The sequence below is a fragment of the Macaca thibetana genome, chromosome X, assembly GCF_024542745.1.
Source record: "Macaca thibetana thibetana isolate TM-01 chromosome X, ASM2454274v1, whole genome shotgun sequence".
NCBI classification, from domain to species: domain Eukaryota; kingdom Metazoa; phylum Chordata; class Mammalia; order Primates; family Cercopithecidae; genus Macaca; species Macaca thibetana.
The window spans coordinates 29,942,582-30,014,049 of NC_065598.1; the positions used below are offsets into that span (position 1 = coordinate 29,942,582).

At 42.1% G+C, this 71,468-nt stretch overlaps 4 protein-coding genes across 5 annotated transcripts; all 4 read left to right on the forward strand.

Moving 5' to 3' along the window:
• Positions 1-10,530: 10,530 nt before the first annotated feature.
• On the forward strand, positions 10,531-14,470 carry MAGEB2 (MAGE family member B2). The gene is made up of 2 exons (XM_050777709.1): positions 10,531-10,657; positions 12,950-14,470. Exon 2 carries the CDS (start codon positions 12,964-12,966, stop codon positions 13,918-13,920), a length of 957 nt encoding a protein of 318 aa, XP_050633666.1. The 5' UTR covers positions 10,531-10,657; positions 12,950-12,963; the 3' UTR covers positions 13,921-14,470.
• Positions 14,471-25,014: 10,544 nt separating this feature from the next.
• MAGEB3 (MAGE family member B3) lies at positions 25,015-30,217 on the forward strand. The gene is made up of 3 exons (XM_050775896.1): positions 25,015-25,184; positions 25,874-25,975; positions 28,589-30,217. Exon 3 carries the CDS (start codon positions 28,650-28,652, stop codon positions 29,688-29,690), a length of 1,041 nt encoding a protein of 346 aa, XP_050631853.1. The 5' UTR covers positions 25,015-25,184; positions 25,874-25,975; positions 28,589-28,649; the 3' UTR covers positions 29,691-30,217.
• Positions 30,218-34,432: 4,215 nt separating this feature from the next.
• Positions 34,433-38,933, forward strand: MAGEB4 (MAGE family member B4). Of its 2 annotated transcripts, XM_050775897.1 has the most exons (2): positions 34,433-35,698; positions 38,857-38,933. In XM_050775897.1, the coding sequence occupies exons 1-2, from the start codon at positions 34,702-34,704 to the stop codon at positions 38,931-38,933; spliced, it is 1,074 nt and encodes a 357-aa protein (XP_050631854.1). In that variant the 5' UTR covers positions 34,433-34,701. The 2 variants fall into 2 exon arrangements, with proteins under 2 accessions (XP_050631854.1, XP_050631855.1); XM_050775898.1 differs by lacking the exon at positions 38,857-38,933 and having other exon boundaries at positions 34,433-35,754.
• A 769-nt stretch (positions 38,934-39,702) lies between these two features.
• MAGEB1 (MAGE family member B1) lies at positions 39,703-44,718 on the forward strand. Its single transcript, XM_050775899.1, has 2 exons — positions 39,703-39,831; positions 43,116-44,718. The coding sequence occupies exon 2, from the start codon at positions 43,176-43,178 to the stop codon at positions 44,217-44,219; it is 1,044 nt and encodes a 347-aa protein (XP_050631856.1). The 5' UTR covers positions 39,703-39,831; positions 43,116-43,175; the 3' UTR covers positions 44,220-44,718.
• The last annotated feature ends 26,750 nt before the right edge of the window (positions 44,719-71,468 follow it).

The window sequence follows — 71,468 nt, forward strand, 5'->3', positions numbered from 1 at the left end:
TTTTGGCTATTTTCTCCCTAGGGTTTTTTCTTAAAAGAAAAATCATTGTCAACAGCTTAAGCAAAGCCGTACTGTAATCAAAGCAGTGTATATTCATTGGATGAAGAAAAGCAGGAAGGAATAATTTTAAAAGCAGCATTCTTTTCTCAGGGCTGAATTTCTTTACCCACCGGCAAACTGAAAAGAAATAACTAGGAGGTCGGATTCTGTCATTGTTCACTAGATGATTTGAGTATGCCAAGCCGAGGTTTTCTTTTTTTTTTTTTTTTTTTTTTTTTTTTTTTTTCAGTCTTCCAAAATTGCCTAATAACAAACATACAAAAAAAAAAAACAAAAAACAATTTTATAGCAACGGATGTCTCTGAATGGTGGGGATTATATTGTTATTTTTGTTGGTTTTAGTTGTGCTTTTCTTATTTTCTCACCTCTCTTCAATTATCATTTTAAACAACGAACACTAACATTTTTGAAGAGGCTTTTATTATGAAATAGAAATACCAGTTGGAATAAATATAAGACTGATTCTGTAAAGCAAAACTGTCACTTGGAAAAATGAAAATCTGCTTAAACATTGAGTGAGATGTTTTTATTATGTTCTGGGTTTCTTGCTCTATAATGAAAGAATGGTATGTGGTTGCATACAATCATAAAACTCGAATTTTCTCTCACTATCACTGGCTACTATATGTTTTCAACTGAAAACACTTCTAGCAATGTCTCAAAGCCCTGCTCTAATTCTCTGATGAATAATTTTATAACATTTTAAAACTATACACATATCCAAATATCATAGAGGGAAATATTAAAATATTAAAAACCCATTGAAGAGGCTTTGCCAAAATATATGCCAGAGGCATGGGTTTCAGAAATTGTTATATTTAATATGTTTATTAATTAGGTAGAACACGACTAAAACAATATATTAATGACATTCATGAGTTTTGTTCCACTGGGAGGTGTAGACACTAATGAATACTAAAATTACCCAGGAGACACAATCAATATAGCTTTAAATATATTACTCATATGCTGTTGTTTTAAATGTCAGCTATCTTGAGTTATCACCTCTTTTTCCTTGTATTTGAAAATGCTTTAAAAGACAGCATTTAAGAAAGTAACTTGACCAGATAAACACACTTCTAATTAAGTTCAAACCACAAGATAAAGGCTCAGTTTGTGTCACAGTTTTGCCTTGTAAATTGCTTTCATTTTCAAATTTATTTGAACTATGAAGAGAGAAATGGATGTATTTTGAACTGCATCCCTCTGGACTTCTACAGGCATCTTTGGGTCATTGCTGGGAGTTCCTGTCTCCATTCCCTGCCTTTGTCTGTCCCAGGTAGATCTACTATGTGTGACCTCTGCAGAAATATGGCCTGCTCCAGTTTCTGAACTAACTGTTAGAAGAAGAGTAGAAAGAATATCAATCACTTCAGTCCCAGTATCCAGAGGGCCCAGAACTAGGTCTTTTGAAACACACAGTATCCCGTAACACTTGGATGAAATGAAGGCACTTGACTAGCCTCCACATTAACACAGTCCCTTGCCACTTCCACTGGGGAAAGCCAGTTCATAAGATATAGTCTCTCCTGTGTGATTTTCAAAGATTCTCATTCTCCTCTGGGGCTGAAAACCTGGCCATACACATACCCTTTTGTATTGGCTCCCCCATAGTTTGGCTAGCACTAGCCTATTTACCCCCTTGGAGGGTTGGAGGCTGAGAAAATACAAATGTAATTTCCTTTCAGTAGCCCAAATACAGTATCATTTTGGGGGGGAAATCTAGGGTGACATACATTTAACATGACCCTTTGACTGTGTCTATCAATGATCAGGCATTTCACGCAAGGTTTGAATGTGGTTGAACCCTGTTGACTCTGAAACTAGGCCTCATAAAACTTAGAAACTAGGCCTCATATAGAAAAAATTAACACCAGGTGGCTCTGGATAGGGTCCCACCCTGCCTCGATAGGGACCCACCCTGATAGGGTCCCACCCTGCCAATTCCGGGAAACAACCTCATGGGGTCCCACCCTGCCAATTCCGGGGGTCCCACCCTGCCTCGAAGTTCCCGGAATCAACAACTCCAGGAAAAAAACCTCATAAGGTCCTGCTCTAACCAATTAGCATAAGACACCTTGCTCAGGCCATAGCTAGACCCAATCATTTTGCGCCTTAAGCTTTGTTTGAATTTCGCGCCATAAGCTGTGTTTGAACTTGTGTTTGCCTATATAAACAGCCTGTAACAAGCAGTCGGGGTCCCAGGGCCAACTTAGAGCTTAGGACCCTAGCGCGCTAGTAATAAATAACTCTCTGCTGTGAATCTCGTGTCGGTGATCCTTCGCGGCGACCCCTGCCCAGGAGGGAATCGACAGTTCGGTTCCAACAACTTTAAATTGAATTTTTGGAAAAGCACCTAAAGAGCTGATATTTCATGTCACTTATTAAGGAGATGTTGTTGCACTTTGGATATCATCTTTATAGGCACTAAAGCAGGCATTTTGTTTTGAAAATGCCCCTGGTCTTTATTCTGGTTTCTTCCAAGGGCCACCACACTTTCACTGAAAACATTCAGAAAAACATAAGCTGAGGATCTTCCAGGACCATCCACAAAGTGTTCTGTTTTGAAGTCTTAAGATCTAATGTGAAAATAAAAGGTGGGCAGGGGGTGGGGGGGGCGTGGCATGCTTTCCGTGGTTAAATAGGTTTAGGAAACTCATCACCCTATATCATCCCTTTTGGAGTTTTCCAGTGCATATTGGCATATTGAGGGTGCTTGGAAGTCTTGCAGTCAAAACAAAATCAGAAACTAAAACCTATTCAACTTTGTTTAAGGCAGCTTACTCTAAAATGATTTCACATTTTTTATTAGTGCCTAATATTATTCCACAGGTCCTATTTTTGGAAATGCTGGTGTAAACATCATTCTAGCACTGATTGGGAGGTATATTTGATTCCCAGGAACAATGTCTTAGCCAGAGATATTCATTGCCATCACTCATTCCCCCATCCCCTGGCAGGTCTTCAAGCTTGCTTGTCTCAGAGTACCGTGATTTCTTGATGTGCTTGAACCTTCTGTATTAACTGGGAGTGATATAACTCCAGAAGAGAGACACCTCAGTGTCCTGCTCTGCCCCTGCTATGACAACTGGAAGGCCCAAGTAGGGTTTCTTTTTTCCTTTTTCTTTCTTTTTTTTTTTTTTTTTGAACTTAGTTTTGCTCTTGTTGCCCAGGCTGGAGTGCAATAGTGCAACCTCAGCTCACTGCAATCTCTGCCTCCCGGGTTCAAGCAATTCTCCTGCCTCAGCCTCCCGAGTAGCTGGGATTACAGGTGCCTGCCACCACGCCTGGCTAATTTTCTGTATTTTTAGTAGAGACGGGGTTTCACCACATTGGCCAGGCTGGTCTCAAACTCCCGACCTCAGGTGATCCACCTGCCTCAGCCTCCCAAAGTACTGGGATTACAGGCGTAGCCATTGTATCTGGCCCAAGCAGAGTTTCAAGCTAAGATTTCTTAGGTAGGTTTGCCAGGCACCCTATATATAGAAAACAGGTCCTGAATTTCTTTGCCCTGTATTATTTTCTCCTCAGGGAATTCAAGGAGGTAAGCTCCTCTGTCTGAAGGACCCCAGTTCAGCAAAAGGATACATTCCAGACTCTGCCAGGAGTCAAGGTAAGACTCATAATGAGGGGTGAGGGGACTTCCCGCCCCAGAACAGAGGATGCTCTACAGAGTCATGACTGCTATAAACTCTGAGGAGACCCAGATAGGGAGTGGTCATATGAGATACCCTCTCACTTCCTCCTAGGGGGCCTCAGAGAAGTGATGGCGTGGGTCTGAGGTGAGATAACCTCAAGTCAGATGAGGGAGTATCCTGAGACCTACCCAGAGGCACAGTGAGGACCCTAAGTGAGGACTGAAGGGATCACCTATATAATACAGAGGCATTCTCATAGAATCCACATCTGCCTGTCCTACTGTGCACCCTGAATAGGTGGCTTGCTGGCTCTACTGTAAAGAGCCTTCTCAGTCCCTTCTTCAAGTGCTTACAGGACAGGACAGGAGACATTTGAGGCCCAAGGGCACTGCCCTTTGGAAAAGCCCGGTGTAAGTGGCCTTTGTCAGAGTCAACAATGTTGAGTTTACCAGCTGAAGACACCCATTAAGGTGTCTTCACTCATTCACAACCTAAGACTTCCTTAGGTTGTGGTCCCCCATTGCCATACTTCCTACCAACATGCCTGCCTACCATACCACCAAGAGATAGCATGCCTCCATGCCCGAAGTATCAACCGTGTACATGTAAGCAATGCCTCCAGGCCTACAAGGAGATCCAAAAGCCAAAAGTGTCCAACTTCATCAAGGGTATCAGATGAGGACTCAGAGGTCAAGAGGAGGAGGAAAGTCAGAGAATCTTGCAGGCTTTGCCAAACACTGAGAATTTGCCCAGGCACCCTCTATACTAGAAAGTGCTTTTTCTGATGAATTCCCTGTTGCTCAGTTACCAAATGAAAAAGCCTACCACAAAAGCAGACATGCTGAAAAATGCCATAAAAGAGTACAAGGAGCGCTTCCTGAGGTCCTGAGGAGAGCCTCTGAGTGTATGCAGCCTGTCTTTGGGGTTGAAGTAAAAGAAGTAGACCACTCTTATGCCCTTGTCAGAAAACTGGATCTCACCTATGATGAGAGGTTGAGATATGAAAAGGGCATGTCCAAGACCAGCCTCCTGATGACTGCCCTAGGCCTGATATTTACAAAAGGCAATTGAACCAATGAGGAGATAATCTGGGAAGAGCTGAAAATAAAGGGTATGTATTATGGGAGGAAGTACTTCATCTCTGGGAATCCCAGGAAGATCATCACCAGAGATCTGATGCATGAAAGGTACCTGGACTGCCAGCAGATGCCCCATAGTGATTCTTCCCACTATGAATTCCTATGGGGTCTGAGAGACAGCCCATCCTGAAACCAGAAAAATGAAAGTCATAGAAATTTTAAGCCAAGGTTAATGATACTGTGAAAGGAAAATAAATCTTGGGACTCCAAACTCACTAAGCCAAAGGGAAAAGCTAAGAACTGGGTCAAGCAAACCTGTCTCCCATTTGGTTCATAAATAAGATAGCTAGAAAGATAAAAAAAACTACACACCTTCCTCACAGTTTGGCCACAGGGATATCCCCTGTGGGCCCCAAGATCTTTACCCTAAAATAGTAATAGTTCTGTTGAATTTCACCCTGGCAATATAAATTCATAGCTTATCTTCGTAGGTGTGGGACAGAGGACAGAACTCAAAGTCATCCCTCTACTCACCTGAGACAAATGCATATCTGATTGCTTATTTTGCCCTATTGTTTATGTTATCTTATGTATAAATGCAGATTCACTGACCCAGATGAAAGCATAAGTGAATATTTCCTCTACCCACCGTCTCACAGGAAAATTGTGTATTCAGTGAAAGGATGATCAAAGACTCTAAAGGATGCCACCTTTTGTTTGTCTCTTATCTACCAACACATTTTAAAAATATTTCTTCCTCTTCCCCCAATATCCCCCCCCTTTTCCTCTTTAAATATCAAAGCTCTCAAAATCATTTTTGGAGAAAGGCATAGACCTGTCTCCTGGGCATGAATCCTTAACTTTGGCAAATAAACCTCCTTAAATGATTGAGACATGCCTCAGTCATTTTCATTGACTCAGAATATCATCCCAGTGCCTTGCCACCGACATATGGAGAGGCTTTGAGAGATGAAGAAGACAGAGCTCAAGCCAGAGTTGAAGCCAGGGCTGGCACTACTGCCACAGCCAAGCAACATTCCAGGACTACGTTCAGCAGCTTCTCCCATGCCTAGTAAAGACTGAAACAAATATTTCACTTTGTGTTTGAAGTGGGCAGTGAGTGTTCTCAGTAGTAGAGGGTTAGGATAAGGAAACAGGGTATACAATGAATATTTCCTTTGTCTTCTTGCTCTTATGGCTAACTTGTAGATTTGTTTATATATTGGTATTCTCCAAATGTTGTTCTTTTTAATAGATAATTTATTTAACTTAAGAATCTAAGATTTTGAATAGCACGGGTCATATATTTATTGTTGTTTATCAGGTTTAAGAATGAGAGTTCTGGCACCGTGTGTTCTCAGTCATAAGTGGGAGTTGAACAATAAGAACACATGGACACAGGGAGGGGAACATCACACACCAGGGACTGTCGGGGGAGGGGGGAGGGGAGGGAGAGCATTAGGGCAAATACCTAATGCGTATGGGGCTTAAAACCTAGATGATGGGTTAATAGGTGTACCAAACCACCATGGCACATGGATACCTATGTAAAAAACCTGTACATGTATCTGCACATGTATCCCAAAACTTAAAGTAAAAAAAATAAATAAATAATTCAAAAAGAATGAGAGTTTTTAGTTTTAAAAAAAAGTGAAAATCCTTGATTTTTTTCCCCTGTGATCCACACAAAATAACATAACATCAGAATAGGTATTTTCTTGGAAATGTGAAATAACTCCACACTCAAATAGTCAAAATCACGAAATAAAAAAAAAAAGGTGAGATGTGTTCAATTCTTGATTGGCCTTATTCCTTTTAGTCTTTCTTTTTATAAAATTAAAAGATATATAGCTGGATTTGTTTGACTTTTTCAAAAATGTAAGATAAATTAAATTGTACTCATTTAGTACTCTTGTTCATTGGCTCTTTTATTCCTTAAATAGTAATCAATTCTCTGCTCTTTCGAAGGCTCAATGTTAGCATTGGAGATGATAAGAAATAAAAAAGAAAGTTTTACCCATTGTCCAAAGAATTTTAGTCGTTAGGAGCAGCTATCATACAAATACACGGTGAAAGTATCTCTCAGATCCAAAGGACAAGGTTAAAAAAGATGGAGGCGGGTCAGAAAGGGGGAAGGGTTCCAGATGAGAGTGTGTAGCATAAATGCTCTGAGAAGAAGAAAATTAGGGCCTTAGGAAACTGCAAGTCCCTCGCTGGGAGGTAATTTTAAGTGAGGCTGCACGCTGGGCTGGAGGAGGCTGTGGGAGTGGAGAGCAGGGCAAGACCCTCAGATGGTAAGCTTCAGAATTGAGAGACTAAGCCTGTAATGGAAAAGTGCTCTTAACTTTGGTATTTGGAGAAAACTGGAGAGAAGCTCCACTAGGGGCAGCATTGGAAAGTGTCCTATGCTCTTGTCCCAGCGCAGATGAACACAGTGCAGAAACTAGCTGCTTTATATACATTGTATCCAGTGAGCTTCTGAGAAATAAGGATGATACTTCCTTAAGATGAAATGATAAGAAGCCGCTGGGTACTCTGCACTGGGCTGGGAGAGTTAGAGTCAATTTCATTAAAAGGAGCATTCAAATTAGGCTTTCATGTACATAATTTGGCAAGTTCTAAGCAAGTTCTAGGTTTTTGGTGCTTGTTAAATTTATGAAAATAAAGGTGATTTAGATGGAAGTGACACTGGGAGGGAAGGAAGTTGTTAGTCCTTGACACAAATGTTAGATGTGTTGTGTTGCACCTAACTGGAGAAGTCTACCTCACATTGAATAATTTATCATTTAATGGGGAAATATTACTTGATTTTTCTTGCTAATCTGCATTTTGGCTCATTGGGTTTTCTTTCTTCTAGAATGCTGCATATTCTCTGACATCTATTGGATTAAGAAAATCAATCACAGTGGGATGGGTGGTATCATCAGAGTTCACGTTAATCATAGGTAATAGCTGCCATGCTGAAATCTCAATACAGGCCAAGTATTGTGTCAGGTGCTTTACATACATTAACCACATTTCACCAATTCCACAAGGAATGGCTTATCAAACCTATTTCACAGATGCAGAGCCCGAGGCTCACAGAGTTTAGTAACGTCCCTGAGTTCACATAACTGGTAAGTGGCAGGGCTGAAGCCAGAACCCCAGTCTGGATTAATCTAGATCCCACACTGTTCCAATCTTCCCACTCTGAGGCTAACCTTGTGTTACTTCATTCATTTTTTTCTCTCTAATTTTGAAAAATGTATCTCAGGCAATAAAAAGAAGGACTCTGTGCCCATACTACTGGGTCAAATGCATTCCCAGACCAATATGAATGCCAAAATAAATGAGAGGCATAAATAAAGAAAAGAAAAATAGTACCTGGTGTCAATACGTTCATCTACACATGCACTATCAGGTAATCTCAAAAGATCAAAAGCTCCCAAAATCATCCTGGACAGTCTCTTCCCTGTAGAAAATAAATCTGTCAGAAGAGAATTTACGCGAGAATCTAAGTATAGCAAGATGGAAAAGATCAGCATGTTTTTTCTCTGACAGCCCACTACCTGTCCTGGGGCTTCTGCCTTGTGCTTCAGCTTCCCCATCTCACATCACTCCTGGAACACGGCTCCTTCTCTGCAAGGTTTGCAGAAGAAAAACTGGCCATGTTTGCAGGGATGTGATATTTCCCAGAAAGCCTTTAATCAAAGATGATCCCCAGTTCAGAGGACATGGGAAACCAATATCCCAGAATATATGAGGTTATGCATAGACTGGCTCTCATCTGCTCTCAGACCTACAGAGCTCCAGACAGAACTGTCAGGCTGAGCATCCACTCATTTAATCTTCAGACCTCTCGTGGACGTGGCCTAAGAAGGTCAACTTCATGTCAGTTGATGGAGTTCAGCCTCTGATAGACATGAACGTGAGGACCCTGAATGAAGATGATGGAAGGACCCAGCCAGAACTGTGGGGTCCCACAAAGTCCAGCTCAGGCTGTCAACCCTTCAAAGTCCAGAACAGCCCTGGCTAAATAGAGCTCACCACAACTTCCAGTTCAGAGGTGCACAGAGGGTGAGTACCTTGATCTCATGGGAACAGCCTCAGGTCAGTGGAGGATGGAGTGCCCCAAAACTGGTCAGGTGTCATGGTGAGGAACCTGAAGGGAAATAAGAGAACTGTTATAGGACCAACAGGTTTGTGTGTCAGCTGCAAAGTAACAGACACACTATAATAAAATGGCAAAGTTTGCAGCAAAGCGTTTAATGATTGCAGGGTGCCAAGTGAGGAGATGAGAAGAGACTCTCAAATTCATCTCCCCAAAGAGTTCTGGGCTGGGATTTGCAAGGAAATCATGGGGGTCGAGGGGCTGGAGAACTGAGGTTATTGATTCGTTGGGATAAAGGGGATGAAATCATTAGAATGTGGAAACTGAGTTTTTTTTTGTTTTTGTTTTTGTTTTTGTTTTGTTTTGTTTTGTTTTAAGTCAGCTCCTGTGGAGTTCTTTGGACCAGCTGATGTCAGTAGGGTCCTTTAGAGCAGCTGGCATTAGTGGGGTCCTTCAGACCAGCTGAGTCCTTAGAATCATCACTATGCAGGACCTGAAGGAATATCTCAAAGAAAAAAAAAAAGTTTCATTATGTTCAAATTGTTATCTATATAGGAATTAAGGGGAACTATAATCTAGTAACAGGATCTACATGATTCTGGGATAATAGGCACCAAACAACTATGAGGAAGCAGGTCAGAAAGCAAGCTGACTTCATGATTAATGCTGAATGTTCCGCAAGCTTGGCTTACCTTCATTTATCTCCCTTCCCTCTTCCCTGATTAATTTTATACAGTTCATAGGGGCAGTTTCAAAACCACCCACCCCAGAACAGAGGAGCCCACAAATTCCACCAATGTTGTCACTCTTGGGATGCCCAGAAGAGAATTATGAGGTGGAGAAACCCCATCAACATGCCTGGTGTGTTTCACAGAGGTGAAGACCTTGGACTAGCGGAAATGGCCCTAGTTCAAAGAGACAAAACCCAGGCCCTAACAGGAGTCAAGGTGAGGATCCTAAGTGTTATGAAGGTACTCTCTGCCCCGCAACACCAGCAGAGGGGGCCAAACGGAGCCCCTCGCCATTATTAGCACCGAGAGGCGCGGAAATGGCCCTAGTTCAAAGAGACAAAACCCAGGCCCTAACAGGAGTCAAGGTGAGGATCCTAAGAGTTATGAAGGTACTCTCTGCCCCACAACACCAGCAGAGGGGGCCAAACGGAGCCCCTCGCCATTATTAGCACCGAGAGGCCCCAAAATAACTATCTCTGAGTCCCCTTAACTCCACCTGTATAGTCTCGGGGAAGGAAGGGCCTTTGTCTGAAGAGGGTGACCCCAGTTGTGCAGAGAGAGAGTCTTGGCTTTCACGGGAATCAAGGTGAGGACTCTGAGTGCAGGTGAGGAGACCTCTCCCCAAAAGAGGCACATTCACAGAGCCCCGCCGCTGCTGTCAGGCCTGTGAGGCCCAGGCAGGGGTGGCCTGTGTGGCATGCTCTGATTTTCACGGTGGGGACTGAGGGAGGTGGGGGTATTGTTTGGAGGCTGGCGGATTTGGGTCAGCAGGCAGATTTGTCCCAGGCTGCTAGATACTGAAGTGAGGACCCCTAGTGGGGACGTAGGGACCAGCGACGCTAGAACAGTGACGTCCAGCAGCGACCTACCCCAGCCGTCAGTCCTCCGAGGCCACGGGCTGCCGGATGTGACACATCCTTACTTCCGCTTTGAAGACAAAGACCCGAGCGGATGTAGATCATTCTGACTTCCGCTTTGGAGGCGAGGACCCCAGCAAGTATAAGGGGTGTCGCGTCTGGTCAGCCGAGGGTGAATTCTCAGGACTGGTCGGGAGTCAAGGTAAGGACCCTGAGTGTAAATTGAAGAGACCGCCCCCACCCGTAACAAACAGGGCCCCACTAAGTCCCGCTTCTGCATTTGGTCCTGAGAGGCTCCGGTAAAGCCGTCTGGCAGTATTCTACCTGGAAAGTTCCAGGGCAAGGGAAGGGTGGGGGGAGGGGCAGTCGCGGGGGAAGGAGGCTTGGACATAGGCGATAGGCCTCATTCTGCACTTAGTGTGGATGTAGGCCCTAACTGAAATCAGTTTGAGGGCCGTAAATGTGGAGTGAAGAGAATATCTCCTACCCTTAACAGAGGTGGCCTCACTAAGTCTTGTCCCAGCAGATGGCTCTGGGAGGCCCCAGCGAAGCTGTGCCTGGAAAGCCTCAGGGAGGGGAGGGCCTTGAACCTAGGAAGCAGCCCTGCCTCTGCTCATATGGCATCAACCTAAAACCTAACTGGGGTTAAGGTGGGGACTCTGAGTACCAATGAGTGGACCTCTACCCAAAAGAGGAGTCATGCTGAGCAGTTCCCAGGCCGACGTGCACTGGGCTTTAGATGGTCCCAGGCTGAGATGACAAATGCGGTGCAACCTGACTTCCTCTCCAGGAACTAAAGAAGTTGAGGGCTACACCCAAGACCCACATCTGCTGCCAGCAATAGGAGGGTCAGGGCAAAGCTGGCAAGCTGAGATGCCCTCTCATTTCCTCTGGAGGTGGTCTCAGGGAGGTGAGAAGGTGAAGGGGGATCAGACATGTCACATGGCCAGAGCAGGATCAAGAGGCCAGGGGAGGTGCTACATACTTTTTCTTTTTTTGGAGACAACATCTCGCTCAGTTGCCTGGTTGGAGTGCAGTGGTGAGATCTCGGCTCACTGCAACCTCCACCTGCCAGGTTCAAGCATTTCTCCTGCCTCAGTCTCCCGAGTAGCTGGGACTACAGGTGCCCACCTCCACACCTGGCTATTTTTTTTTTTTTTTTTTTTGTATTTTTAGTAGAGACGGGGTTTCACTGTGTTGGCCAGGATGGTCTCGATCTCTTGACCTTGTGATCTGCCCACCTCAGCCTCCCAAAGTGCTGGGATTACAGGCGTGAGCCACCGCGCCCAGCCTGGGGAGGTGCTACACACTTTTAAATGACCAGATCTCATGAGAACTCACCATTAAGGGGAATGGTGCTAAACCATTCATGAGAAATCTGCCCTCATGATCCAGTCACCTCCTACCAGGCTCCACCTCCAACACTGAGGATTACAATTAGACATGAGATTTGGTGAGGATACAGATCCAAACCATATCAGGGAAGAATATTAGACCCTCTCATGAGTCAAATTTAGAGGCTGAGTTGGGACTGTATGTGGGACCATCTATCACAGGGCAGTTATCTGCCTGCCACAGCTTTTACTTTTGGGAAGACCACATTTGGTCAGATAAGGCCGCCCTCACTTCCTCCTATGGATTTTCAGGGAGGTTGGCTCTTACTGTGACGACATAGGTCTCAGTTCAATAAAAAGGAGAGCTCCTCTATCAGGAGTCAGATTGAGGAATCTGAGTGAGAATTCAAGGGACCATTGAACCCTTAACAGTGGAGACATCAAAGAATCCAGTTCAACCCTTTATTTTCAGCCCTAGAAGGCTCAGGAAAGGGTTATCAGTTCTAGTGTCCCCCTCTCTTTTTTATATAAGATCTAAGAGAGGTGAGATTCTTAGTCTGAAGCTGTAGCCACCAGTCAGCAGAAGGGGGCTGGTGCCAAGCCCTACATGAAGCCAAGGTGGGAACCTTGAATGAGAGCTGAAGACTCTAATGATTCCAAGACATCAAAGACCTCACTGAACGCTCAGCACTGGGTGTCACTTGTCAGAGTGGTGGATTGAGGCACCCCTTCAATTCCTTCTCATGAATCCAGGGAGCTTTGAGGTGTCAAATTCACAATGGCGGAAGGGAGTGGCTCGGGCCCTGCCAAGACTTCATAAGATAATCCTAAAAGTGAACTGATAAAACCTCAAATACCAGAAGACAGGAGGCCCCGCTGCCAGTACCTCCTGTCACCATAGTAAGCCCAAGGCAGGGCTGACAGAATGCAGTCTGAAACTCACTATAGAGGTTCTATGGTTCTTCTCTGGTGTCTTAGGGGAAAGGCTGACCAGGACAACAGGAGCATTGTGGCTTTCTAGAACAGTGCCTTCAGGGAAACTTGCAAAGGCAGGCTTCCTTCAATAAAGCCAAGATGGGGTCTTCCAGCTAAAGGTGCTCACAGATTTCTTTCTCCCATCTCCAGGTATACTAACCACCTCTTCTGCTCACATTTCTTAGTGTACCCAGCCATCATGCCTCGTGGTCAGAAAAGTAAGCTCCGTGCCCGTGAGAAACGCCGCAAGGCCCGAGACGAGACCCAGGGTCTCAATGTTCCTCAGGTCACTGAAGCAGAGGAAGAAGAGGCCCCCTGCTGTTCCTCTTCTGTTTCTGGGGGTGCTGCTTCAAGCTCTCCTGCTGCTGGCATTCCCCAGAAGCCTCAGAGAGCCACAACCACTGCCGCTGCTGCTGCTGCAGGTGTTTCATCCACAAAATCTAAAAAAGGTGCCAAGAGCCAAGGTGAGAAAAACGCAAGTTCCTCCCAGGCCTCAACATCTACTGAGAGCTCAAGCGAAGATCCTCTAACCAGGAAGGCAGGAATGTTGGTGCAGTTCCTGTTGTACAAGTATAAAATAAAAGAGTCCGTTACAAAGGGAGAAATGCTGAAGATTGTTGGCAAAAGGTTCAGGGAGCACTTCCCTGAGATCCTCAAGAAAGCCTCTGAGCGCCTGAGTCTTGTCTTTGGCCTTGAGCTGAATAAAGTCAAACCCAACGGCCACACTTACACCTTCAACAGCAAGGTAGACCTCACCGATGAAGAATGCCTGCTCAGTACCTGGGACTTTCCCAGGAGCGGGCTTCTGATGCCTCTCCTGGGTGTGATCTTCTTAAATGGCAACTCTGCCACTGAGGAAGAGATCTGGGAATTCCTGAATATGTTGGGAGTCTATGATGGAGAGGAGCACTTAGTCTTCGGGGAACCCCGGAAGCTCATCACCCAAGATCTGGTGGAGGAAAAATATCTGGAGTACAAGCAGGTGCCCAACAGTGATCCCCCACGCTATCAATTCCTGTGGGGTCCAAGAGCCTATGCCGAAACCAGCAAGATGAAAGTCCTGGAGTTTTTGGCCAAGGTGAATGGTACCACCCCCTGTGCCTTCCCAGCCCATTATGAAGAGGCTTTGAGAGATGAAGGGAAAGCCGGAGTCTGAGCCAGAGTTGTACCCAGGCCTTGCACTACTGCCATGGCCAATCAATCTCCCAAAGCCCAGTTTACCTGCTGTTCTCACCCCCAGTTGAGGTCTTAGGCAGATTCTTCACTTTGTAATTTAAAAGACCTGTTAACTTTTGTTCTTGTTATGCATGAATAACTTGTTGACTTTTTTCTCTTTTTCAACTGGTGTTTCTTTCAACAGGTTTATTTAGATTCAGAATGTAAAATTTACAAATGATATGGATCACCCTGTTATTACTGTTTTTCAGGGATAGCAGAAAGTGTCTTGTTTTTTGAGTGAAACAACTTGTTAATAGAAATCCTTAAATCACCTTTGTAATCCAGGACAAGAAAATGTGGCATTGGAATAGAAATATCTTTGGAAATGTGAAAGACCTCTTAGTGAAGTATTTGGGATCAGAAGCCAGAGGGGTAAAAATGTTCAATTCTTGGTTTACTCCATTTAATCTTTCTTTTCATAAAGATACATACCTGGATTTGTTTATGTTATTCAAGAATGTGTGAGAAATTAAATCATAGTTAGTTAACCCTCTTGTTTATGACTCTTACTTTAAATATTAATTGAGCATCTGCTCTTTGGGAGTCTTCCTGCTTGTACTGGGAGTGTTTAGTCAAAGAAGACCAAACTTGTGCTCATGCAATTGTAGAGTCTAGGAGAAGCTGTCATCATGGAAGAAGGTGAGATACTTCATAAAAAATAGGAAAAAGAGGTGATGAAAGGAATAGTTTTCATTGATAAGCAGCATTTTGACTGAATGTGGTTTTTCAGTCTTAAAATGTTGTGTATTCTCTGAGATATAATGGATTTTTTTTTTTTTTTAATCTCAGCTGGAAGGTTGGTAATGTCTCTGACCAAAATCATCATAGTAATAATTGCCACTTCCTGATGTCTCAATTGACGAGACAGACACATTTGCATGCATGACATATATTCCACCAGTACTACGAGATGGGGCTTATCAAACCCACTTTACAGTAAAGAGTCTGAGGTTCACTGAGTTTGGTAATTTGCCAAAGTTTACGGGGCCAGTAGTGAAAGGGTTGGGATAAACCCCCTGATCTGAATTACCCTAGAGCCTACACTGCTCCACCCCTCTCAGCCTGAGGCAAACCTTGAAAAAATATTTTGGTTTTCTTCTTCTTATTGCAGAACGTGTTTCAGGTAATAAAAGAATAACCTTGTACCCAAACTAGTAGATTGGAATACATAACCACAGCAACAATAATACCAAAAAAACCTGAGAGGTATAAATAAGTGAAAGACAATATTCAGTGACAGAATGATTATCTATATTTGCAATGTTAGATAACCTCAAAAGATCAGGGGCTCCCCAAATCATCCTGAACAATCTCTTCCCTGTAGAAAATAAATCTATCAGAACAGAAATTACATGAACGTGTAAGACTAGCTGATAAAGAGAAGAAATAGATCAATGTGTCTTATCTGTGGCTGCCCATCTCCAGTCTTAGGCCCCCTGCTTCATGCTACAACTTTGTGGTATCACACCACTCCTAGGACAGGGACCCATTCTCTGCAATGTTTACAGAGTAAATTGTTCTAGAATTTGCAGAGATGTGGCATTTTGCAGGAAGCATTTAATCCAAGAGACAGAGCCAAGATGAGGGCTGGGGAGACCAGCATCCCAGAATATCAGGCAGGGGTTTAACATAGACCATTCCCTTCTGCTCTCAGACACAGTCCTAGGCTGAGCTGTCAGTCTGAGCATCCCCTCACATATTCTTCAGGCATCTGAGACACATAAGAGCCCTAAGGGCAGCATCCTCAAGTCAGTAGAGAAAGGAATCCCAGCCTCTTATAGGAATGAACGTAATAAACCTAAATGAGGATGATGGAAGGACCCAGTCAGAACAGTTGGGGGCCTATAAAGTCACATTCCAATTGTCAGTCTTGTGAAGTCCAGAACTGTCCTGGTGGACACTGACTTCCAATTCAGGTCCCAGCAAGGTGAGGACTTTGGTCTGAAGGCTATGGCCTCAGGTCAGTAAGGAGTGGAGTCCCAGGAAGGGGGCAGAGTCAAGGTGAAGGCCTGGCATGTGGATATAAGGACCACTCAACCCATAACTGGCAGGCCTGCCTCTAGTCATTCCTTTGCTATTAGCCCTAGGAGGCCCAGGGAGGAGCTGGCAGGCCCTGGTGCCCCTGTGTTTTTCCTGGAGGATCTCAAGGATATGAGACTTGATTTACAGGCTGGCCTCCCCGTTAAGCAAAGGGTGGAATCCCAGGCCATGATAGGTGTTAAGGTAAAAATCTCATATGCGGAAAGAGAGAAACAACTGCTAGAGAGGTGAACAGAGAACAAGGATGTCCTTAGAAAGTTATACCTGGCCGGATGCAGTGGCTCATGCCTGTAATCCCAGCACTTTGGGAGGCCGAGGTGGGTGGACCATTTGAGGTCAGGAGTTCAAGACCAGCATGGCGAAAACCCGTCTCTACTTAAAAAATACAAAAATTACCTGGGCATGATGGTGGGCACCTGTAATCCCAGCTACTTGGGAGGCTGAGGCAGGGAGAATTGCTTGAACCTGGGAGGCTAAGCTTGCAGTGAGCAGAGATCGCACCACTGCACTCCAGCCTGGGCAACAGAGCGAGACTTCATCAGAAAGAAAAGAAAAGAAAAGAAAAGAAAAGAAAGTTATGCCCTGGGAGGCCATAAGCATAGCTTTCAGGCTGGGGTTACCCCACATTTGCTGAGGGCCGGGGAGTGGTCTCAGGGACATGAAGTCCTTGGACTAATAGGGGAGGCCCCATTCAGTAGAGGGAGGATATTGGCTCCGTAACAGGATTCAACATGATGACACTGAGTGACAATGAAGGGACCCCTCCCAGAAAGAAGAGGGTCACATAGAACCTTGTCCCTATTGTCAGACCTGAGACCTGGACATGATGACATGTATCATACTCACTTCTTCCCAGGTAATCTCGCGGAGGTGAAAAATATTAACAAAGTGGGCAGCCTCAGGTCAGTAGAGAGATTTCTAGGTTGTTGCAGAAGTCAACGTGAGGACCCTGAAGACTGAGGTGAACACCTACCCCATAACAGTGAGGGTAACACAAATTCCTTCCACTACTGTTAGCCTAGGGAGAACATGAGCAGTTATGGCAACATGAAGCAAATTTTACTTCTTCTTAGGGTGTACCAGGGAATTGGTCTTCAATTCCCTTCATATGGGGAGATAGGCCTCAAGTCAAGACAGGAAGGATTTGCACAGGGTGTGACAGGAATAAGGATGAGGAAACAGAAGAGTAAGGGACCACAGACCCCACATCAGTAGGAGCCACACAAAATCCTTGTCAGCCCTCAGAGACCCCAAGCAGAAATGTCAGCTGGAATTTCTCATCAGGTCCTACTCAAGGGTAACAAGGGAAGTGAGGGTCTTGATCTTAGGGTGGCAGTCTCACATCAACAGAAAAAGAAATCTTCGGCCTGTCCAGAAGTTAAAAATGTAGGACCCTGAGTTAGGACCCTGCATGGAACTACCCATGATAGGGCCTTGAACTGCCTGCCACAGGTTTCATTCTTGTGACACCATTGGCAGGTATGTAGCCAGATGAGGCCATCCTTGCTTCCTCTTGTTGGATCTTAGGAAAGTGTGGGCCTCACTATGAGGAGATGTCATCAGGTCAAGAAGGAGGGGATCCCCAGGCCCTGCCAGGAGTAAAATCAGGGAATCTGAATGGAGACTGAGGGGACAACATAGCCTTGAATAGAGGGGACAACAAAGTGTCTACCCTTTGATATCAGCCTTAGAAGACTCAGAGCAGGACTGTTAGGGGAGGCACCTCATCACTTCTTTATATAAGGTCTAGGGGAGGGGAAATCTTTGGTCTGAAAGTTCAGCTACCAGTCAGCAGAAGAGATCCAATACATGCCAGTCTATGTGCCAAGTGCTTTCCATTCATTACCCACATCCTGCCAGTTCTAGCAGACAGGGTTTACCAAACCCATTTCATAGCTGCAGAACCTGAGGCTCACAGAATTTAGTAACGTGCCCAAGTTCACCCTGCTAGTAATGACAGGGCTGAGACGAGAACCCTGGTCGGAGTTAGTCAAAAGCCCACACTGTGCCACTCCTCTCAGACTAAGGATGACCTTGTTCCTTAATTAACTTTTCCTCTCATTACTGCAAAATGTACCAGAGGCAATAAAAAGAAAGACTGTGGCCAAACTATTGGACTGTAATATATAGCCAGAACAATAAAAATATCAAAATAAATGGAAGGTTTGAGGAAGGAAAAAAAAATATTTTGATGACAGAATTTACATACATATGTGATGTCCAATAAATTCAAAAAATGAGGGCGTACAAAAAAAATCATCTGACTCAGCCACTTCCTTATAAAAAGTAAATATATCACAATAGAAGTTACATGAGACCCTAAATCTGGCTGGGCAAGAATGGGGGATCAACATTTGCTTTTTTTCTTATAGCCCACCACCTATCCTGGGCCCCCTGCCTTGTGCTGTAGATTTCCCATATTGCATCATTCCTAGGGCAGGGGCCTGTTCTCTGAAAGGTTTGCAGAGAGGACACTGTTCAGGAGTTTGCAGAGATGTGGCGTTTCCCAAAAGGGCTTTAATCCCACTGGCAAGAGCCTGTATGAGGACATACATAAATCAGGACTGGAAAAACAAACACTGCAGAATATTGGTTATTACAAAAAGACTAGCCCCTGCCTGCTTTCAGACCTAGAGGGTCCCAGGCAGAACTGTCAGGATGAGCATCCTCTCATTTATTTTTCACAGTTGTCAGGAACTTGAGAGCTTTGGCCTAAGGAGGGCAAGCTTAGGTCAGGAGAGAGATAAGGCCCAAGATCTGTTAGATACAAATGCCAGATCCCTTAAAAGTAATTAAGAAAGCACCCACCCAGAACACTGGGGTCCCGAAGAGTTCAGGCCCTGCTGTTGACCCTTGGAGGTCCTGAATTCCATGGCTGGATGAAATATAGAGAGGCCTTGAAAGATGAAGCAGAGAGAGCCTGAGCCAGAGCTGCAGCCAGGGCCGTGCTACTGCCATGGCCAGGGCACATACCAGAGCCACGTCCCGCTGCTCCTCCTACATCTAGTGAGATCTGAGACAGATTCTTCACTTTGTAGTTGAAAAGAGAAGGCAACATTCTAAGTAGTGGAGAGCCAATTTCGACCTAGGGCAAACATATTGTATGTCTTATTTTTGTTTTTTGCTCCACTTGAATAATTGGAAGATGTATTTTTTTTATTTTTGGCACTTTTAAAATGTATTCATTTTAATAGAAGATTTATTCAGCTTCAGTATCTGTGTTTATGAATAACATGGATAACATATTTATTTCTGTTTTCCATATATAAATGTAAAAGTGCTGGAATTTTTTATCAACAAATTGGAAATCCTTTGTGGTCCAGAACAAGATAACATAGCATATGAATAAGGACTTTTCTATTGCATAAATTTAAGTTGTACAGCAGGATGTTTTGATATACATATATTGCCATGCACCATATGATGATGTTTCAATCAGGACCACATATACAATGGTGGTGTCATAAGATTATAATGGAGCTAAAAAACTGCATTATTTACATGTGTGTGGTGATGCTGGTGAAAACAAACCTACTGCACTACCAGGCCTATAAAAGTATAGCACATACAATTATGTGCAGTACATAGCACTTGATACTGATAATAAACAACAATGTTACTGGTTTATATCTTTATTATACTATACTTTTTAAAAATCAGGTTGCTGCAAAAGTAATTACATTTTTTGCCATTAAAAGTAATAAGAATTGAGACAGGGTAGTAGTAGTAATAATATTCTAGTAATATTAAATAAGTAGTAATATTAATTAATAGGTAATAATATTAAAATATTAATATTAATTAATAAGTAGTAATATTAAAAGTAGTAATAATTGAGATGGAGTCTTGCTCTGTCGTTCAGGCTGGAGTGCAGTGGTGCAATCTCAGCTTGTTGCAACCTCTGCCTCCTGGGTTCAAGCAATTCTCCTACCTCAGCCACCTGAGTAGTTGGGATTACAGGGGCCTGCCACCACGCCCGGATAATTTTTGGACTTTTAGTAGAGAGGGAATTTCACCATGTTGGCCAAGCTGGTCTCGAACTCCTGACCTCAAGTGATCTGCCCGCCTCAGTCTCCCAAAGTGCTGGGATTACAGGTGTTACTTTTGTTATTATTTTAGAGTGCACTCCTTGTACTACTACTAATAAAAAAAAATGTTAATTGTAAAAACAATCTCAGGCAGGTCCTTCAGGTTGTATTTCAGAAGAAGGTGGTGTTATCATAAGAGATGACAACTCCATGTGTATTATTGTCCCTGAAGACCTTCCGGTGGGACAAGATGTGGAGGTGGAAGACAGTGATACTGATGATCCTGACCTTGTGTAGGCCTAGGCTAATGTGTGTGCTTTTGTCTTCATTTTTAACAAAAAGGTTTAAAAATTTAAAAAGTAAAAATAGAAAAAAGCTTATAAAATATGAATATAAAGAAAGAAAATATTTTTGTACAGCTGTACAATGTGCTTATATTTTAAGCTAAGTGTTACTACAAAGAGTCAAAAAGCTAAAAAAAATTAAGAAGTTTATAAAGCAAAAAAGTTACAGTAAGCTAAGGGTAATTTATTGTTAAAGAAAGAAAACTACTTTTGAGAATTTAGTGTAGCCTAATTGTACAATGTTTATAAAGTCTATAGTAGTGTTACAGTAATATCCCAGGCCTTCACATTCATTCACTAGTCAATCACTGGCTCGCCCAAAGCAACTTCCAGTTCTGCAAGCTACATTAATGGTAAATACTCCATACAGGTGTATGATTTTTAACAACCTTTTATATCATATTTTTTACTGTACCTTTTCTACATTTAGGTACACAAATACTTAGCACTGTGTTACATTTGCCTACAGTATTCAGTACAGTCACATGCTGTACAGGTTTGTGGCCTGGGAGCAATAGGCTATACCAAATAGCCTATGTGTGTAGTAGGCTATACCACCTAGGTTTGTGTAAGTATACTCTATTATATTTGCACAGCAATGAAATTGCCTAACAACGCATTTCTCAGAAAGTATCCTCATTGTTAAGCAATGCATTACAGTACATGGTGAAATGCTTACTACAGGTAAGCAATTTAATATATCCATTATATCATATAATTACCTTGTTTTGGGGTAAGAGCACCTAAAATCTACTCTTAGAAAATTTGCAGTATGCAATACAATATTATTAACTGTAGTCCTCATATTGTACTTTAGATCTCTAGATTTATTCCTCCTACAAAACTGCAACTTTGTACTGTTTTACATGCATCTCTGCATTCCCCTCCCCACCCTGCCTCTGGTAACTACTGTTTTATTCTCTTTTTCTATGTATTTAACTTTTTTTCTTTTTAGAGTCTACATATAAGAAAGATTAATAGCATGTAGCATTTTTCTTTCTGTGTCTGGTTTATTTCACTCAGCATAACGTCCCCCAAGTTCATCTGTGTTGTTGCAATGTGTTGTTGCAATGTTTTTCGAGGCTAAATAACATTTTTAAAAATTTTATCTTAGTTTCAGGGGTACATGTGCAGGTTGTTATATAGGCAATTGCATGTCGTGGGGTTCTGGGGTACAGATTATTTCATCACCCAGGTAATAAGCATAGTACATGATAGGCAGTTTTTTCATCCTCACCCTCCTTCCACCTTCCACCCTCAAGTAGGCCCCAGTGTCTGTTGTTCCCTTCTTTGTGTCCATGTGTACTCAATGTTTAACTCCCACAAAGAACATGCAGTATTTGGTTTTCTGTTTCATGGTACATATATACCACAATTACTTTATCCATTCATCCATTGATGAACACTTTTGTTGTTTCCACATCTTGGTCATTGAGAATAATACTGCAGTGAACATGGGAGCACAAATATCTATAGGAGGTGATGATTTCATTTCCTTATGCCCAGATGAGAGATTGCTGGGTCATATGGTAGTCCATTTTTAATTTTTGAGAAAGCTGATACTGTATTCCATAATGGTTGTACCAATGTGCATTCCCACCCATAGTGTAGAAGGGTTCCATTTTCTGTACACTCTCGCCAACACTCATCTCTAGTGGGTTTTTGTTCTGTTGCTTTTGTTTTATTTTATTTTATTTTATTTATTTATTTTTTTTGAGATGGAGTCTCACTCTGTTGCCCAGGCTGGAGTGCAGTGGCCGATCTCAGCTCACTGCAAGCTCCGCCTCCCGGGTTTACCCCATTCTCCTGCCTCAGCCACCCGAGTAGCTGGGGCTACAGACGCCCGCCACGTCGCCTGGCTACTTTTTTGTATTTTTTAGTAGAGACGGGGTTTCACCGTGTTAGCCAGGATGGTCTCAATCTCCTGATCTTGTGATCCGCCCGTCTCGGCCTCCCTAAGTGCTGGGATTACAGGCTTGAGCCACCGCGCCCGGCCTATTTTATTTTTTTTATAATAGCCTTCCTAACTTGTATGAGGCGATATCTCACTGTGGTTTTGATTTGCATTTCCCTGATGGTTAGTGATGTTGAGCATATCTTTGTATAGCTATTGGACATTTTTATGTCTGCTTTGGAGAAATGTCATACAAATAGTGATTTTTCTTGAGTAGTGATTATCTTGGAAATGTGATTGAACACTGTATTAAAAATTGTTGAGATCAAAAAAATTGTTTTAAAAGGTTGTCTATTCTTGGTTTGCCTAATTCCTTTTAGTCTTTCTTCTTATAAAATTAAGAGTTATGTGTCTGGATTTTCTTAGATGATTAAAGAATGTAGGAGAGATGAAATCCAAATTTATTGGACTTCATACTTACTCTCTTGTTTATTCCTTAATCATTAATTGAGCATCAGCTCTTTGGAAGTCTTCATGTTAGTACTGGGAATGTTTTCCCCAAAACAAATCAATTTCTTGTCCATTTAATTTTAGAGTCTAGGAGCAGCTGTCATTTAAAAAAAAAAAAAAAAAAAAAGATGATGAGGTACTCTCTAAGACTTAAAGAACAAGTACAAAGGAGGAATGGGGAACAGAGGAGGTTTGAGATGAGAGCAATCAAGTGTAAACGCCCTGAGGCAAGGCAGTTTGGAGTATTAGGAAACCTCAAATCCCCCAGTGGGAGGTAATTTTAACGGAAACTACGTAGTGGGCTAGATGAGGCTGTGGGAGGGGCCAGACCCTCAGATGGTGCCTCTCAGAGGTGTGAGACAAAGCCTGGAATGGGAAGTAGTTCTTAACAGCTATTCTGTGCTCGTGGATAAACCAGAGAGAATCTGAACCTGGGGCAGGGATGGTATGTGTCCTGTGCTCTTGTCCCAGTGCAGGAGAACACAGTCACAGTGCACAAATCTAAGTGCTTTATGCAGTTGGTGCATTTCAGTGTTGAGAGACTAAGCCTGGAATGGGAAACTGTCCCTAACATTTACTTTCCTGTTGTGGGAAAACCAGAGAGAACCCCTACCTAGGACAGATGTGAAAAGTGTTCTATGTCCCTATCCCAGCACAGTCTAATACAGTGCACAACCTAGGTGTTCTATGTACATCATCTCTAGTGAGTTTCTGAGAAATAAGGAAGATGACAGCTTCAGGGGAGGTAAGATGCCCAGAAGCCACTGTGCTGGCACTCTTTGTCCTGGGTTGGAGAATCAAGAGCCCACTCTATTAAAAGGATATTCAACAGGGGTATGGCCAGGCATGGTGGCTCATGCCTGTAATCCCAGCACTTTGGGAGGCAAGGCAGGTGGATCTCTTGAGATCAGGAGTTCACGACCAGTCTGGTCAACATGGTGAAACCCCGTCTCTACTAAAAATACAAAAATTAGCTGGGCGTGGTGGTGGACACCTGTAATCCCAGCTACTAGGGAGGCTGAAGCAGGAGAATCACTTGAGCCCGGAGGCGGAGGTTGCAGTGAGCTGAGATAGTGCCTCTGCACTCCAGCCTGGGTGACAGACTGAGACTCCATCTCAAAAAATAAATAAATAATAAAAATCAAAACAGGGGTGGTTAACATAGAAGGGTGTCTAGGAGTTAGAAAAACATATTGGTCATTGACAAAAGTTTTGAGACTTGAGTTGTATCCAATTGGGGAAGGCTCTTCCACAAACACTTTATAAATTGTATAATTGTCCTTGCTAAGCAGCATTTTGTTTGATTATTATTTATTTGTTTGGAGTTTGGTAATATGCTCAAATTCACAGGGTGAATAAGTGACAGGGCTGGGACTAGACTCTTGTTCTGAATTCTTCTAGAGCCCACACTCTTCATTCTATTCCTCTCTGCCTGGAGCAGACTTTGTGTTCCTTAATTCACTTTTCTTCTCAATACTTCCAAATATATCTCATGGGTTAAAAAGAAGGATTCTGTGCCCAAAGAATTGGATTGGAATACATAGCCAAAGCAATAAAGAATATCAAAATAAATGAAAGCTATGAATAAAGAGGAGAAAGAGATATTATTCAGTGACAATATGATCATCTACATATGCACAGTCAGATAATCTCAAAATCAGGGACCACGCAATCATCCTGAACAGCTCCTTCCCCTTAAGAAGTAAATCAATTAAAACAGAAGTCACATAAGAGGCTAATGCTGGCTATTGAAAAGAGTAAATCAGCATCATATTTCTCTGACAACCCACCAACTACCCTGGACTCCCTGCTTTGTGTTATAGTTTCGTTACCTCACATTAGCCCTGGGGCACAGACTTGCAAGGTTTGCAGTAGGAACATCGTCCAAGGGTTTGCAGGGATGTGGCATTTCCCAGGAAGCCTTCATTCAGAGAGGCAAGAGAAAATAAGGAGGACACACATAAATAAATACTGGAAAGACAACCACACCAAAAGATAACGGGGCCTTCCTCGATCTACCCAAACCTGTTATCAGGCCTAGAATGCCCCAGGCAGTACAGTCAGACTGAGCAGCCTCTCTTTTACCCTTCAGAGTTCTCAGCGAAGTGAGAGTTTTGACCTAAGGTGACCTCAGTTAACCAGAGGGAGGATCCAGGGTCTGGCAGATATCAGGGAGGACCTTGAATGAAGAACAAGGAGGAGCCAGAACAGTGATGTCCCATAGAAACCTGACTCCGCTGTCTGCTCTCACAGGACCCAAACATCCCTGGCCTAATGTGGCTCATCGAAGCTTCAGCCTAGATCTCAGAGGACCTTGATCTGAGCAGGATTCATGGAACGGAAGGTGGAGTCCCAGGACTGGCCAGCAGCGAAGTGAGGTTCTTGAGTGAGTAAAAAAGGGAAAACTAAACCCACAAATGAGGGGACTTCACGGAGCCCAATCCATGTTTTTAACCCTGGAAAACAGGCAGAGCTATAAAACTGGCTTGCCTCTCATTTCAGCCTGGAAGGTCTCAGGGAGGGGAAGGCTCTGTCTAACAGGGCAGCCTCAGTTTTTCAGAGGTGTCTTGGCCCTAACTAGAGTCAACATGAAGACCAAGCCCGTGCGGTTTCTCACGCCTGTAATCCCAGCACATTGGGAGGCCGAGGCGAGTGAACTGTTTGAGCCCAGGAGTTCGAAACCAGCCAGGACAGCATGGCAAAAACCTGTCTCTGAAAGAAAAAAAAAAAAAAAAAAAAAAATTAGCCAGGCAGCAGTGGAGCACCCCTGTAGTCCCAGTCACCCGGGAGGTTGAGGTGGGAGGATTGCTTAAGCGCTAGGAGTCGAGGCTGCAGTGAGCCGAGATCACGCCACTGCGCTTTGGCCTGGGCGACAGAGAGAGACACTGTCTCAAATTACCCGGGCGTGGTGGCGGGTGCCTGTAGTCCCAGCTATTGGTGAGGTGGAGGCAGGAGAATCACTGGGAGGCAGAGGTTGCAGTGAACGGAGATGGCGCCACTGCGCTCCCGCCTGAGTGACAGTGCGAGACTCCGTCTCTAAATAAATAAATAAATAAACACTTTTTTTTTTTTAAGGCAGGGCTCTGGCTCACGCTTGTAATCCCAGCATTTTGGGAGGACGAAGACAACCGCATCGCTTGAGCACAGGAGTTCGAGGACTGGGAGACGGAGGTTGTGGTAAGCCAAGATCGCGTGGCTGCACTCCAGCCTGGAAGACAGAGTGAGGCGCTGTCTCAAAAGAAAAAAAAAAAAAAAAAATGAGGCCCACTGGTGCTAACCAGGGAACCTCTCTCCAAAAGAGGGGCCCACCAAAATCCCTAACCCTGTTTTCAGGTCTTTGAAGCCCCAGGACATGGCCCGATAACATGCCTAGACTTCCCCTCTAGGGACTATGGGAGGGGAGGATTTTGGAGGTTGGCGGACTTCACTCGGTAGAGGTGTTACTCTGCTCCACTTAGTATCAAGATGAGAACCCTGAATAAGGACCTAGGGACCACTGACTCCAGAACAGCGGGGTCCCAGCGTCTCACCCCCTGCTGGCAGCCCTCGGAGACCCCGAGCGGGACGTGGCTCATCCTCACTTCCGCTTTGAAAGTGAGGCTGTTGGCCTGACAGGTGCAATAGCTTCAGTCGGGTCCGAAGCCTAGCGTGAATTCTTAGTACTAATCTGGAGTAAAGGTAAGAACCCTGAGCAGGGACCGAAGGGACTACTCCCTGCCCATTACAAAGGGGGACCCACAACGTCTCACCCTTGTGGTTGACCCTGGGAGGTCCTGGTTGAGTTCTGTCTGGAAAGGCTCCCAGAGGGAGGGCCTTTCACTAAGGGAGCAGCCCCAGTTATTGGGTTGGAGAGGACCTGGACCCTGACTGGAGCCAAGGTGAAGTCTCCGAGTGCTAAAGGACAGGATCTCTTCCCAGGAGGGGCGTCAACAGAGAGCAGCAGCAGCCCTACTGGTTAGCATTCCCCTGGTTAGCACCAGTGGTCCTTGTCTTTTTTATTTATTTATTTATTTTTCCAGACAGGGTCTCACTGCTGCTAGCCAGTTTAGAAGGCTCCAGATAGGGGCAGTCATAACCGGGGGCCCTGACTTCCCCATCCAGGGAGGGAAGTATTCAGGGAGATGAGGGTTTTGTTTGGAGGTTAGCGAACTCAGGTCAGTAGAGGGAGAAATTTCAGGCTGTGATAAGATACCAAGGTGAAGACCCTGAATGAGAATCTAGGGACTGGCGACTCCAAAACAGTGAAGTCCCATAGAGTTCCACCCCTGTTGTCAGTCATCAGACCCCAGGAAGCTGTGAACAGATAAAGCTCGTCCTCACCTCCTTGGAAGTGCTTTGAAGGGGAGGATCTGGAGTTGAGGGGCACGGTATCCCTTCGGCAGAGGGTGAATTCCTTGGACTGTTCTGGAGTCAAGGTCAAGACCCTGAATGTGGACGAAAGGGACCACCATCCCCCAACCTATAACAAAGAGGGCCACACTAAGTCCTGCCCCTGAAGTCTTCCCTGGGAATACCTTGAAAGCTGTCTGACAGATGTCTGCCTGGAAAGTCTCAGGGAGGGAAGGGCCTTGGTCTAAGAAAGTAGGGCCAGTTCAGCAGGTGGAAGAGAGACTTGGGTCCTAACTGGAGTCAAGGTGAGGGCCCTGAGTGCTAATGAAGGAATCTCTCTGCAATAGAGGTGTCAACACAAACAACGTCCCTGCACTCATTTTGCAAGTTCCAGGCAAAGGTATTCATAGGGGAGGGGTCTCTGACTTCCCTGTCTAGGTCCTTGTTTTGAGGCTGGAGGACTTAGGTTAATGGAGGGAAGTGTCCCACATCCTACTAGGAGTCAAGATCAGAGACCTGAGCGAAAGCTAAAGGGAACACTGTCTCTAAAAAGTAGAGTCCCACAAATTATGCTTCTTCTCTCAGCTCCGGGAAGCCTTGGAATAACATCAGCCCCCCTTACTGCCTAGGGAGTGCCAGAAAGGTTGAACTAATTACATGCCCCAGTTCTGCAGATGGAAGAGGGAGGAGACCCAGAGCCTTACAGGGGTCACAGTGAGGACCCTGAATGAGGACTAGTGATATCACTCTTCCCACATAAAGAAGAGACAACAAAGAGTCCCCCACTCCCCACCTGCAGCCCTGAGGAGGCTGGGCATGGAGGTCAGGTGTATGTGAACTCACCTTCTTTTAATGGCATTAGGTTGCTGAGGGCCTTTATCTAAAGTGAGGGGCATCAGATCAGCAGAGGCAGCTGTCCTAGGTCCTATCTAGAGACAAGATGAGGACTATGAATGAGGTATCAGAACCCCAATAAGCCCAGGAAAGGGTAGGTCTCCACAGTGCTCTTAGCACCTAGTTCCTCCTGTCAGGGGTGGTGAGGCTGAGACATTCCTTCACCTCCTCTTAGGTGGTCCCAAGGAGATGAGGACATTTGTTGGAGGTGTCAAATTTAGTGCAGCACAGGGGAGGGGACCCAGCCCTGACAGTTTTTATGATGGTCCTGAATGTGAACTGAGAGAAACCTCCTACCCCAGAGTAAAAGGAAATCCACAAGGACTAGACATGTCATGGCCGCTCTCAGTCCCAGTATACACAGAACAGGGCTGGCAGGCTGCGGCCTAAGGCACACTTTAATTACCTTCCCAGGGTTCTCAGAGGACAAACTGATCAGAACAGAAGCCCTCTGGGTTTCTAGAGCAGTGCTCTCACAGAAAACTGCAGAGGCGGTCTTCTTTTAAATCCAAAGTGGTACCTCTCTGCTGAAGGCTCTCATACCTTCTCTTTCTCTCTCTCCTCCAGGTGCCTGTGTCACCTGCTCTTCTGCTGACACTCCTGCCTGCTGTTCCTGATCACAGCCATCATGCCTCGGGGTCAGAAGAGTACGCTCCGTGCACGTGAGAAATGCCAGCGGACCTGGGGTCAGATCCAGGGTCACCAGGGTGCTCAGATGACTGCAACTCAGAAGAAAAAAGTATCTTTTTCATCTCCTCTTATTTTGGAGGCGACTATCCAGAAAAAGTCTGCTGGTAGGTCAGGTAGTGTTCTCAAGAAGCCTCAGAGAGCGCTGTCCACCACTACATCTGTAGATGCTTATCACAAAAAGTCATACAAGGGAGCCAACAGTAAAATTGAGAAAAAGCAAAGCTTCTCTCAGGGTCTATCCTCCACTGTGCGGTCTCGCACAGACCCTCTAACCATTAAGACAAATATGTTGGTGCAATTCCTGATGGAAATGTACAAAATGAAAAAGCCCATTATGAAAGCAGATATGCTAAAAATTGTCCAAAAAAGGCATGAGAATCACTTCCCTGAGATTCTTAAAAAAGCCTCTTTTAACATGGAGGTGGTATTCGGTGTTGATTTAAAGAAAGTTGATTCTACCAAGGACTCTTATGTCCTTGTCAGCAAAATGGATCTCCCCAACAATGGGACAGTGACTCGTGGGAGGGGATTTCCCAAGACAGGTCTCCTGCTGAATCTCCTGGGCGTGATCTTCATGAAGGGCAACTGTGCCACTGAGGAGAAGATCTGGGAATTCCTGAATAAGATGAGAATATATGATGGGAAGAAACACTTCATATTTGGGGAGCCCAGAAAGCTCATCACCCAAGATTTGGTGAAGCTGAAATACCTGGAGTACCGACAAGTGCCCAACAGTGATCCTGCACGCTATGAATTCCTGTGGGGTCCAAGAGCCCATGCTGAAACCAGCAAGATGAAGGTACTGGAGTTTTGGGCCAAGGTCAATCAAACTGTCCCCAGTGCGTTCCAGTTCTGGTATGAAGAGGCTTTGAGAGATGAGGAAGAAAGAGTCCAAGCTGCAGCTACGTTCAATGATGGCAGTAGTGCCATGGGCAGAAAATGTTCCAAGGTCAAGGCTAGCAGCTCTTCCCACGCCTAGTGAAGTTGAAGCAAATTTTTCATTTTGTAGTTAAAGAGGGCAGTCACTGTTCCAAGGAGTGAAGGACTGGGTGTTACTGGAGGGAACACACTGTATAATACCTTTTTGTTTCTGTTCTAAATGGATAATTTGAAGATTTATCTGTATTTTGGGGCATACTTTTCAAATTTTCCTTTTATTTATCATTGTAATCTAAATTTAGGATAGATATTGGTCATATTTGTTGTTTAAGAGTAAAAATTTTGCTGTTTCGTAAAGCAGATTGAGAAAAGTTATATCTTATTTAGTGATCTGGTGCAAGATAACTTGGAATTAGAATAAGCATTTCCTTGAAAATGTTTTTTTAAAAAAAGTCAGCAGTAAAATGTGTGGGATTAAGAAATAGAGAAAGAGTGTAAGATGGTCAATATTTGGTTTCCTAAATGCTTTTACTCTGTGTTTTAAGAAAATGAAAGATAAATAACCATATATGTCTGGCTTATTTAAGAATGTAGAATTAAATCATAATAAATTAGACCTCATGCTGACACACTCATTCTCCAAGTGTTAATTGAGCGTCTGCTCTTGGAAGGATCCATGCTAGTACTGGGAGGGCTAAGAAAAAGAAAACCTGGCAACTGACCTTAAAATTATAAGGTCGAGAAGCAGCTATCATCTAAGGAAAATGGTGATATTCGCTCTAAGACCAAAAGGATACATGATAAGAAGGGAGGGAGGTAGTTCCACATAAGAACAGTCAAGTATGAATTATCTAATCAAGGCGGTGTTGGGCCTAAGAAAATGCAGGTCCCTCAATGGGAGTTCATCTAAGTGAGGCTCCATGGTGGGCTGGATGAGGCTGTGGGAATGGTGAGCAGGGGCCAGGCTCTCAGAAGTTGCCTCTCAGAGGTGCAAGACAAAGCTTGGAATAGGAAACAGTTCTTAACAGTTACTTTGGGATCATGGATAAACCAGGGAGAACCTGGGGTAAGAATGTGTCCTGTGCTCTTCTCCCAGTACAAATAAACACAGCACACACTAGGTGTTTTGTACACATCATCTCCAGCCAGTTTCTGAGAAATAAGGGTAATACCCTCAAGGGAGGTGGGAGGACCAGAAGCCACTATGCTGGTGCTCTTTGCCCTGGGCTGGGGGATCCAGAGCCTGTTCCATTAAAAGCACATTCAATTAGGTTACCTCGTGTGTAATTTGGCAAACTCTAGGCAAGGTCTAGATTTTGAGAGGTGGTTAAATGAATCAAAATAAAAGTGGTTTAGATAGAAGGATAGCTGAGAGAGAAGGAAGTTTTTGGTTCTTGAAACTCATTTTAGAATTTGTGTTGCATCTACTGAGGAAGTCTACCTCATACTAATATTGAATGATCTATCAAGTAATGAGGAAATATTATTTAGTTTTCCTTTCTAGGTAACACTTTGTCTGATAGGGCTTTCTTTGTCCTAGAATATGGTATAATCTCTGACATCTCCTGCACTGAAAAATAAGTCCCAGTGTAGTAGATTGCAATGTCAGGGTACAAATTAATCATAATAAGAACTGGCACTATTTTATGTCTCAATACATCTCAAGCACTTTACATACATTGTATACATTTTACTGGTCCTACAAAACAGAACTTATCAAATCCACTTCACAGATAAAAAGCCTGACCCCCACGGTCTATTAATGTGTCCAATTTCACATGGCTGGTAAGTGACAGGACTGGGACAAGACCCCTGGTCTGAATTAGTGTAAAGCACACTCTGTTCCATGCCTCCCAACCTGAGACTGACTGTGTCCCCTTATTCACTTTTCTTCTCACTACTCCCAAATGTATATCAAGTGATAAAAAGATTCTGTGCCCAATTTGCTGGACTGAAATACACAACCAGAGCAAGGAAATTACCAAAATGGTCGAGGGGTGTGAATTAAGGAGAGAAAGATAATATTTGGTGACAATATGACTACATATGCAAAGTCAGATAAACTCAAATGGGCTCACATTCTGTCGTTCTGAACAGTTCCCCTTTTTATAGGAAGTTAAATCTTTTCCAAGAGAAATACATAAGAGGGTGGTAAAGAGAAGAAATAGATCAACATGTTTTTATGTTTGTTTGCTTTTTTTTCCTCTGACGGTATGACTTTTAATCCTGGGCTTCTGCCCTGTGTTACAGCTTCCCTATCTTACATCACTCCTGGGACAGGGATGCATTGTCTGCAGGATTTATTGTAGGGAAACTGGTCAAGAGTTTTTAGGGATGTGGCATTTCCCAGGAAGTCATTAATTAAGGGACAAGAGCTAAGATAAAGACCTTCATATAGGAGGACTGAGCAGAACATGCCAGACAGAGTTCTTAGCCTGAGCATCTCCTCACTTATTCTTCAAGGTTCTCAGGGACCTATGAGTTCCTGCATCTCAGGTCAGTAGAGGGAGGAGTCCCATTCTCTGACATATACCAAGCTGAGGACCCTGAATGAAGAATGAGGGAAGCACTCACCCAAATAGTCTTGACAGGATGGGGCTGAACCTGATTTCTACTCCGGAGTTCTTAAGAAGGTAAAGACCATGATCTGAGGCTGGCTGACTCAGGTCCATAGAGGAAGGATTCCTAATGTGTGCCAGGAGTAAAGTGAGTACCCTGAAGAGTGCGGAAACCACCAAACCCCTATGAGTGGGGACCCCACAGAATCCTCCCTATTGTCATCTCTGAGAGATTCAGGCATGAATGTCAGACAGAGGCATCCTCATATCCTCAGTAGTAACAGAGAAGTGAAGGTCTGGTTCTGAGGTGGGCAATCCCAGCTCAGCAAAGGGAAGAATATTAAGCCTTCCTGTGAGTCAGATTTAGGATCCTGAGTTAGGACCTGAGTAGGACAATCCATCATAAGACCTCAACCTGTCTACCACAGCTGCCACTCTTGGGAGACCACGGTCAGTTGTGGCCAGATAAGGCCACCCTCTTCCTCCTATCAGATCTCAGGGAGGTGCAGGCCTTTTAAACGGAGAGGTCTTCAGGTCAAAAAAGAGGGGAGCCCCAGGATCTGCTAGGAGCCAAATCAAGGAAACCGAGTGAGAACTGAGGGGACTGCTCACCTCTGAATAGAGAGGACAACAGAGTCCACCCCCCTGCATAAATCTTAAATTGCCAGAGCAGCATGTAAGGTTGAGGATTCACCACCACTTTTTTAATTTTTAAAAAATAATTGACCTTCTTTTTTAGAATAGTTTTACGTTCACAGCAAAACTGAGCAGAAAGCACAGAGTCCCATGGGCATCCTGTCCTCCCACAGACACAGCCTCCCTCATATCAATCTCCCAAGCCAGGGTGATACATTTGTTACAATTGAGAATACATGGACACGTCACTATCACCCAATGCCCGATGTCTGTAGTTTAGGATTCATTCCTGATGCTGCACATTCTGTGGGTTTTAATATTTAAAAATGTAACATGACATATGTTTACCACCATAGCATCATCCAGAATTGTTTTACTGCCTTAAAAGTTCTCTGTGCCTGATCTATTTATCTCTCACTCTCCCCAACCCTTGGAAACCACTGAACTTTGTACTGTTTCCATACTTTTGCCTTTTCCAGAATGTCATATAGATGGAATTATGCAATGTATAGACTTTTCAATTTGGCTTCTTTCACTCTGTGATATGTATCTAAGTTTCATCCATGTCTCTTTGTGGCGTGACAGTTCATTCCCTTTTAGTGCTGAATAATACTTTATTCTGTTAATTTACCCACTCTCCTTCTGAAGGACATATTGGTTGCTTCCCAATTTGAGCAATTATGAATAAAGCTACTATAAACGTTTGTGTGCAGGTTTTTTTTTTTTTTTTTTTTTGTGGGCATACTGTTTTCAACTCATTTGGCTAAATAACAAGGAGCACACTTGCTGGATCATATGATAAGAGTACGCATAGCTTTGTAAGAAACTTACAAACTGTCTTCCAAAGTGGCTGTACCATTTTGCATGTCCACCAGCAATGACAGTGTGCTCCTGTTGCTCCACATCCTCATCCGTATTTGGGGTTATCAGTGTTTTTGATTTTGACCATTCTTATAGGTATGTAGTGGTATCACATTATTGTTTTAATTTGCAAGTCTCTAATGACCTGTGATGTTGACCATCATTTCATGTATGTATTGCCTTCCATATATATTATTTGTTGAGGTGCCTGCTTAGATCTTTTGCCCATTTTTCATAGGGTTGGTCAGTTCTTATTGTTCAGTTTTAAGAAATTTTTGTATGTTTTGGTTAACAGTCCCTTATAAGATATGTCTTTTGAAAATAATTTTTTCCCAACCTGGGAGTTATCTTATTCTCTTTGTGGTATCCTTAGCAGAGCAGAAGTTTTAATTTAGCAAAGTCCAGGTAATCAATTTTTTTTTCTTAGATGCCCATCACATTTTATATCAGAACTAGAAAAGGTGAAATTCTTGTTCTGAAGTCGCAGTTATCAGTCAGCAGAAGAGACAGTCCACAACCTTGCAGGGAGTCCAGATGAGGATCTTGAGTGCAAATCTGGGACCTAAAGAGAGAATACTAAATGCTTCTAGGCAGGGGTGGTGGGTTGAGGGGCCCCTGGACTTCGTTCATTTGGGTCCCAGAAAACTAAAGAGTCAATTTCACAACACCAATAGAGAGAGGCTCAGGCCCTGCCAAGAGCTGACATGATAATTTTAAAGGTAATCAGAGTGGATCCTCTCCAAGCTTGAACACAGAGATCCCAACTGCGAGGCTTGTTGTCACCCAGTCAGCCCCAGGCAGGGTTGGCAAGCTGCAGCCTAAGGCACATTGTAACTTCCTCAGCTGAGTTCTCAGGGGACAGAATGACTAAGAACAATAGCCCAGTGAATACTTAGAGCAGTGTTCTCAAGGAATCCTGCAGAGGCGGCTTCTGAAAAGCCAAGGTAGTATCTGCCTGCTGAAGGTGTTCTCAGGATTTCATTCACTCTTCTCCAGGAACCACATCACCTGCCCTTCTGCCTACACTCCTGCCTGCTGTGCCTAACCACAGCCATCATGCCTCGGGGTCAGAAGAGTAAGCTTCGTGCCCGTGAGAAACGCCAGCGGACCCGTGCTCAGACCCAGGATCTCAAGGTTGGTCAGGCTACTGCAGCAGAGAAAGAAGAGTCTCCTTCCTCTTCCTCATCTGTTTTGGGGGATACTCCCTCCAGCTCCCTTGCTTTGGGCATTCCCCAGAAGCCTCAGAGAGAGCCACGCACCACCCCTGCTGCTGCAGCTATGTCAGGCACTGGACCTGATGAAGGTGAAGAGAGCCAAGATGAGGAAAATGCAAGTTCCTCCCAGGCCTCAACATCCACTGAGAGATCACTCAAAGATCCTCTAACCAGGAAGACGAAGATGTTGGTGCAGTTCCTGCTGTACAAGTATAAAATGAAAGAGCCCACTACAAAGGCAGAAATGCTGAAGATCATCAGCAAAAAGTACAAGGAGCACTTCCCTGAGATCTTCAGGAAAGTCTCTCAGCGCACAGAGCTGGTCTTTGGCCTTGCCTTGAAGGAGGTCAACCCCACCACTCACTCCTACATCCTTGTCAGCATGCTAGGCCCCACCAATGATGGAAACCAGAGCAGTGCCTGGAGCCTTCCGAGAAACGGGCTTCTGATGCCTCTACTGAGTGTGATCTTCTTAAACGGCAACTGTGCCGGTGAAGAGGAAATCTGGGAATTCCTGAATATGTTGGGGATCTATGATGGAAAGCGGCACCTTATCTTTGGGGAACCCCGAAAGCTCATCACCCAAGATCTGGTGCAGGAAAAATATCTGGAATACCAACAGGTGCCCAACAGTGATCCCCCACGCTATCAATTCCTGTGGGGTCCAAGAGCTTATGCAGAAACCAGCAAGATGAAAGTCCTGGAGTTTTTGGCCAAGGTGAATGACACCACCCCCAATAACTTCCCACTCCTTTATGAAGAGGCTTTGAGAGATGAAGAAGAGAGAACCGGAGCCCGGCCCAGAGTTGCAGCCAGGCGTGGCCCTACGGCCGTGACTAGTACGTATTCCAGGGCCACATCCAGCAGCTCTTCCCACCCCATGTGAGATCTAAGGCAAATTGTTCATTTTGTGGTTGAAAGACCTGTTGCTTTCTCTGTTCCTGTGATGCATGAATAACTTGTTGATTTATCTCTTTGTTGTATTTTCTAGTGATGTTTCTTAAAATAGAAAGTTTATTTAGATTCAGAATATAAGTTTAGAAATGGCATGCATCACACACTTATTGCTGTTTATCAGGTTGGTTTAGTAATAAGAATTTTGTTTTAGAAATACAAATAGAAAATCCTGAAATCATTTTTGTGATACAGAGCAAAATAACATGGCATGGGAGTAAGGTTATCCTTAGAAATTTATAATAACTTCACAGTAAAATAGGTAGAATCTGAAGATAGAAAGAGAAGAAAAGTAAAAGTTGCTTTATTCATGGTTTGTCTTACTCCGTTCAGTCTTTTTTTGTTCATAAATTTAAAAGTTACATACCTGGTTTGCTTAGATTATTCAAGAATGTGGAGGCCTGGGCCAAGGTCAATGACAGTGTCCCCATTGTCTTCCCTCCATTAAGAGAAGACTTGGAGAGATGAGGGAGAGAGAGCCAGAGATAGTGTTGCAACTGGGTCTGGCATGTTTCAGTGTGGTGTCCAGCAGTGTCTCCCACTCCTTGTGAAGTCTGAGGTATATTCTTTACTTTTGATTAACAAAACACTTAACCTTCTAATTAATGGAGGGCCAAAGGGGAGTTGGTGGGAACACTATATATAACATATTTGTATGTAAAATGATTTATCTTTTCTTTTTCCTGCTTTTCAGTGTCCTTTTTTTTAATTGTAGATTTATTTAGTTTCAGAATCTAAGTTTGTGAAAGGCATGAATCACTCATTTATTAAAATATAACAGGTTGAAGAGCGAGAATTTTTGCATTATGTAAAACAATTTAAAAATCTTTTAAGTCTTTTCCTGTGATCTAGAACAAGATAATATGGAATTGGAATATGAAATTTGTGAAAAGGAAATTACCTTGCAATAAAGTTGGTGGGACCATGAAGTAGAGAAAAAAAAAAGTAAAATGTGGTCAATTCTTGCTTTGTTTTGTTCTTTTTAGTTTTTCTTTGTAAAAGTGAAGTGTATGTACCCGGATTGGCTTAGCTTTTTCAGGAATGTGGGGGAAATTAAATAGCAATACATTTGACTTCCTGGTCACTTACACTTTAATCGTCCAAATATTAATTGAGCAGCTGTTCTTTGGAGGGCTGCTGGCTAGTACCGGATAAACTAAAAAACAAACAAACAAACAAACAACAAAAAACCCCCAATCCCTGCCCATAGAATTTTAGAATCCAACAGCAGCTATCATATAATGAAGGTGATGAGATACTCCCTAAGACCTAAAGACAGGTGAAAAGAGGGGAAAAGAAAGAAGGTGGGGGTGTTTCCAGCAGTGGAATCTAGTGTAAATGTCCTAAGCAAGGTAATCGAGACTTTGGGAAACCGACCATACTGCAATAGGAGGTAATTTTATGTCCCGGCCTAGTGCCTAGATGGGGTGCACTGAGCAGGGGTCACACACTCAAATGGTGGATATCAGACTTCAGAGATGGAGACTGGAATGAAAAATTGCCTTTAACAGTTACTTTGAGATTGCGGAAAAACCAGAGGGAATCTTTGCCTAGAAGCAGGGATTGAAAGTGGCCGGTGCTCTTGTCCCAGTGCAAGTGAAGTGAATCCAGTACACAAACTAGGTGTTTTATGCAAGTAGTCCCCAGAGTGTTTCTGAGAAATAAAGGTGATACTCCTTTAAGACTGGAAACTCATAAGCCACTGGGCTAATACTCTGCTATCAGCTGGGCAGCCAGAACCCATTCCATTAAAACGAATTTTTTTCCTTTCATGTGTTTTTGCAAATTCTAAGGGAGATCTAGATTTTTGATGGTGGTAAAATGAATGAAAATAAGTGGTTTGGATGAAAGGCCAGAGTTGGTCTTTGAACCAAACCCTAGAAGGTTTGAGTTGCTTTCAGATGAGAAAGACAACTCCACACTCAAAATATGATTTAATACGGAAAAGTTATTTAGAGTTTCTTTGTAAGTTGAGTTTTGGACTGATTTGTTGTTCCATGTGTTAGAAAGTTGTATATTCTTTGTTATCTCTTGGACTTGAAAAAAATCAGCAGGGTGGATGATTTCTTCTGTACTTGAAATAATCACAGTAATAACAAGCATTGTTTAAAGTCTCAATGCACACCAGGGCTTTGCACACTTTCACCACATTCCACCAGTCTTACAAGACAAGGCTTGTCAAGCCCATTTCACAGATGCAGAGCCCGAGGCTCATAGAGTTTGGTAATGTGCCCAAGTTCACACAGCTAGTAAGTGATAAGGCTGGAACTAGACTGCTGGTCTGAATTCCTCTAGAGTTCACACTGTTCCACTCCTCCCAAACTGAAGCTTACTGTGAATTGCTTAATTCATTTTCTTCTACAACCCCAAAGTGTGTCTCAGGTAAGAAAGAAGAGGTCTCTGTACCCCAAACACTGGATTGAAATACATAACCAGAGCAAGAAGAATACCACAATAATTGACAGACGTGAGTTACAGAGAAAAAGAAACAATACTCGGTGACAATATGATCACCGACAGAAGCAAACTTAGATAGCTTCGAAAGATCAAAAGATTACAAAAATCATCTGGCTGCACCTTTTCTGTAGAAAGTAAATCTTTTAGAACTACCCTTTGGTTGGTGAAGTGAAGAAATAGATCAGCATGTTTTTTTCCCTGAGAGCACAACATCTGTCCGAGGCTCTCCACCTTCCGTTTCAGTTTCCTAGTGTCACATCACTTCTGGGACAGGGACCTCTTCTCTGCAAGGTTTGCAAAGAGGAAACTGGTCAAATTTTTGCAGGGATGTGACACTTCCCTGGAAGAGTTTGATCAAGAGACAGAAGCCAACATGAGAACACTCATGAATGAATAGTGGGGAGAAACCACTCCAAAATGTAAGGGTTCATCCAGCCCCTCAGGAGAGTGAACTCAGTTCAGTAGACAGAGGAGTCCCAGGTTCTGATACATGTAAAGGCAAGGAGCATAAAAGAAGATTGATGGAAGGACCCAGCCAAAACTGTGGGGTTCTATGGAGTCCTTTCCTTACTATCTGTTATTGCAGGTTGCAAAAGGACTGTGATCATGAGGATCATCCAGAATTCCAACTCGAAATTCTCAGAAAACAGGACCTTGATGTGAGAGGAGCAGGTTCAGGTAAACAAAGGGTAAGTTACAGGTTTGCTCACTTGTCAAGGTGAGGACCTGAATGTGAACTAAGGATAGCACCCACACGGCCTCACAAAGTCCCCTCTGCTGTCAGCCCTAGGAAGCCTTGGCGGAGATGGCAGGCTGATTTCTGCCTGGAAAGTCTCAGGGACATGACTGGTTCCGTCTAATTGGGGCAGCCTCAGTTTTACAGAAGGAAGAGGCCGAGACCCTAACAAGAATCAACGTAGGACTCTTAAGTGTTAAGAGGGGACTCCACCAGCAGACGAGTCCCCAGAATTCATCCCCTGTTTTGAGGCATCACACACAGCTATCCGCCTAAGATGCTTCTCATTTCCGCCTGGAAGGTCTCAGGGAGGATGGGGAGCATGGGGCCGGAAGGGAGTCACTTCAGTTCTGCCCGGAGAGGAAACCAGAGTCAGATGAGGACTCTGACAGCTGATGAGAAGACCTCTCCCCAAAAAGGGACTTTCACAGAGCCCTGCCGCTGCTGTCAGGCCTGTGAGGCCCAGGCAGGGATGGCCTGTGTGGCTCGCTAAGATTTCCACCTTGGGGGCTGAGGGAGGTGGGGGTATTGTTTGGAAGCTGGCGGATTTGGGTCAGAAGGCGGAGTCATCCCAGGCTGCTAGATGAGCAGGGGTGAGGACCCCTAGTGGGGACGTAGGGAGCAGCAACGCTAGAACAGTTACGTCCGGTAGCGTTCTACCCCTTCCGTCAGCCCTGAGGCCACGGGCTGCCGGATGTGTCTCATCCTGACTTCCGCTTTGAAGGCGAGGACGCGAGCGCGGGAGCGAGCGAGCGTAAGGGCGCAGTGTCTGCCTGGCGGTTTGGGTCAAGAGGTGGAAGTTGTCCCAGGCTGCTAGATACTAAGGTGAGGAACCCTAGTGGGGACGAAGGGACCAGCGATGCTAGAACAGTGTCCTAGCGTCCTGCCTCTGTCGTCAGTCCTCAGAGACTCTTGCCGTCAGCCCTCAGAGGCCCTGGGCTGCCGGATGTGGCTCATCCTCACTTCCGCTTTGAAGGCGAGTACCCGAGCGAGCGTAAGGGTTGCCGCGTCGGGTCAGCCGAGGGTGAATTCTCAGGACTGGTTGGGAGTCAAGGTGAGGACCCTGAGTGTAAATTGAAGAGACCACACCCACCCGTAACAAAGAGGGCCCCACTAAGTCCCGCTTCTCCATTTGGTCCTGGGAGGCCTCAGGTAACCGGATGGGTAGCACCCTGACTGTCTCTTCAGTGACTCAGGGAGATGAGGGCTTTGGCCTAAGTCTTACAGACTCAGGTCAATAGAGGGAGGAGTCCTAAACCCTACTAGGAATCAGGGACAAAGTCCTGTGTGACAACTGAGGGAGTCACAGACTCCAGAACAGTGGGGTCCAAAAGCCCCGCTCCTGGGCTGTGCGTGGTGACTCACGCCTGTAATCCCCGCACTTTGGGAGGCCGAGGCGGGTGGATCACGAGGTCAGGAGATCAAGACCATCCTGGCTAACATGGTGAAACTCCATCTCTACTAAAAATACAAAAAATTATTGGGGCATGGTGGCGGGTGCCTGTAGTCCCAGCTACTTGGGAGGCTGAGGCAGGAGAATGGCGTGAACCCGGTAGGCGGAGCTTGCAGGGAGCTGAGATTGCGCCACTGCACCCCAGCCTGGGCGACAGAGCGAGACTCCGTCTCAAAAAAAAAAAAAAAAAAAGTCCCGCTCCTGCTGTCGGCACGCACGGGCCCCAGTCAGCCATGGTGGGATGTGGCCCACTATGACTGTAAACTTAGGTCCAAGGAGTATGAGAACTTTTGTCTACGGGGCATGGTCTCAGGACCAGTCCATGGGTGGAGTCCCAGAAAGAGTGACGAGTGTAGGTGGAGACACTGAGTGAGGAGAAGGCGGCTACTCAATACACAAGTGAGACAGCTGCGCCTGATGCTGTTCCTGGGAATCCCAAGCCAGAGCTGGCAGGCTCAAGTACTCCCTGGCTTCTGCCTTCGTGGTCTTAGGGAGAGGAGGGTCTTGGTTTAAGACTTTGCTGCCCCAGTTCAGTAGAGAGATAGGAGTCATATGCCAAGACAGGTGTTAAGGTACAGTTTCTGTATGAGGAATGAGGTAACCATGTAGTCCAGAACAGGCAGGAACACACAGTCTTACCTTGGCGTTCATTCCTGAGAAGCCAGGGTTAGAACTCTCAAGTTGAGATGCCCCTCATTTCCTTCAGGGGCTGTTTCAGGTACATAACGGCTTTGGTTTAACATGAAAGCCCTTATTTAGTACAGGGAGGAGGCCTAGTTCCTAAAAGATGGTGATACTGAGGGAGTGTGAGGGGACCCCCTCCAAGAAAGAGGTAACACACAAAGAGCCCTATCCCCACTGAGACCTGGGAGATCCAGGTATGGTGATATGATGAGTCTCACTCACTTCTTCCTAGAGCATCTCAGGGAAGTGAGGAACTTCATCAAAGGGGGCAGCCTTATGTTAGCAGCTAGAGGATTCCCGGGTAATTCCAGGAGTCAAGAAGAAGACCCTGAGAACTGGGGGTTCCACTCATCCCATAACAGTGAAAGAAACACGGAATTCCTTCCTGATTTTCATCCTTGGGAGATGATGGACAGTTGTAGCCAGATGGGAAAAGTTTCACTTCTTCCTCAAGGAGTTGGGGGTGGGGGGCTTTGTATGACTAGATAGGCGTTAGATCAAGACAGAGAAGACACTGAAGGAGGAATGAGATGAGCATTGACCTAGAGAGTGGGGCTTCACCAAGTTCCACCCCCTCTCAGCTCTGGGAAACCCCAGGCAGAAGTAACCAGATGTGTCATCCCCTCAAGACTAGCCCTGGGTACTCAGAGAGGTGAAGGCTTTTGTTTGAGGTTGGAAGAATCAAGCAGGCTTAGAGAGGAGCTCAGACTTTGCTTGAGTGAAGACTAAAGAGAACAACGACCCCAGAACAGTGGAGCCCCATAGAGGACGGGGTGACTGGATGTGATTCAGGCTTTCTTTCATCTTGGGACTCAGGCAATGAGAATCTTAATCTGATGTAAAGGGCCTCAGGTCAGTAGAGAGAGGATTTCCAGGTTGTGCCAGGACTCATAGAGAGGACTTGAGGGAACTCCCACCTCATCAGTGGGGATCCCTCAGAGTCACTCTGTATGTCATCCCTAGGAAGCCCTGAGCATAAATGTCAGAAGTGCCCCTAAATTCCTCTTCAGGAATAACGGAAATGAAGGTCTTAGTCGGATGGGTTAGCAGGAGGGGTAGGAGGCATTTTAGGCCCGCCCAGGAGTCAAACTGGAGACCTTGAGTGAGGACCATGAGTGGGACTACACATCGCAGGGCTTCAACCTGCCAGCCACAGCTTTAAGCCTCTGGAGAATATGGGCGATGTGACCAGATACAGCCACCCTCATTTCCTCTATTGGGTCTCAGGCAGATGTAGGCCTTACTATGAGTAAAAGTCCTCAGGTGTAGAGAGAACAGAGCCCTAGGCCCTTCTGGGAGTGAAAGTATGGATGTGGACTGAAGGTACCATTCCCCCAAGCCCCCAACCACCATCCCAAATAGAGGAAAAACAACGATGCTAGTCCTGTCTCTGCACTTAGCTCTCAAAGGCCTTCGCCAAGGGTTGCCAGGCTGAGACTTCTTTATTTCTTTGCATTACGTCTAAGGGAGGTGACAGCTTTGGTCTGAAGATGCAGCACCAGTTAGCAGAAGAGAGGTTCCCAGACCTTAGATATAGATGAGATGAGGACTCTGAATGAAGATTGAGGTCCAACTAGCCCAGGACAGAGAGTTCCACAGAACTGTCAGCACTGCCACCCCGCCCAGCCCCCGGCAAGGATGGTGGGCTGAAGCAGTGCCTCATTTTTCTTTGGTGGATTCCAGAGAGCTTTGAAGTGTCAGCTTCAGAGCAGCACAGGAAGGAGGTCCCAGCCCCTTCCAAGAGTAGATATGAAGATCCTGTATATAAATTGAGAGGGCCCTTGAACACAGAGGTAGTCTACACTGCCAACCTCTGCTGTCACCCAGTCAGTCCCAGGCAGGATTGGCAACAAGAGCCTAGTGGGTTCTTAGAGCAGTGCCCTCAAAAAAACCAGCAGAAGTGGCTCTCTAAAAGCCAAGGTGGTACCTCCCTACTGCAAGTGCTCACATAATCTCATTCTCTCTCCTTCAGGCCCCACATCTCCTGCCCTTCTGCCCACACTCCTGCCTGTTTTGCCTGACCACAGCCATCATGCCTCGGGGTCATAAGAGTAAGCTCCGTGCTCGTGAGAAACGCCGCAAGGCACGAGAGGAGACCCAGGGTCTCAAGGTTGCTGAGGCCACTGCAGCAGAGAAAGAGGAGTGCCCCTCCTCCTCTCCTGTTTTGGGGGATACTCCCGCAAGCTCCCTTGCTGCTGGCATCCCCCAGAAGCCTCAGGGAGCTTCACCCACCACCACTGCTGCTGCGGCTGTGTCATGCACCGAATCTGATGAAGGTGCCAAAGGCCAAGGTGAGGAAAATGCAAGTTCCTCCCAGGGCACAACATCCACTGAGAAGTCAGTCAAAGATCCTGTAGCCTGGGAAGCAGGAATGCTGATGCATTTCATGCTACATAAATATAAAATGAGAGAGCCCATTATGAAGGCAGATATGCTGAAGTTTGTTGATGAAAAGTATAAGGATCACTTCCCTGAGATCCTCAATAGAGCCTCTCACCGCTTGGAGCTGGTCTTTGGCCTTGATTTGAAGGAAGACAACCCTAGTGGCCACACCTACACCCTCGTCAGCAAGCTAAACCTCACCAATGATGGAAACCTGAGCAATGATTGGGACTTTCCCAGGAATGGGCTTCTGATGCCTCTCCTGGGTGTGATCTTCTTAAATGGCAACTCTGCCACCGAGGAAGAGATCTGGAAATTCATGAATATGTTGGGAGCCTATGATGGAGAGGAGCACTTAATCTATGGGGAACCCCGGAAGTTCATCACCCAAGATCTGGTGAAGGAAAAATATCTGAAGTACAAGCGGGTGCCCAACAGTAATCCCCCACGCTATCAATTCCTGTGGGGTCCAAGAGCCTACACTGAAACCACCAAGATGAAAGTCCTGGAGTTTCTGGCCAAGGTGAATGGTACCACTCCCCGTGACTTCCCATCCCATTATGAAGAGGCTTTGAGAGATGAGGAAGAGAGAGCCCGAATCCGATCCAGTGTTAGAGCCAGGCGTCGCACTACTGCCGCAAGTTTTAGAGGGCGTTCTAGAGCCGCATTCAGCAACTCCTCCCAACCCATGTGAGAATTAAGGCAGATTGTTCACTTTGTTTTTGTGGCAAGATGCCAACCTTTTAAAGTAGAAGCCAAGATAGGGCTAGAGAGATCATAACATATATCTTCTTTGTGTTCCTGTTAAACATTAGTATCTTTCAAGTGTTTTTCTTTTAATAGAACGTTTATTTAGAGTTGGGATCTATGTCTATGAGCGACATGGATCACACATTTATTGGTGCCGCCAGCTTTAAGCATAAGAGTTTTGATATTCTGTAATACATTTTTGAAATCCTTGAATCTTTTTTGGGTTCAAGAAGAAGAAAGTATAGTTTTAGAATAGAGATTTTCTCAGAAATGTGTGAAAGAACCTCACACAACATAATTGGAGTCTTAAAATAGAGGAAGAGTAAGCAAAGCATGTCAAGTTTTTGTTTTCTGCATTCATTCACTTTTGTTTTTGTAAAATCCAAAGATACATACCTGGTTGTCTTTAACCTTTTCAAGAATGCAGATAAAATAAATTGTAATAAATTATATTCTTTGTTCAGTGGCTCATTTATTCTCACCATAAATTGAGCATTTGCTCCTTGTAAGGCTCTGTGATAGTAGTGATTGTACTAAGTTAGAGAAGACCCTTCCCCTGCACACAGATTTTTAGTCTAAGGAGTTATTATTTAAGGAAGGTGGTGAGATACACTCTAACATGTACAGATTTTTTTTAATAAAAAATTACTCCCTAAAAAAAGAAAAAAAAGTGAGGATGGTGGGAGAAGGTTCAGACAAGAGCAGTCAAGTGTTAATTTCCTTAGCCAAGGCACTTTGTGGTGTGGGACAATGCAAGTCCCTCATTGGGAGGTCATTTTAAGTTAGCTCCACGGTGAACTGGTTGAGGTGATAATCATAAGAAGGTGCCACACCCTCAGATCATGAGCCTTAAAGTTGAGAGATTAAGCTTGGAAAGGGAAACTGCCCTTAACAGTTACTTCGGGATTGTGGGTAAAGCAGAGAGAACCTGTGTCTAGGGTAGGAGTTGAAGAATACAGTGCTCTCATCCCAGGGCAGTCAAACACAGGGCACAAACTAGTTGTTCTATGCACGTTGTCTCCAGAGAGGGTTTGAGAAATAAAGGTTACACTTCCTTGAGGTGAGATGCCAAGAAACCACTAAGCTAACACTCTTTTCCCTGAGCTTGTGCAGCCAGAGCCTACTCCATTAATTAGGTCTTCTTTTGTATAATTTGGCAAAACTCCAAGGTAGGGCTAGATCTCATTGGTGATGAAATAAGTGAAAATAAGAATTTTTTGTAGGAAGGGAATCTCAGAGGGAGGGGAGTTGTTGGTCCTTGACATAAACTCTATAAGCTTTGAGTTGAATTCTGATGAAGTCCCTGCTCCTGTATTAAATAACATACTCTCCCATGGGGAGAATTTACGTAGCGTTACTTGCTTAGCAGCATTTTGACTTATTTGGTTGTTTTTTAGAGTACTGCATGTTCTCTGACAATTCCTGGACAAAACAAAAATTTTCCAGAGATGAGAGTAGTTTTCTTGGTATGAATATAATCATAGTAATAACTGCCATTCATTAAAGAGCCAGTATTTGCCAGTCACTTTGCCAGATGCCTTACATACATTTCATGTGTTCCACAATCCTACAAGATGGGACTTATCAAATTAGGAGATGAAAAACTTGCAACATCCTCAAGTTCACACTGCTGGTAAGTGACAGGGCTGGGACAAAACCCCCAGTCTGAATGTTTCCAGAGCCCTCACTGTCCTGCTTCTCGCAATCTGAGGCCAAACTGTCTCTTAATTCTCACTATTCCACAATATCTCTCAAATGATAACAAGTGCCCTGTGGCCAAAGTACTAAAAGCAGGCCTTTCAGTGAAAGGAAAGGCAAAATGAGAAACAGAGTTTTGAACTGTGGGGTTCATTGCCCTGGGGTTCTCCCGCCTCTAGCCCACAGGTTCCTCTAGAGCTGACTCTGCTCTGGGCCCAGCACATAAGTCTAGTCCAGTGCTTTCCCACATTACAGTGCCCTTCCCCGGGGTCTTCCTCAGTGTGCCCCCCTGTCCAAACTGGAACTGACCTGCTGGTCAGCTTCACTGTGTCTTTCTCTGCAGCCTGCACCTGCTCCCAGAGGAACAGCCCAGACTCACTTGCACTTTCCCTGACACAGAGCGTTCTAACTGCTTGGAGGTCCCACCCCTCACCACAGATGCCCTTTGACAGCAACAGCCCCTTTCGTGTAATTGTTCACTTCAAATAGTGAAGCCTAGACACCTCTTCATGTCTGTGGATGCTGCCACTACACTGTGAAAGTGTTTTCAAATCTACTAGTGAGAAGAGTTTGATTTAGCACAGAATCTACTGTTTCTTGATTTATAACCCTGAGGCTAGAAAAGAGGCTTTTTAAAACCACCCTGATATTTGCAGTAGGATTTTAATAGAGTATTTTATTTGAGACAGGCCACTGAACACATACACCAATGAGTGAATTTACCTAGGTGGTCAACATCCAAAGCTTGCCTCTTAAGTGGTAGATAAGGAAAGACAGAGGAAATCACTGTGTAAGCAAACATCTACTGTGGCTAAATCCCTAAAAATCTTTCTTCAAGTCCTTCTCAGAGGTGGAAAATGGTTCCTTGGCAGACATGCCAACTTTGAATAAAAAGAGAAAATAACTTACTATCCTTCAGTTTACTCTTATCTTTATCTGCCCCAGAGGAAAATATTGGTTTTTCAGTGTGCTTCATTGTACCTGTTCAGGTGTTTGGGAATGTTAAGTAGGTGGTGGGTTGCTATGATTTGACCAGGCACCAAAGGTAGGAGAAAATTCTCAGCCTACTAAAATTACGCAGGTTATTATAAAGAGTCATGTAGAAACGTGCTATTGATCGACAAAGGACAAATCCTCCTTGTAGAAATTTCCAGGATCATTTTGAAAATTAGACATGACCTTGTGTTTGAAAACATCTGTCACATAGTAGACACTAGAAAAATGTTGCAAATTTCAAGGCAAATTTGGCCTTCTTACAAACTCCTCTAAGAAATGAAGAGGGTTATTGTCCTAACCAATTATAACAGTTGCTCTTCATTGAACATCTACTGTGTACCGGTTTATGGGAGAGATGGCAAGTGTTTATCTATATGATGTCTTGCTCTCTTTCCTGGGCTCATGGAGGGACTACATTCCCAGTCTACTCATAGTTAAAAAGGGTCATGTGTTTAACCCTTGCCACTGAAATATGAGTAAAAGCATGTTTGTCATCTCTAGGTCAAGGCACTGAGATCCAGTCGGCCACCTCCATGCTTTCTCTTCCATTCAACAGCAAACATGGAGAACCCACGTTGAGGTGTGGAGCCACATGATAGAAACAACCTGGTTCTCTAGGTCACTGCCAACCCACTTCAGGTTTTATGTGCACAAAAAAGAGAAATATTTGTTGTGTTAACCCATTCATATTTCAGGGTTTTTGTTGTTGTTGTTGCATCAGATAGCAGTTACTTTATTTGAGTAATATACACAACTACTATTTCTATTGTCAGGCTTATTAAAAATATTTTAATCATAAAGCTAGTGGTAGTATGCATATTCTTGTTGGAAAAAATTTTAATACCAATAAATCACAATCTCACAACTTTCCTCTAAAATTCAGCCCCCTTTTCAAAAGTAGCCACAATTAATAATTTGATGTGTGTCATTTTAAAGCCCACTCAAAGCTTTTTAATACATAGATATGCCATGAAAATATATTGAGTTTTTAACATACGTAAGTAACAATGTATATATTGTTGCGCCATTTGCTCTTTTTATTTAATGAAGTGAATGCACAATCTCTTTTTTTTGAGATGGAGTCTCACTCTGTTGCCCAGGCTGGACTGCAGTGGTGCAATCTCCGCTCACTGCAACCTCCGCCTCCCGGGTTCAAGCGATTCTTCTGCCTCGGCCTCCCGGGTAGCTGGGATTACAGGCACACGCTAGCATGCCCGGCTAATTTTTGTATTTTTAGTAGAGACGGGATTTCACCATATTGGCCAGGTTGGTTTTGAACTCCTGACCTTGTGATCCTCCCGCCTCTGCCTCCCAAAGTGCTGGGATTACAGGCATGAGTCACCACACCCGGCCAAATGCAGAATCTTTTTATGACAGCAGGTATAGATCCTCCTCACTTTTTAAGCTAATTTCTAGAATTCTAAAGTGTACATGTGCCTCAATTAACCATTCTCCTTCTGATAGACACATAAGTTGCTTCCCATTTGTTGTTATGATGAATAGAACCAAAATTAATACCTTTGAAGATGAATTTTGGAGTAAATATGCATGGTTCCTTATAGGAAAGACGTAGTGAAGCAGAAGTAGGGTTAAAGTGGAGAAGGTGTGATGATTGCAAAATTTTATAAATATTGCTAAAATTTCATCAAAAATGCTCTATTGACTCACATTACCACAAACTAAAGTATGTAGATACCCTGCACCCTTATTTGCATATTATTTTATCAATCTTAAATTTTGGTTAAACTTTGGGGTAAAAATATTATCTCACTGTAATCTTAATTTGTTTCCTTGTTTTCTAATTTGGTTGAGCAGAAAATTCACTTAATTCCTTTCCCCTATAAAGGAAGATTTCTGCAGTGATGTCTTGAGTACCAGAATCCCTTGAGTCCCTTGAAATTCTGAAATGTTGATAACACATTTCCCTTTACTTTGAGAGGAAAAGATTTGGTCCGAATGACCAGGTGCCAGGAAGTGGTTCCAGACAAGTCACCTTCAGTTTGTGAGGAGCATCTGGAGGATTCAGGGGGAGAGCAACTTTCAGAGTCCATTAGAGAGACCACATGCTAAACTAAGCCCACAGAACCCAAGGCAGCTGGCAGTCAGGGGTTTGGATCTAGAGTACAGCATAAGGTAGAGAAGGAACCAGAAGGAGAGAGGGCAGAGAGTCTGATGGAGGGCCTGAACAACTTCCATGAACTGATTTGGGAAATCTCTGAATAATCGTTACCAGCCTGAAATTGTAGGGTAATCTGAGTGGGCAGATCTATTGAATGAAAGGATCAGAGGCAGCCTGGTTGCCTGGGTCACCTGATGGCAGAAAGCCTCTGCCAACCCATATCAGGTTTTATTTGCATGGACACCTCACGATCCCTTAGAATTCTCCCCTACTTACTATCTAGCTCCCCTTTGTCACTCAGCAATTCTAGTGATGGATTTTGAGAGAGTTATATGTCTTGACTACCCTGAGGGTCCGATACACCCTTGCCAGAGTGCCAGAGCTCACTGGTATCTTCATGCCTATTTGAGGCAGGTATTTCTTTCCCTTTGGAGAGTGGATCCTCTCCACCGAGGCTAGGGCTATGTGAATAGGTAGGGTTAGTTGAAGATGACAGATATTCACTAGTGATGTGACAGCAGTTGAGGTAGGCTCGGCGTATCAGTGTAGCAGTGAAAGAGGGTATGCAACTGCAAGGAGGGGGAGATTGGAGAGGAGATTGATGCTAAGTACTGCAAGTTATACTACAGATAAAAGGCTGGGTGTGGACATGTCTCCTAAAACAATCCAGATGATGCCCTCAACTCTGACTGCTTCCCATAGTCTCAGAGTTCTTGGCACACCAGAGGGTAGGTGCCTGCTGGCTGTATTTGCTGGCCTATGTTGCCACCAGATACTGTAGACATTGCCCAAGGTGTACACATTTGCAGAGTGAATGGTGAGCTGATGGAGATGGCACACTACCTTTTTTAAATGATGGTGGCTGATAGAGATGTGTGGAATCCAATGCAGAAAGCATCACATACCATCCTGTTGCTGGGATATGCACCTTCAAGGTGAGAATGTGAAAGCTTGGGAGGGAGACATTAATAATCACACTCTCAGTAATAGATTCCATGGAGGCAGAACACCCTACCACGGGGTAGGCTCCACATTTTGGTACTGTGATTTATTCAGTTTTGGTGCTTTGATTCATTCATTTATTCATTAAACATTTATTGAACATATACTGAGAGAAACCCTACATAAACAAAAGAAAAGGAAATGGCAAGGCACTTGATTTAGGCTGTAGGTGTGAGGATGGTGAAGAGGAGTCACATTTGAGTTTTGGAAAGTTAGGGACTATGTGAAAGGGTGAGGGACAGTCTATAATGACTGAATCCTGAAGGTTGGATAACTAGATAAAAGTTTCCCTTAGCTGAGATTGAGGATAAAGGAGGAGGAAGAGTTGGTGGTGATTTGCGTTAGGAGTAGAAGTGAGTAAGGGTGTGGCACATGAGGTCAGTGTGGGCCCTATGGATGGTAATGTTCTGATGGTTATCCAAGTGATGTTCAATGGAAAGTAGAAAATGTGAATTGGGCTATCAGGACAGAAGCAAGATCAGATTTGGCTGTCAGAAGAGGTCATGTGAGGCCATAGGTTAAGGTAAAATCAAGTGTTTTGCATATAGTGGCCCAAATTCTATAAAATCTCTTCTGCCGCAAATACATTCTGCTTCTGCACAGGCACCTATCTGTGTGGATTTCATTCTGCCCGATACACTGTATCCCAATTTTGCTGCTTAGCTCTCCAGCACTGCAGAAATGTGGCCACCTACCTCTGCATGCCCAGCCTACTTTGCCATCCCTTCTCTTGTTTTCAAACCCCTCATTGCCCACCCCACTCCCACCTGGACACACACAAACACATTCTGTCCTCCTATCCACTCATGACTTTTCTATTTTCAGCACAGGACTGGCTGCCCTCTCTTCAACCCACCATCCTCATTAGTAACTTGCACAGGCCTTGCCTTCGTGCTGACCCAAATCCCTGTCTCCACTCCCTTTCCAGCACTGTTTCAAATTCTCCTATGGGAAAGAGACCTCTGCTACTCCCTTTAGGACAGTGGGATTTCTTGTCACCCATGTCTCTTTCTTTTGAAAGTCTTCTCAGTTCACGTCCATGCATGCAATCCCTCAGCAAGCGCAGGGAGCTTGGCTGCCTTTGCTTTCATCTGTTGTTTCTGCTCCCCAGCATGGCATACAATGGCCTTGACTGATGCTCACATGGCTCAGTCTCAACCAAATCTATTACAGATGTGCAGCTGAATTCCCTATAGTATCACAAGTCAGAGGGGTTCTTATATGAGTTCCTGCTTCAAGGAACAGAGAAGGATAATTTGTGTCTGGAGTTCACAGTATTATCTCTAGTCACACTGCTTTCACACTTTCAATGATGTGGGTTTCTTTTTTGTTTGTTTGTTTGGTTGTTTTTTTTAATGCCTGGTATGTGTATGGGCTCATCTTATCACCAGGGCTTCAGGTACTAAGAGGAAAAAGCTGGCCCTACCCATTGGTACTCAATACTCAGACACAAGAAACAAGAGTGTAATTCTGCTTCTCACTTCCCACCCCTTGGGCTATCGTCATTATTATAATTATTCTTCAACATATGTTAACACCACCATATAGTGCCATTATTTTTACTTTAAAACAGTGTCTTTTAAAGACATTATATATATGGCATATATATAGCATCTTGTTACCCTTTCCAGTGCTCTTTATTCCTTTGTATAGATCCAGATTTCTGTCTGATGCCATTTTCCTTCTTCCTGGAGACTTGCTTTAATGTTTCTTGTAGTGGACATCTGTTGGTGATAAATCCTTTCAGGTTTTGTATTTTTGAAAAATCCTTTATTTCACCTTTGTTTCCGAAAGATAGATTCACCTGATAGAGAATTCTAGGCTGACAGGTACTTTTTGTTTCTTTCAGTACTTTACTAACCACCAGAAGATAGGCATTAACACTACTGTCTTCTATCTTAGATTGTTTTTGAAGGGAAATCTGCTGCTATCTTTATCATTGATCCTCTGGAAGTAAAGTGTCTTTTATTAATATCCTCTGTTTACTTTTAAGAGTTTCTCTTTGTTAGTGGCTTTAGGCAATTTGATTACAATGTGCCTTACTGTTGTTTTCTTCATGTTTCTTGTGTTAGGGGATTCTTTTAGCATCTTGGATCTGTGGGTTTATAGTTCTCATGCCATTTGAGTTAAAACATAGAGCTAGTTTCTTTTGTTTCCCGTCTCCCAGAGATTGCTGTGGTTCCTTACTGGATGTCCAATGTCTTAAAAGCACTTCCCTCCACTTTTTTTTTTTTTTTTAAAGCATATATTCCCTGTTCTTCTTGTAGTTGTTGTTGTTTCCAATAGGAGGGTAAAACTGGTCCCTGTTACTCCATCTTGGTAGGAAGCAGAAGTTTTTCTAAAGTAACTTTTTTTCTTCAGCATATCTCAATGTCTTTAACAAGATAAAGTACATTGTTAAACTTTACAAGTGAAGTATGTGTGCTGGGCATGGGGAAGGTGCGATATTCAAAATGATATTCTGACGATTTATCAACTTAATTTAATAATTATTGCCTTGAATATGTCCTTTTTAAAAAATTCATATTGCCATCTCAGCAGTTCAGGCCCTTGTTGTATAAACTACTATAGTGTTTTTCCTCCAAGTTTTTATATTTCCAGTATGTCTCCCTCTAATCCATCACAACAGATGGCAAGCAGAAGGAAGGCTAACGTCACTAAATTGGAGACTGGCTATGACACACACATTGAATTAACAACTTGAGGCTCCCAGGGCGTGGATACCGAAGGAACTTGCCAGAGCAGAGCTCAGTGGCTTACCGTGTTTACTTACTTCCGATCCAAATGGCCTCTCCTATCGACCCATTCCTCAATCTGTAAAATGTTTGTCAAGTTCAAAAGGTGGAAGGGAACAACTAGGTCTTGTACTCTTTTGATTTTGCTGTTTTTCTTTTCCTGTTCTACCTTGCTGAACTGTTGGTCAAGCCCTTGGGATAAAACTAAAACAAAAATGTAAAAAGTACAATTTCACTTCAGTTTCCTGCCAAAATTATCTTGTCCGTTAATGTCCCACATAACAACATACTGGGTCAAATAAGTTTTTATTCTATAGAGTTAGAAAATTATTTCTTTTTAAAGTTGAATATTTGCATGTCCTTTCTAACTAAGACTTCTCTCTTAAAAGATTACCAAGCTATTCAAATGTGCAAGATGGAATGAATTTGGATAATCTGTATTGAGAATTTCTGATGTTCTTTTGGAACAATTTTTAAAAATTGATAAGCAAATGACACATCTCATGATGTAGTATAAAAGAAAATATATGTTAAGCAGTTTTTTACTCAAATTAATTTCCACATGAACATTGTTTGTTCGGAAAATCTATACTGAGTACTCACTATATGCTTTCTCCATGTCTCTGTAAAATATATATTTTATAAAAGTGTACAGTTTTAATTGATGCATAGCCTTTTTTCCTACTGAGATTCCTTCATATTTTGAGAATATGGTCTGGGTATATGGTATACAATACTGTGGCCAAAAATTACATGTGGTTATTAAGCACTTGAAATGTGGCTCCTCTGAACTGAAATGTGCTATAAGTATAAAACACACTTCAGATTTCAAAGACTTCATACAAAATTAAATAATAGAAAAGATCTAAAACATATTTTAAAAACCTCATGATATCTTAAGTCTACATAAAATATATGATTAAAAATATTTTCACCTGTTTCTCCTTTTTAATGTGCCTTTTAGAAAGTATAAGATTAAAAATATAGCATGTATTAAATTTCTTTTGGGTAGTTCTGGTCTGGATATTGATTATTCAGCAAATTTTTGGGCAGTTTTTTTCTCAAAGAATGAGAGAGAAGACAGTAATTCTTGTCAGTGTTATTCATAATTATTAGGACATTTCTACCACTAATAAGCAGTAAGTCAATAGATAAGTGAATTCTTTCTAGGCCTGCCTCATTAGCACAGAAGGATGAGGAGGCTGGGTGATTTGGATAATTGCTAAGTCTCCCTGTGACTCTAATTCTGTATAATCTAAGTAGTTAAATAACGTCATAAATTGTAAGGTCCAAGACATGGGCAACTTACTATGTGTGAATGAATTAATTAAGAAAGCAAAGAATAAAAATATTAATTGTCAATGAATATTTTTAAATGTTAATTTCACTTATTTGTTACTAAAGTAAATACTGTTTATTGTACATAAAATAGAGAAGATTTTAAAAATAATAGCATCTAACACTAGTGAAAGGATAGAGTGAGACTTTTACTATATATAAAGAGCTTTAAAAAGATCTTTAACATTTTTCCAAGCAATTTCACTTCTAGAAATTTCGCTTAAGTTAACAACCAGAGATACACACAGAACTTAGTATATGATGATGTTCATTCTAGCCAAGCACGAACCAAAGCCAAGGCCAAGGGAAAATCATGGCAAGCAGGTAACTGCTGGTGACAGGCAGGTCTGTGGAAATATGTAAATCACTCCTTTGGTGACAGAAATAACGAGGGGACACATTGAGAAGGCCATGATTTCTGCGTTGGCAGGAAATGTAACTGTTGCTGTAATTTGTATTTAAATGTAGATGTGGCTCCATTTTCTAGTGATAGAGTGGTGATATCAGGGAAATTTTAGATTGCATGTATAAAGAAATACATTTGCATCAACATATTTATCTATAGATAGATAGATAGATAGATAGATAGATAGATAGATAGATAAATAGTTTTATTTACTGAATGGAATACACTGTGATGGAGTCAATTACTGGTCCCAGTTCTTTACCCCTCCCTATATCTTTATTCTTGTCACAGCCTCATCATGAGCAGATTGTACTTTCCCAATTATTATCTTTGGGCTCAGCCGTGTGACTTTCTTTGGCCAATTGTTGTGACTTAAGCAGAGTGCTAAAATGTGCTTCTACATTGAGGCATGCTTTCTTACACGTTTGCCATCACAATTAGAAATAGTTCCAGTCAGTTCTCTAGTCCCAGCCAACCTACAGTGTGCAGCAGAGCCACTTCAGCCAACTCACAGACCATGAGAACAAATGGCTGTGTTAAGATGCTGAGTTTTGTGGCTGTTCTTTAGGCAGCAGCAATTAAGAAATAAGTGCGTTAAAGGATACTAGTGGTCACAAAAAAAGTACTGATTTTTTTTTTATGTTCTTCTTGTTTTCCACAGGGAGCACATATTATTCTTAAATATATTTTTGAAGGTTAAGAAAAATACATATTAAAAGGTATGGAAAATTTGAATTGTACATATTTGAAAAATCATTAAAATGAGAAAAAATAAGCAATAATTTTCAAAGAATTGTTAAATAACATATTATTATTTCACTTATAAAATGCACAAAATTAAGATTATCTGTAGACTATTCTCTCCCAAAATGGCAGATTAACACAAAACAAACTTAGAAGATAAATCCTTAATAGTTCATGGTTTTCTATATAGTTCATGGAGAGTATTTATCTCACATTGTCTAGAAAGGCAAACGCAGTACTTAAAAGAATGGGATTCTTGAGTCAAATACCTAGTGTTTGAATCCAGGCTCTACCATTTACTAGCTGTGTGATCTTGTGTAAGTTACTTAACCTCTCCGTGCCTCTTTTCTCATCTGTAAATTTGGGGTAATAATAGTACCTAACTAAATTACTTTGAGAATTAAATGTAAAACATTCAGAACAGTGTTCACAAATTCATAAGCATTTTATGTACATGTTAACTATTATTTTATTATCGAAAACATTTTTGATGAGTTTTTATTTTACATGTTGGGAATTAATTGACCTTTACTACGGAGAGAAAATAGACTCCATAGAGAACCTTAGTACTTAAAAGAAAAGCTGGGATATAGAAATAATAAAGTTCTGACAGGGAGTAGTTCCTAAAACACTATAGGAGGGGTTCTATTAGTATTAATTAAGTCAATAAAAAGCATTAATATTTTTAAAGTTCAGCCATGGCTATCACATGAATTTATTAGCCTTAATTTCTCACTTCCTATTTATGTAGGGATAAAGGAAATGCTTTAATGGAGAGACATTTCCATTTTTTGTCATGAGTATATAGCTAAGCAATGAAGAGCTGAGAAACTCAGCTTGGACCACATCTTTTTTTTTTTTTTTTTTTTGGAGACGGAGTCTCGCTCTGTCACCCAGGCTGGAGTGCAGTGGCCGGATCTCAGCTCACTGCAAACTCCGCCTCCCGGGTTTACGCCATTCTCCTGCCTCAGCCTCCCGAGTAGCTGGGACTACAGGCGCCTGCCACCTCGCCCGGCTAAGTTTTTGTATTTTTAGTAGAGACGGGGTTTCACTGTGTTAGCCAGAATGGTCTCGATCTCCTGACCTCGTCATCCGCCCGTCTCGGCCTCCCAAAGTGCTGGGATTACAGGCTTGAGCCACCATGCCCGGCCACCACATCTTGAACTAAGTAAGATTTCAGGATAGTCTGGTGTCCAAGGATATCTCTTATCGTATTTTTAAGATAAATCTGAGCACGTTCTGATGATCTCTTTTGAGAGTAATATGGAAGAAGAATTAGAATATGTTGGAAGTGCGGCATATCCAAAGCGCTGTCTTCATGTATACTTTATAGATTTTAAGTGATTTTTAACTTAATTTTTCCAAGCTGGAATATTTTCTGTCATAATTATTAGCCTCATAAGGTATTTCACTTTTATTTATACAAATGTTTAGAATTTATGATTAGATGTGTGCATTTAGGCTAATTGGACTTCTTTTATTTTTTATAGATGTGGCTTTTGGAATTTAGCATTATGCTTTTTCCAATAGAGTACATATATATCTGAAACATTTTCCTACTTGACTCTATTGTCGTGCTGTATGTAAAATGACATTTAGTTCGTTTTTCATTGGCTAGAAACAATAATATAAATCTTAATTATGTACTGGGATAAAATATATTTTCTAGTTCAGCCACATTGTGGTTTAGGCTGTGGGGGCTAGCCTAGGAAACTAACCATCCTTTATCATTTCTTTCCAACTGGGAGAGAGCACCTGGAATTCTAAACAACCAACTTCATAGCTAAATGTATAGAAGAAAAGTTCTTTATAAATTGGGCTTTGCTTGTACTAAGAGGAAAATATTAAGACCAATCTCAGACCGGGTGCAGTGGCTCACATCTGTAATCCCAGCACTTTGGGAGGCCAAGGTGGGTGGATCACGAGGTCAGAATTTCAAGACCATCCTGGCCAACAAAGTGAAATCCCGTCTCTACTAAAAATACAAAAATTAGCCGGGCATGGTGGTTGAAGCAGGAGAATCACTTAAACCTGGGAGGCAAAGGTTATGGTGAGCCAAAATTGCACCGCTGCACTCCAGCCTGGGCTACAGAGAGGGGCTCCATCTCAAAAAAAAAAAAAAAAAAAAAAAAAAATCAGTCTTTCCATGCAAAACATAAATGGAGAACAAAGGCAAGGTAATTCAACCATCATTTGTATGTTCAAGATTTGAAGTCAAATTACAAGGATAATATACCAAAATGCATATGTATGTTGTGATGTTCATTTCCAGTTCCAGTTAGCTCTACATTTTATTGATCTGATAAGCACACTTGCTACCTAAAGCCAAACACAATGTAGATTATCTGTCAGTCTGTTATAATTGAAAGCCTCTAAAATGTTTGGACTTGTTGGCACAAGAATTCCACATCCAGGAATCTATAGAAAGGTCTCTTTTCTGGAACTGTGCTACATATAACACTGTTCTGACTATTCCTTTTTTTTTTTTTTGCTAAACATGCTATTGCTTTAGCTTCTGTATTAGTCAAGAATAGGCTGGGCTATGCTAGAGTTAGAAATTAATCCTGAAATGTTAGTATTAATCCTAAAATGTCAGCATCTCACTATAAGAAAGGTTTATTTATTTATAACATTACATGTTTAATGGGTATGGGGAAGAAAAGGGCGTTAAGTGTTTGTTCCACATTGTCACTCAGAAATTTGAGTTGACAGATGCTCCATCTGTGAATTCCCCCTGCTCACTGAGGTAGGAACGAGAAGGCAGAAAGTCTCCAAGGGGCTCTTCTCTGATTAAGCCAAACCAATAATTTTCTTTCCCATTTCATTGACTGGAACTAGTTATATGTCACTGGTGAGCTGTAAGAGGTCTGAGAAACAGAGTTCTCCTTGTGCCTAAGAAGAAGGGATATGAAGCTACATTTGGTGAGTGTAGCACTGTCTCTGCCACAGTTTTCAAGACACTACCCTGTTCTGGCTCTTCTATTTCTCGGACTGCTTTTTTTCTTCATCTCCTCAATAGAATTCTCCTTCTTCATCTCACCCGTTAAACATTGATGTTCCTCAAGTTACCATATCCAGGCCGCTAATACTTTCCCTGCACAGCTATCCCTAGGTAACTTCATCTACTCCTGCAGTTGCAACTAACTATATGCTTCTAACTTCGACATCTATTATCCCAAGACTTAATTTACCCACAAAGCTTTAAACACAGATCAAACTATGACTGGTTCATGGATATCTCGAGCTCAGTGTAAAGAAATATAAACTCATCTTGTCTTCCAAAATTACCTCCTCCTGTTTCCTTATTCCTTAGTGGCAGCATCATATATCCAAGTCTGGATTCCTCCTTATCATTCCCACCTGTTAGTATTATGCATCAACTTGACTAGGTTATGGTCCCCAGGTGTTTGGTCAAACATCAGTCAAGATATTGCTGTAAAGGTTTTCTTTTTAAGACGTGACTAACATTTAAATTACTAGATTTTGAGTAAAGCAGATCACCCTCCATAGTTTGGGTGTGCTTCTTCCAATGAGTTGAAGGTGCTAAAGAGCAACAACTAAGGTTTCCCAAAGAAAGAAATTCAGTTTCAAGACTGCAACATAGAAATCCTGCCTGAGTTTCCAGTCTGTTTGCCCTTCTCTGCAGATTTCAGACTTGATACTGTCACCCTATCACGTACCTGAGTTTCCAGCCTTCCAGCTTACCTTATGTATTTCAGACTTGCCAACCCTATATATATAACTATATATATATTATACACATTATATATATATAAAGCTATATATTATATGCATAATATAGAACTATATATAATATATTATATATTTGCTCTATGGGTGTGTGTGTTTGTTCTTTTGCTCTTATTCAGAGCTCTGCCACTTCCATTCAGACTTGCCAACCATATATATATATATATATGAAACATATTTGCGCTGTGTGTATGTGTGTATGTGTGTGTGTGCTCTTTTGCTCTTATTCAGAGCTCTGCCACTTCCATCCTGGGTAGTTGAGCTGAAGACTCTGATATTGACAAGGTTCAGTATCTTGAAGTTATTCATTTTATTTTCTGCCATTTATAGTTTCTTTGTCTCCTCCCTTATTGTTAAACTAACTTTATGTTTCTCACAGTTTTAGCAATTCCTTTCAAAATGTTGGCAGCTTCTAAATGGCCAAGGGATGAATCCAGACAACCAGATTTTTAAGAAGCATATCAAAGTAAAATCAGTTTCTTGTGGATGACCTGAATGACTGTATTGTTAGCAGAGTGCATTTCTTTTGATATAGAGACTCTGGCTGCTCAAAGGCCTTGCTTAATTATCTCCTTTACTGTGATGTTCCAGCTAGAATCTTGAGATAAATGGGATGTTACTCCATTTGTTCTTAAGGACTCCACCAAATTGTTTTAAGTTTATTTTTAATCAGATGGCCAAGGTACATTTAATCAGTGTCCATATTGATCTATCAACTACCTTATTTCTACCACTTTTCAATACATTTCAATCTATTCATCTTTTCTACTTCTCTACTCAAACATTCACCACCATCAGTAGGGATCTCCTGGGTGATCAATCCAATAGAAACTTTTAAAATTATGATGTTTATTTTTAACAAAATTTATGTTTGTCTACTATAGCACATTAGAAATTTTTTAAGTTTAAAACATGAATGAACTAATTACCCATAATCCTACCGCCCAAAGATAGCAGTTAACCATTGTTAGCACTTCAAACCATTGTTAATAATTTGATGCATTTTATTTCAGAAATCCCTATATTTCTGACAATAATGTATATTACAGAATGGTAATAAAGTGCTATAAGACAGAATTATCTTTTTCTTTTTAAAAATAATACTTCATAAATATATGAATGTATTAGCATATATTAAATATTCACCTAATATCATGATTGATCTGTACAAAGAGTGGTGCGTTTTATGTGTAATTTCATGAGAGCAACCATTTCTCCACTTTAATCAACATTTCACACACACAAGAGTCTGTTTCATTTATATGTCTATTTAGCACCAATATAATACTGTTTAAATGATTATATATTTAGAGTATATTTCAGGCCAGGTGCGGTGGCTCATGCCTGTAATCCTACCACTTTGGGAGGCCAAGGCAGGTGGATCACTTGAGGTCAGGAGTTTGAGACCAGCCTGGCCAACATGGTGAAATCCAGTCTCTACTAAAAATACAAAAATTAGCCAGGTGTGGTGGCAGGTGCTTGTAATCCCAGCTACTCGGGAGGCTGAGAGAGGAGAATCACTTGAATGCTGGAGGCAGAGGTTACAGTGAGCCAAGATCTTGCCACTGCATTCCAACTTGGGCAACAGAGTGAGACTCTGTCTCAAAAAAAAAAAAAAAAGTGTATATATATATATAAATGTGGTAGGTAATATTTCTTCCCAGTGATTTTCTTTTTTAATATTTTATAAGCTGTTTGCTATATTTATTCTTTCAGACAACTTTTAGAATTACTTTGTGAAATTCTAAATAAAAATGGTATCTAGATTTTGAGTGGGTTTAAGTTAATCCTACATAATTTTTAATGACCCACATGCTAATTTATCATTTTTACCAAAAGCACTTTTTGATTCTTATCCTACTTTAAAACACTTCACATAATTGGTTGCCTTTCTATGCTTGGAATTTTCTTCCAAGATGTTTCTGGAACTCCATTCACCCTCAGTTTTCCTCTCATATTTCTACCTTTTTCTTCTCATTGTCCTGTGGTCTTCAACTTTGGGGTCCAATCCTAAAACATTTAATGTTCTCAAAGGTTACGTCTTTGGATCTCCTCTTTTTTCATCATGTAAACCCTCCTTGAAGACTTTGTTCTCTCCCATGGCTTCAGCCTCTACCTAGGTATTGATATCTCTCAACTCAAAATTTCCAACATTTCTATGCACTATGTTCTAGAAGATACATCCTATCAGTAAAAAGTCTTTAATATAGAGATGTTGGCTCCTTAAAGACCTGGCTTAATCACCTTCTCTACCGTGAGGTTTCAGACAGAATCTTATAAAATACATCCACTTATATGTCTGTCAGGTATTCCAAATGAAACCTGCCCCAAATGTAAACTCATAATTTTCTCCTCACCATCGTGCTTTTCCTCTTTTTTTTCCCCCTAGGATAATACCACCACCATATTCCATTACCAATTCTGGAAATCTAGGAATCAACATTAATCCCTATACCTCCCTCAGATAATCAGTCTTTCTCTGGTATCTAGCATATCTACCTATGTCTTAGTCATTTATCACCACAATAATGCTACCTAATAAACCACCCCAAAACTCAGTGCTATCCAACAATAAACATTTATTCTCATAGTCATAGTTCTGTCAGATTTTTGGACAACTCTGCTTTAGGCTGTGAGTCTGAAGGTTAGATGTAGGTCTATTATATATGTGTTCATTCTGAGGCCAAGACTGAAAGGACAGTAACTGCCTGAGAAGTAGTTCTCATAGCAGATCACAGGAGTCCAAGAAAGTCAAGCCAAATGGTCCAAGTACATGCCAACGCTCTGCTCACCTCATATCCACTAACACTCTATTGGCCAAAGAAAGTCACATGATTAAGCCTAACATCAAAGTGACAGGAAAGTACATGTTGGCCATCATGAAACCTTAGCATGGGTGTATATATGTATAGTTATTTGAAGTAAGTAAAAAATTGAGACTAATGATTCAACCTACCACAACCTAATAACATCACTCCACTCAAATTAATTCCATTCTCCCCTACCACTGTCAATGACTTGGTTTGTTCCTCTTAATTTCTCCCCACATTAATGAATAACCTCAACTATTCTCAGTGATTTTATTCTTGCCCCCATTCAACGCATTCTTCACACACACACATTAGAGTCATATTTATACAACACAAATTGTGTTAGATTACCCTTATATTCAAAATCTTTAACTGTGAATCCTCCCCAAAAATATATATGTTTCTTAGGAGGTCATATAAGGCCACACTTGTCCTGACTGTAGTTTCTTTTTCACAATTCTTAACCCACACTTCATCTGATCATAATGAAATCTTTGCCGTTCTCTGGACAGATTTGAAAAAGAACTTTGCACTTGGAAGATCATACCACTAGTTTCTAAAACTGCCTGACATATAGTTGATACTAAAAATAAATGTTTGGTAAAATAATAATTGTAAAAGTCATTAATTCAAGAAATATCATTTCCTAGTTTATGAGACTTTGCTGGGCTTATTAAATTATGTAAAAATATTATTTGAACAGTTTAGCCTTTGAGCTGGTTCTAAAACTTGATAAAACATCATTTTTCTTATATGGCCATTGCTATATGTCATATATTTTCTCATGTATCTTGTTTCTAAAATCTTTCATAATCTATACTCAGGTTATTATTCAGAAAATCTCATTTCAGATGATCTGTTAAATTAGGACATATTCAAAGAGAAATAAAAAATGGATGTTTTTCTCATTACAAAATAATGAGTGTTTCTACCTTTGGAAACAAAATGTTTGATAATCCCTCTAGAAAAGCTTTACTGTGATCGAATTATACCTTAGAAAATTTATAAAGTTGGAAACGAACCAGCACAATGTATATGTGTGGCTTAACATGGTAGAGTGGAAAGAATATGAGTTTTGGAAGTAGTCTAGGATCTATTTGCCAGCCTTGCCATTTTCATTTATTTAATACATACAGAAGTATCCACTGTATGCAAATCAATATAATAGTGGACACTAAGGTGAACAAAACATACATACTCTTACAGTTCAATGGGAAAGTTGGGATGGTAGAAATTATTATTTACCGATATCTATTTCTCTACTTTTGAGCAAATAGGAAAATTGCACTTTCTTTCTCCCTGTAAAGATAGATTTTTGCCATGTTACTTGCTTTGTCCAAATGAAATACAGATATGTGTCCCTTTCATGAGAAGGCATTTGGTCGCCTGTGCTCAACTCTCCAGCCCTCACTTTCTCCTATTAGCAATCATGGCAAAACATGTTGAGATAGCAATGCCATAAGCTATTGGAACTTTCATCAGCATGTCACCAAGTAACTAACGTGAACAGGAAGGACCCTCTTGCTGACCTACTTTGAACATGTAATGTGAGAAAAAAAATGTATTTTAAGGCTCTAATATTTGGAAGATGTTTACTACAGCAGCATAACCTAGACTAACCTAATGGGTACGATGGGGATAAAATAAGTAATGACAAGGAGATACTTATAACAAAAGTGGTAGGGAGTAGGGTGGGCAAAGGGTGCCACTGAAGTTAAAGACAGAATGAATGACTATTGTGTGGTGGGTTAAAGAGACTTTTTTGAGGAAACTGTGATGAATTATGTCATAGTTAGCCAAGTGAAGAATGTTAAATAGAGAAGCATTGCCTGACCTCTAAGCCTCAGGGTAGAATGACTCAACATATTAAATATGCCCCGTGGAGCACTGGCCCTATAGTAAAGGCTTAATAAGTATTACTTCCTTTTTCTCATAATCTCTGAATTGGTTTCTGCCAAAATATTTATTTCCCATTCACTTGACATGACCTAGACTTCTGTCTCAATTTCTTCTGGTAGTCACCTTAACCTTAGATGAGAAGATAATGCTGTATCTTTTAATTGCCTGCAAGAGTCTAACTCACTTCTACCAACAGCTGAAAACCCAGCATTAAAGGGTCTTAAACTTCACCTTTTAAAGAATTTTTATGTAGAACTGTCAAAGAATGGTCTCCTCAAATCACTACAGGCTCTTTCAACCCAATATGTCAAAACAGAACTTATGGGCTCTCCCCCAAACCGGGACCTCCTTAAGTCCTCATTTTAGTGTATGGCCCTACTAAGTACCGTGATGCTAGTGCCAGAAACCTGGGCATCATTTCTCTTCTTCATTATCCTCCCAAACTATAATCAAGAATCAAGGCCTGTTGATTCTGTTGTTACTGTAATTTAAATAGTCTCATGTGTCTTAATTACTACTATTCCTCACCACTACCCTTCTCTTTGATTTGTTCATTTGCCTTTTAACCACGGATTTCCCTACATATGCTTCTATGTACCCTTTCAATTCTTTCTTCCTCAAATTTTAAGTCTGAACCCCTTTTCCACCAATGTGGGAATGTATTATTCCATAAATGTGGAGAAGCAGACTGAGTTATACAAATCCTATTCTCTGATAGTTCAAGCGTTGGCAATTGTAAAGGAATAGATAGCAAATATTCTAGGCTTTGTGGACCATATAGTCTCTGTTGCAATTATTTAACTCTGCCTTTGTGGCACAAAGGTAGCTATGGATTATATGGAAATGAATGAGTGAGGATGTTTTCCAACCAACTTTATTTACAATTACAGACAAAAGTTGGAATTTGGCTTATGGATGATAGTTTGCCAACCCCTGCTTTAGATAAACTGTGTGTGTTTCTATCAGCCAAGTCCCTTCCACTCTCAAGTCCTCCACACTTACAGCTTCTTGTTTCTAAAATGTTCTTTCCCTTTTACTTTCCTGATTCTGCTTCAGTCTTTTAGCCTCGACTAAAATGTCATTGCCTTAGAAAACCTTCTTATATTTCTCTTACCTCTTGACTAGGTTAGTTCCCCTTCTATACGTTCTCAGAAAACAAAGCTATGAGAGTATTTTACTTGTATTTTAATAATTATCTGTTAAATTATTAGTTTAAAATCTCCCTCTATATGGCCAGGGATTGTTTGCCATGTTCACTGCTGACTCCAACAGCACCAAACACAGTACCTAATCCAGAGTAGGTGCGCAGTAAGTATTTGTTGAATCAATGAATTATAAAATAATTAAACCTAAAACTTTGTATTTGGAGCCAAAAGGCAATGATAATACTTCAATGTGATTTTATTGGCCACAGTGTAAAATACTACAGCTAATCAGTCCAGCTGAAAGCGTGTTCAGAGTAAAGTCTTTGTTCATCCATGAATGAGGAGAAACAGCTTAAGTTATAGAAATTTTACTGTCAACTTAACAGCATTAGTCAAGAGATTTTAATAAGCAATTCACAATAATGATATGAGAAATGAAAGCCAAAGTAACTACCTGGAATAAGAAGTCAGCCATTAAAATGAAAACTTTGACTGAAACAACCCCCACTATTTCAAAAACAGGGATTTAAAGGCAAGACTGTTTATCCCTCTTCAGTCCTATTTTTTTCTCAAGTCCTCAACTTGGGTTCCCTATATTTCAGTGCCCAGGTACCCTGCCTACTATAGTTATAGGGTCTAGTACCACCTGTGCTTCTCCTAAGGACGATTAAGAATGTGAACATGAGAGGTGGGTCAGCCATGGTTCAATCGAAGAAACAATCACTGGTAATGAGGTAGGGTAAAGAATTTATTATAGACATTTGACCTTATGTAATTGCTGTACTTAATTCAACTGTTTATTCTGTGTTTGGTGCTGAGCCTGAAGTCATAGAGCAGGGGGTCATGAAGGAAAGATGGATGTCAAGTAGTGGAGTGCAGAACACTGGAACCTTCAAGGAATAAGCTGGATCCTGCATCTGTCTTAGAAGAACCCACACTTATCTCTCCCTGTGTCCAAGCCTCCTACTTCACTGCTGGGTGACTTGCAGGAGGAGTGGATGCTCTTGCCACCAATCTTCATTTGCTTCTGACTCAGGGTCTGGAGAAGCTAAAAAGAAAAAAAAAAGTTACAGTGAGAACAGAAGAAGCTGTAGACCCAGCTGCTGCCCATATCAACGACTAAACCAGTGCATCCACACAAACGTGAGTGGGCTACATCAGGTATCAACTGACATAGACTGATATGGTTTGGCTGTGTCCCCACCCAAATCTCATCTTGAATTGTAGCTCCCATAATTCCCACGTGTCATGGGAGGAACCCAGTGAGAGGTAATTGAATCATGGTCTTTCCCATGCTGTTCTAGTGATAGTGAATAAGTCTCATGAGATCTGATGGTTTTATAAAGGGGAGTTCCCCTACACAAGCTGTCTTGCCTTCCACCATGTAAGACGTGACTTTGCTCCACATTCACCGTCAGCCATGATTGTGAGGCCTCCCCAGCCATGTGGAACTGTGAGTCAATTAAACCTCCTTCCTTTATAAATTACCTACTGTCAGAGGCAATCTAAATTAGTCTTTTGTCTTTATTATAAAAGTCATTCTAACTGGAGCGAGGCAATATCTCACTGTGGTTTTGGTTAAAATAATATTCAGCTATAAAAAAGAATGGCACCCTGTCATTTGCCACAACGTGGATGAACCTGGAGGACATTATGCCTATAATAAGCCAAGCCCCCCAAAAAATATAAATACTGCAAGATCTTACTCATCTGTGGAATCTTAAAAAAATTATAAAAGAAATTAATACATCTTTATAAGCAGTGTGAGAACAGACTAATACATAGACCTTCGAGAGTAAACATGGATACTACTTCACTTCAGCCTTGTATGTCTCACGCATGCCACACTTCCAGCCACAGCTAACTGAAAATATACAGGGAAGGGAATTCTGGAAAATGTAACTCAGTTTAACCAAGTCGACCATGCATTACACAGCCACTGCAATAGGTTTCAGGCAAATCCAATAAAGGGTATGAGACTATGTTCTTCTTAAACTTACCTCTACTGCAGAATTTTGTGGTGGAGACTATAATTTGCAGAGAAAAAATCAGCATGAGTCTAGCATAAAATTGCCACATTAAAGAGATGCTTAGGTAAAATTTCAATAAGCCAATCACAAAAGATGTGTTTTATGGCAAATGGCAGTTTTAGGGTTTAAACCTTTCAAGCCAGTGAACACTGACAGTGGTTCTTCTGAACGAAACAAATTCTGATAGCTCAAAAGGTTACAAATACAGATATCTCTTTGGTTATACTAGTTTCATTTTCTTTTGATATATCCCCAGTAGTGGGATTGCTGGATCATATGGTAGTTCTATGTTTATATCTTTGAGGAACCTCCATACTGGTTTCCATAATAGCTGTACTAATTTACATTCCTTCCAACAGTGTGTGAGGATTCCCTTTTTTCCACATCCTCAACAACACTTGTTATCTTTTCTCTTTGTTTAAAAAGTCATTGTAACTGGAGTGAGGCAATATCTACGGTGGTTTTGGAAAGGGAAAACACACACTGGGGTCTGTTGGGGGTGGGGGGTTATGGGGAGGGAGAGCATCAGGGCAAATAGCTAATGCATGTCGGACTTACTACCTAGGTGACGGGTTGATAGGTGCAGCAAACCACCACAGCACACGTTCAGCTATGTAACAAACCTGCATGTTCTGCACATGTATCCCCGAATCTAAAATAAAATTAAAAATTTTAAAAAGAAAATAGATTTATTAGTTAACTTACAAAGAGATTCAAGAGTAAAAAAAAAAAACTCACTGTGGCTTTGATTAAAATGTTATTCAACTATAAACAAGAATGACATCCTGCTATTTGCCACAATGTGGATGAACCTGGAGGACATTATGCCTGTAATAAGCCAAGCGCAGAGAGACAAAGACTGCAAGATCTCACTCATATGTGGAACCTAAAAACATTAATCTCATAGGGGTAGAGAGTAGAATAGTGGTTACAGAGCCTGGGGAGAGAAGTGGTATAGAAACTAGGGAGAAGCTGGTCAACAGATACAAAGTTACAGTTAGGTAGGAGGAATAAGTTCTGGTGCTCTATTGCACAGTAGGGTGACTATAGTTAACAATAAAGTATTGTACATTTTACAACAGCTAGAAGAGAAGATTTTGAATGTTCTCACCACAAAGAAATAATAAATATTAGAGGTGATGGATATGCGAATTACCTTTATTTGGTGAATATACAATGTATACATGTGTCGAAACAATACATCGTACCCTATAAATATGTATAATTATGTGTCAATTAAAAATAAAATAAAACGTTAAAAAATACCATTACACTCATATTCCTTTCTTTGCTGTTTCCCAAAGTTTATGTGCCACTTGTAAAGTAATCATGACTCTGAATTTGGATTCTGGTGGCAATTCACAGAATAGTGGAAATATAATGGATCAGCATATCAGAGACCTGCGTTATAATACTACCTTTGTGATTCAATTTTGGGCTTCATCTTCATGCACTCTAAATAGTGGTTTGGATGGTCCTTAAGATCTTTTCCAGTTATCCTATTATGATTTTGTGCCTTAGCACTTAGTATTCTTAGAGATACCATAGGAATCTTTCAGAATTCCACAATCCTACTTAGAGAATCTTGAAATCAGGAAGTAGATCGAATATTGGGAATATTTGGTTAGAAAAAGACAGCAACATTTCTCAATCTTACGCAGCCAGATGGCAGTGTTGCTTCTTGAAAGATAATTATCAGATGTTTGACCCTTAGCATTTATTTTATTATTTTACTGAATCCTATCTAGCTGCACCTATGTATCCCCAGTCATGTCAATGGAGCAGCAACAAGGCCTGATTCCTTACTTTTTTCCAGTTTCTTTACTCTTTTTTTTTTTTTTTTCCTTGAACACATCTCTGATTCTCTGGAGGAATATTTGTCTAAAAGAAAGACCGTATGAGGAAGAATTAAAACATAGTTCCTGGCTGTCCTTCCTGTGAAACGATTCATTATCAGGGAAGCAATGGTAGTGTCTTTGCAACAGATTCCATGGAAACGGATTTAAAACCCATAGCAAAATAATACAAAAAGCAGTTTAGTCCAATCTCTCTTACTGCAGGGTAATTAGTAAAATCCAGATTAATCAGAAACTTGCTAGGCAGCGGGGTGATTTGACTAACAGTCTGGGAAGGTACAAAATAACTGGGTAATGAAGTGGAACCAACTGTAATGTGCAAGATTGCTCCTGGGATTGTACTGAAATCCATTATTTAGACAGATGCTGTATCTTGTAGGCAAGAGATCTTTAAAGCTGGAAATATTTGTATCTTTTCCATCTGATTCTGCTTTATGACCCCATGAACCAAAGATTGAAGGGCAGCATTAGAGAGGGGAAGGTTTTAGGAAAGTCTTTCCAGATCCAGTCTGGTACTTGTCATCAAAGATGGAGAATATATTACTCTAGGCCTTTGTCACACATCATCTTATCTGATTTTCATGAAAAATAAACCCTGTTTGAAGCAAGAAGACCAGTTGTCACTTTCACTTTTTCATAAATGATGAGCTTGAAGCTCCAAGATGTGAAACATTGGATTTAAATGCAGATACTAACAGCATATAAAGACAGTTTTTTTTTTTTTCAATAGTGATGCCTATGGGAGTTTCCAGGTATCTATACCCAGGCTGCAGCTGCAAAATCCTCCCTTCAACTTTGTTCAGGCAGAGTGGAAAACTCCATGCACACATTATTGGGCAAATCATCAACTTCACGGCTGACATGAGAACATTTTTGTCCAGGTAAAGTTCTCAGAGATAAGTAAGTGCAAACAACATCCACTGCTTACTAAAAATAAGAAGTTTCACTCTAACAGGAAGAGTTAGCCTTAGGCACGAGGCAAGTCGATGTCTGCCTATATGGCAAGATTTAGGAAGCATCTAAATTACTTCTTCCTCTTCCTTGATACAAATTCAAATAAATCGCTATCCATTCTATTGCCATTCTTCCAGGTTAGAATGTTTACACAGGACCAGAGGTAGAAGGTGTCATTCTTACAGCACAGCATAGACATGCTAGGTCAAGTAGATGGAATGGAACACTTGGCAAAAACAGAGAAGACAAAGAAACAAAAAGCAAATCTCCAGGCTTTGAGACTTGAAACATAAGCAGAGTCTAATTCAACTTCTCAGTAAGGGATCAGCAAACAGAAAAGCATCAATAACAACGACAATAATAAAATTGATTCTTTAGAACGTGCAAAGCACTATGCTAGGTAGCATGAAGGAAAACAATAAGAAAAACATTGTCCTTCCCTCAAGGAATTTGCAGCTTATCTTGAGCTTACCTTACAATTATTTAATAATTATTTAATCATAATTTTAAAAATTATAATACCTTGGACCCTACTGAAATGATACATATATTTTCTTATTCTCTAACTGACCATATATACAATCAGCACATGAAGATGGGGTGGAATAGGTAAGAGTAATGCATTCCCTGAGAATGTACATGTAGGCATACCTTACTTTATTGTGTTTCACTTGAGAGAGAACACATGTACACATAAAACCACACCTAATTATCAAAGACAGTTCACTACAGAGGTGAAATGGCTGATCTCAGAGCAGAGATATGCTTGAGCCCAGTAATACAAGAAGATACTTTTTACCTTTTCCCCTTAATGTTTGTTTTGTGATTTGGGAATTTTTTTCTGAGGTTAGAATGCAATATTTTGGAAGAGGGTAGTAAGAGTTGAAAGATTTTTTTAACTTATAATCAAAATCAAAATACTCTCATTTATCCAATGTCCTAAACTATGAACTACATAACACAACCAGCAAGAATTGATTGAATGTCAGTCATGGGTGAGATGTCTTATATTTGTGTAGCATTTAAGAAATCACAAAGCACACATGTGTTTCTGTTTTCTCATAATTTCTCACGTATTCTTATAATTTCCCTGTAAGGTAGGTGGGGCAGAGATTACTCTGGCAATTTATGGTTGAGACCCCACACTGTCAAAGACAAAGGCAGTTTGACCACCCTGATGCTTAATAGATGGTTCTGCCATCAAAGGCCCTTGCCCCTGTGGAAATAGAGACATACACAAGTCCCACACATTTAGAGAAACAATAACAAAAAAAATTGGGATGCAGTAAAATTAAAAAGCATTGGCCTATGAACCAGAAGATTTTGGCTTGTGCCCCAATGGCACTGTTCACAATGAGTGAACCTGGAGAAGTTACTTGACTTCTTGGGATCCTATGTTTTCATTTGTAAAACAAGGCAACAGCTTTCTTCAAGAGGTTACAAAGAGGTTCAAATTAAATGTTGTATGTGGATAGGCTTTAGAGCAGTAAAGTTCTACATAAATGTGTGGCATTAAAAGGCAAAAGAGGACAAGATGTGATTACCCACACCTGTAATCCCAGAACTTTGGGAGGCTGAGGTGGGAATACCACATGAGCCCAGTAGTTCAAGACCAACCTGGGCAACATAGTGAGACCCTATCTCTGCAAAAAATGAAAAAATTAGCTGGGTGTGCTGACACATGCCTGTAGTCCCAGCTACTCATGAGGCT

Excerpts from the sequence above, each read along its gene's own strand:
- MAGEB2 (XM_050777709.1), top strand. The coding sequence starts at position 12,964 with ATGCCTCGTGGTCAGAAAAGTAAGCTCCGTGCCCGTGAGAAACGCCGC.
- MAGEB3 (XM_050775896.1), top strand. The coding sequence starts at position 28,650 with ATGCCTCGGGGTCAGAAGAGTACGCTCCGTGCACGTGAGAAATGCCAG.
- MAGEB4 (XM_050775897.1), top strand. The coding sequence starts at position 34,702 with ATGCCTCGGGGTCAGAAGAGTAAGCTTCGTGCCCGTGAGAAACGCCAG. Across the intron at positions 35,699-38,856 it reads TGGCCCTACGGCCGTGACTA|GTTGCAAAAGGACTGTGATC; the intron begins GTACGTATTCCA and ends CTGTTATTGCAG.
- MAGEB1 (XM_050775899.1), top strand. The coding sequence starts at position 43,176 with ATGCCTCGGGGTCATAAGAGTAAGCTCCGTGCTCGTGAGAAACGCCGC.